General features: G+C 38.6%; 1 protein-coding gene across 1 annotated transcript; it reads left to right on the top strand.

The window, feature by feature from the left end:
• The first annotated feature begins 29,161 nt into the window (after positions 1 to 29,161).
• LOC134528632 (outer dynein arm-docking complex subunit 4-like) lies at positions 29,162 to 71,593 on the top strand. The gene is made up of 6 exons (XM_063362383.1): positions 29,162 to 29,314; positions 44,496 to 44,975; positions 51,752 to 51,884; positions 54,895 to 55,053; positions 66,349 to 66,546; positions 70,008 to 71,593. Exons 1-6 carry the CDS (start codon positions 29,162 to 29,164, stop codon positions 70,181 to 70,183), a joined length of 1,299 nt encoding a protein of 432 aa, XP_063218453.1. The 3' UTR covers positions 70,184 to 71,593.
• Positions 71,594 to 72,089: the final 496 nt, after the last annotated feature.

The following is a 72,089-nucleotide window of genomic DNA, read 5'->3' as shown; positions in this document are numbered from 1 at the left end:
ACGTCGCCGGCGAGTACTGAAACACTACTTCACATTTGCTTTAATTTTATCGACGTGATAACGTCTTATAAATCGATTAACGCCGGCTGCACGCACGGAAAAGCATGACTCATTGTTAGGGGCAGGCATTTTTCGCGAAACAACTCGAACTCGTATTGGACTGCAACAAGGTATACCCGCACCACCGGATAATTCCTTGTGATTGGCTGCCGTCTGCGAGAGAGGTCGTCGCCTTATTTGACCGAGCCACTCGGGACTCGTTTCCTTCCGCGCTGAATCACTGTGATTGGTGTTGGAACAGTCGACGTGTACCTGAAAGAAACTCACCCAATCACGAAACACAGACGATGTTACAGTAATTCAACTTTCAGTCAGTCTGGGAATCTTTTCGCGAAATATGCATGACCCTACTCATTGTCACGTTCCGCCTGAGCCGAGCGTGCAAGAACCTGCCAACCACCGAGCGAGAAAATCTTCTATAATAGCGAACAGGTTAAGGCGGGCTTCTTTAACTAATTGTTCGTGATTATATTTAAACAAATTATTCAAATTAAATTTTTAAAAAACTGTAAATAAATAATATTAGAAAATTAAAAAAGTTTGCAATTTTTCATCAATGTTTTCTTATGACGTTATCACGTTATTTTGTCGTCCGTAAACCGACTTTACAGACAACCCCCCCCCCCCCTTTTATTTTTATTTTCGAAGCCCCTCTTTAAATAAATTCCTTGCATCCGCCACTGGTTTCGTGACTCCGCCCCGAGCCTCCCACTCTGCCTACTCCTTCCTTCCCCTCTCCCAACCCCCCCCCGCAACAACCCACAACCGGCAACGTTCCTTCGGGGACCACGTCTTCACGCAGGCCACAGCCGTCTAACTTTCCACCGCGGGGAGACCTGCTGTGCACGTCTACTATATCACCGGCCTCTAATTTGGGCTCACGTCAGCGACATAAATCCCGCGGGGGCAAAGGCCAGTCACGGAACATCAAACGGACATTTATTACCTGTATTTAAATGCGCGCAGAAAAAAAAAAGTTACGGGAAAAAAAAATTTCACGTCGATTCCGTGAGCCTGAGTGGAAGCCGAGTCGACGTTTATTTATCATGTAGTACACCGGCTGAAGTTTCTGGCGGTTAAACTCGAGCAGAGGTCAGGAAATTGTTTTATTACAGAAGGTATTACGAGCGTCACTAAACCAATTCGTGCTCTACTTTCGTAGGACTTTTTCAACTTCTTACTCTATAAAGTTGCTGTACAATGATAATAGGTTAATATATTCTAAAAAAAAGTGACTTTATTTAAGTAGCATGGTTAGGTGCATGAATAATTATTATTCATGTGTTCATTACACTTCTATCCAATTACACTAAGATACTAGTTTGTAGGCCTACGGTCGAGGTATCTAGCATAACTTGAAAAACTAACTAACTGATTGTATGAATTTGCTAAAAGTACAACAAACAGTTTTTTTTAATAAAAAAAATTATATATATACATCGAAAAAAAGTTTTGGAAAAAAGCTTAAAACGTTTTATTACAGGCTTTGCTTGGATATTTACTTGCTTAATATTTGAAATATTACAAATATATTTCGAGGAACGTTATATTATATTATTGCTATAAGATTTTAATTCAAATAACTCATAATTGAAAGGGGAAAAAAATTGGTTGTCTGTAAAGTCGGTTTACGGACGATAGTTTAACGTGACAACGTCATAACAAAACATTGATGAAATGATTGCATACTTTTATGTTTATGAATAAAATTGAATCATTTTTATTGAATTATCACTATTTTGTATGGATACAAAGAAGGAGTGAAATGAAATCTACAATTTAATTGATAAATTTACTTTTATTTGCACTCATTAATTCAAATATGTTTATTACTTTAACGAAGATATTATTTTAACTATAACTTTTATACGTGTTTTATATTTAACTTCTTCCAATCTGTGTTATTCTGTTAAGGATAGGACGATGATAGGAAAAGTAGGAAACGAATGGGAGTGTTTCAAGTTTAATGTGTCTCGAAAAAGTCAAATCGATGGTTGTTCCAATCGAGTGGAAGAGAGATAGATGCGGCGCAAGCGTACAATGAGCGTAACGGGACACAGCGTAACGGAACAATGTGCGAAACGGGACACTTATGTTTGGTAATGTTTACGAAAGTGACTATGTACGGGTTTATTATGCTACACGTGGGTCCGCCATCTTTGTGACACATTTCCGTTCATGGACTTTCGTTCCATTTTCACGAAATCACTCACACCAAATGCCGTATACCGAGAGCTAAGATGTTTACGTATCAATAAACTATGCTTATGACTAGAGACCGGAAAAATTCGCGGATTCGTTTCGCGTTGTGCTGGGATCCAAAGAGCTGTACCTTCAAATAACTTCTGTGATTGGCTCACATGTTTATGTTAAGGACTTCAAGCCAGTGAAAAAAACCTTCAACCAAAGAAAGTATCCAATCGGAAGCATTCTCGTTGACAGGTCTCGGAAGTAATTATTAGCCAATGAGTAGAGATACGGAAATTTCGCGCATTCGTTTAGTCGCAAGTTATCATGTAAACCTTCACACTCTCGCACTTTGTTCACGATTGGACCTTAGTTATTTGGACACGCCCCTCTAACAACGTGAGCCAACGATGGCCAGCCAGGAGAGAAGTAAGCGAATCAGACAGTGCCAATTGACAAGGACAAAATTGTTCTCGCTAAGAAATCAACCAATTGGAAAGCAAACATGTGTTAAGCACAACTATGACTTGGAATCCTACCCTGAGTCCAGACGAATCCACGAAATTTCCTGGTCTCTACCAATGAGCATGTGGCATTTGCCCGAGTATGTAGGGAATCGTGGAGTCTATCCTAAAGGTCATTGAAATCGCGAATTTTTCCAGTCCCTACTTATGACTAGAGACCGGAAAAATTCACGGGTTCAATGACCTCCAGGATGGACTCCACTATCCACTACACACTCGGGCAAATGCCAACTGTTCATTGGCTGTTGACTTGTGTGTTGTCTCGTCTCGACTGGGTAGCCTGTGATTCAACACTTCTATGAGTGAGGGTCTCTAATTGGCCCTCATTACTCCAGATTAACAGTGAACCAACGGCAGAAGCAGCACTAAGGTATAATTATTTGAAATTGTAGCATTTCACGAAATTAATCCGCGAATTTTTCAGGTCTCTACTTATGACGCCTTTACGTGCCCTCGCGGAAGTAAACACGGAGGGTCGCCGCTGGGGAGAAAGAGGTTGAATGAAGGAACTCGGGAGAAGGCTAGGGGGATGGGAGAGGCAGAAGGCCCGCGCATGCGCGCGCCGACCCCCGGTCCCCCCGCGACAAGGAGTTCATGGCAGTTGGTGCTCAGCGGGTGACGGCGCAGCTGCCCTCCACGTGTCTCCCCAGGTGAGTGGCGTTTTCTGCCCCGCGCGAATACCACACTCCGCTGTTTCCTTTCAACACTTATACTTTACAACCGCACCACGCTCGCATATTTCAAACAAAACAAAACAAAAAAATATTGCACATCTTCTTCTCACGAATAAACTTACATTCCCCCCCCCCCCCCACTCCTTTAAAAGATACGCCACGTCAACAATAAAATACCCGGTATTTTTCAATCGCAAGAATGATCTGCTGTTTTTCTGCTCACTTCTATTTTCAAAACAAATGCATGCTTTCCCAACAAGGTAAAATTGCCCATTATTTCGAAGTCAAGTTATCTCTAATGCTTTTAATAAATTGCTGCTTTCCCATGACGTTTTATTTTTTTTAATTCAATAATAGTTTGTTGCCTTATCTGTAAAAAGTTTTGTGTGATTTCCATTAATTATATTAATGAGTATTCCCCATTTCCTTTTTCACTTTTTTGAGTGTAAAGACACGTTTATTAATTAACATCGTGATAGAAAAATAAAGTTCTTCTACATGGTGCTGAAATTTCCAAATAATATGTTTGCACAGTTACAACATGTTTGAATTGTTCATTTAAAACATGCGTAAGAAAAAAGGCGAATAGCGCACTATGGGGCCATATTAATACAACTTATTTTTGACAACTGCATTAAAATAATATAAATGCCTCTTAAATCTTTGTTTCAGACTATCTAACTTTTTGAACCACCATTAACTTTTAGTGGTTGTGAGCAATAACTTATTCATGAACTTCTTTTATTATTTACGGTATCGAGGAAGATAAAATACGTACCGTTGTACGAGTGTTTAAACGAGGATTGACCTGCTCTATCGTAGCACATGCATATTTGTGCATGTTGAGTTGTGTTTGCTTAATAATAGTGCTGTGCAAGCAAAGCAACAGTTCAGAAGTCTTAACTTTCGTTACAACAGTGACTACATGTAAGTAAGTAAACAAAAATTCCAGTATCAGTCAGCACAATAGAGTAAACAGTAAGGAAAGTGCCTAGTTGCTGAGGCGGATAAGAGGCCAATAAAGATACTTTCGTATGTACCTACAGGCAGTATCGTAAATTATGAATTAGCTTGCGCTTATGGATGCCAGGGTCACGAAAAATGAAAGGATGAACGAGTACAGGAATTTAAACTTTATTCCGAATACCAGCGAATGCCTGCCTTTGGAGAAATGGGGGTTGGAAAACTTTTAATTCACGATAGATAAAACACTATTCTCGATGGAAAACCGATTCCTATTTCAGATTTTCTGCATCAACGCACACGTGCCATGAACCACACTTTCACTACCAACGAACCCTGACATCTAATAAATAAGTGTTACCACTCTGTTCGTGGGGTAAATGTGTAGTCCCGGGCGAAATTAGATGAGTTGATCTTCGTTTCAAAGATGACAAAGAAGTGTCACTTGTTTAAACACTCCTGGGTCCATTTCATTAGTTTGTACTGCATTATCATGACGTACCCACCATATTAACCTTTTTTGCAGTTAATAGGTGACGCGCAATAATGACCCCGGGGGTGATGATTGCATCCAGTGACAACACGAAATCGAGATATCGACCTAATAGCGGGCTCGAATAGTGGGATTCTGACTCGGTGCTCGAATAGAGTCACGTCGGGGGATTTAGTTTGAACCGTGTCCCGTCGTTTCCCCTCCACACGGCCGACCTCACAGCAGCTCGGGAAGCCCTGAAACCTGGTGAACGAGGTACGTCTGCCGAGACGTGCGAGAAAAATCGCTTATCGAAAATACCAGCGTTGAAACAACAGTAGCCCTACGGGATATAAATACAACAGGAACAAAAGAAAATCGTTTGACAATTTTGGCGATGCTCCAAGAAATGGATCGAGAATCACAACGCCCCTGGAGTTTTGCATTTCTTTTGTAACTTTTGCCGTTTACTCGAAGCCCATCCTGTCGAGTCGGAAAAAACGTCGGGTCCAACTACGGACACCGTAATAAATTTAATTATTTTTGTCTAACCTGTTCACGGGTTTGTTAGCTCTAAGTCATCAAAAGTTTAGAGAAAGAAGAGAGTTTTGTACCCACAGAAGTGTTAGAAAGAGACTCATTGAAGTTCAACCATTAAGAGTTAGGGAAAAAAGAGGGGAGGGGGAATGGAAATTTCTCCTTCTAAGCAAGAAAGATTTTCAAATTTAAACTTATTAGCAACTTCGTATAATACGTGTAAATATTTTACTACCCTTTCAGCCATACTTCATGAAATAGTTTATAAAACAATTTCGTAAATTTCAACTTGTTTGAACTAACACGTAGTTAGGAAATAAAATATTATCATATAATACGTTTTATGGTTTGTATTAAAACTATGCACGCGTACACAATTTATATAATGTAAATATTGTTAATTTTATCAATTTAAGAATTGAACCACACAATCACAAAACAAAAAAAATTGGTTTTTTGGTGGCATTTGAATACGAATGATTTCAGAAGATCAACGCAAACTTTCTCTGGACTTTTTTTTTTCCAGCATACACTGTCAAGTCTATTTATATGCAGCAAGTATAATTCTTTCAGTATTTGTGTACTTGAAAGTTAGAAAATATCTGCTGCACTCGATGATCTGCTGGCTCGGCAGTCTGCGAAGTAGCAGCCTCCAAAACTCAAAACTCGGATTCTCTAGGAGGACTACCGCCACGGTGATTAAACGTACGGATTGAAAATGATTTAGTAGTTTGAATTGCTAATTACTAGTGTGTATGATTGATCCATTATTCAGAATCCAAAATTTAAATAGTTCTTAAGAAGATAAATTATAAACTGATTAAATTAATTCGTACAGTTTTAGACTGTTAATGAACGTAGAAAGGCTATATATACTGTTGCGGAATATACAAAGTTTATCCTCTATTTTTTTTTCTCTCACGGCTGTAGAGACGCCAAGGCTTTCTTGTGCAGATAAAGCCATCCTTTTCCTTTTTTTCCATTTCCATTTTTTTTTACTTGTAGAAGGCTGCGTCCCACCTGTTGTTCCAGAGGTTGAAGGTCCTTGCTGGTCAGTTAGAGGTCCTGGGATCTGTCGGCGGGTCCAGGATGGTGTGTTGTGCTATCCATTAGTCTCCATACAGCGGGAGGCGATCACGGCCTACTGCAGAATCAAACCATGCTGCTCATGTTGTGACCTGATACAAGGAAACATAAACTAGCAGTGTTTATTTCAAGAGTTTGGCTTGTGTGTTGTCTTGTTTCGCGCGACTCTTGAAGTTGTCCAGTTGTCAGCACCGTCGCTTGTCTGTTACTCAAGGGCCTCGCCTGCTCGGGCCTCGTAACAGGAACGACGCACACTATGATTAGGACTTCCTCATTGCATATTAATTATGTTGTTTCAGTATCCCACAATTTCACAGCAGAGATACATCATTTACGATAGAAATTTGATTAAATTTTTTACGACTTATTATTTACGTCGCACAGTTCTGCAAAAGACTCCGGGTCCAAAATTTTATATATTTTATAGCGAGTTTTGAATTTTGCAAGCATACTTGCGTACACGTTCAACACTATGCACTCAGCATAAAACATTAAAAACATTAATTTTTATTTTCAGTTGTTTAATTTGTCTTGTTGATCCTATTTCGAGGATATGAGATATGCCAATTAGCAGATGTACAAAACACCTTTTAAAACATATTTACATGATTTTCACTAAAGATAGATTAATCTGCACGATTTAAAAAATTATCAATATAAATATATAATGATATTAACTAATTTCAAATTTTACATGAGTGTCAAATTTTGAATTTACAAGTCAAGGGGTAGTGGGTGTTCTGAGGAAAGAATAGTAAAAAGTCCTTATTTATATTTTTATGTACCTTTTTTAATTCATTGGAAGAATAAAAATGTATGTACATATACGCATTTAATTACCAACAGCCATTCTATCATATTGCGCAAGACTCGGTCTTATACGCAATGTTGAATATTTCATGTCTAATGGATATTATTGTAAATTTATGAAGATAAGGCCCTTGTAATTTTTGGTTTAGTTCTAAAGCTTGGTCATCAGGTGTTTACTAAGTGTTATTTAATGGTGGCAAATGTCTCGGAGACAAAATAATATCCAGACAAAATTATTCAAATTTAAAGATTTGATCGCCGGGAGAAATTGAAAAAAAAAATGACTGCTCCCAGAACAAAGTATTTAAATTTTGATAATTTTTTCTTACGCAGTAACTTTTCTTTCTTCCTTCTTCGTGATTATGATCACTTGCGTGACATTTTGAAGCTTGCAAATAACGTTTAATCAATATCTAGTAAAAACAATTGCAACAAAAAACCAAATCAAACAGAGTTGTAGTGATAACTTAATAGTAATATTTCTAAAACGAAAGTAACTACAAGGAATTTATTCAACCGAAATGGCGCGAGAGATCGAGGTAAGAGTAGCAAAGAATATTCCGGCCCCTGGCGGTAGTGAGGTAGTGGAACCCGCCACAGCGGTGTGCATTACCGGTTGCGTGCTCCCAGGGGCGCCCTGTTGAATAAGGAATAAATTAATTTTCTATCAACTTTCTCAAATTATTTTCCGCAGAGAGCGTTTAGTTCATATCGACTAATTATTTTGGCCGCATGGCTCGTTACCAGAAGTTCGAGACTAAGGTGAACGTCACGCTGTGATCTAACACTGATAAATGTTGCACTAAGGGCGAAATTACAATATCCCGGCGCCTTCGTCCGTTAACACCACGCATCCAGCCAAGCAATTTACAACTTTACTTTATCGGTCCATCAGAACATTTTCCAAAAATAAGCGCTGTCAAGTATCCATGGTTTTTTTCTCTCGGAGATTTATATAGATGTCGTTATGTCGTTTTTATGTACGTATGATACATTTCTCCGGAAAAAAAATCAGAGTCGTGATTAAATTGTTTGAAAATGAATGTTAAGAACCGCAATGTTAAAACGCAAAAACATCTGAACGACCTGTACAAACACCACAGGCCCTTGTTCTGTCAACAAGTGACTGCTGCGGCCAAAACCATAGATATTGTTACGATTTACCGCGGGTTCGTAAAGGATAGCCCAATTAAAGATTTTTATCACTCACAGTTTTATTTATTGCCACTATTTACATTACTAGCTAACAATCTAAAAATGCCAATTAATCAATTGTACTTAAAAAAATGTCAATTCCCCAGTCACTCGTTCCGCACACCTCGCTGGGCCGCACCTCTGGCGCAACTCTCGCCGCAGCACCCCTCGTGGGTCTCCGCCGCGGGACTCTGTCGCCGCACTCCGCCGCCGCTGTCGCACTTCCCCTTCGCCGAGATCCCCCTCGACGCCTCGCTCGGAACTTCACTCGGAACTCCGCCGCGGGAAAACTCCCGACTTCACTGAACTCACTCACTTCCTGCCCTGGAACCATCGTCCAAGGACTTCGCCACTCTGCCGCACCCGCGGCACTATCGCCCCGGAAGTTCCGCCGCGGGAAGGTTCCCGCCTGAACTCTCTCACTCACAACTCCACTGACTCCCTGCCCTGACGTCCTCGGGCATATATATAGGCCCCGGCGCAATTCCAGAACTCACGAGAACGGCCAGGGCCAGTCGCGTCATTCCGAGCCGTCCCGACGGCAGAAATCTCTCGGAAACACGTGTCGGCGGCTCGCGGAACTCCGCAGCTGTCAGGTTTCGGATGTCAAACTAACAGTGCCGTGCGGGGAGCTGAGGGCTGGAGGGAGGGGAAGCGGCGACCCAGGTGCCCACAGCACATCTCATGTTACGGCGGCATGTGATGCAGCCCGGCTAGCTCTGCACCTGCGCGTGACGTGGCCTTGTTCACGTTCGTAACAATATAATACATCCGTCCGTGAAGAAGTTTTGACGGTCGGGCGGACAGAATTTCTCGGGCGGTCCGATTGGCGGCAGGTCACGTGACAGACGGGCCGTTGAAGTTCCGCCCTTCAGGGACAACCACCACACGGGAGATGTGTTCCGACCTTACGGCCGGCATTCTCTCGTTTCCCTCCCACATATGCGCCCTAATAGAGTAGGGTGGGAGCAACATTCCAGTTCGCTTTTCATAAACATTCCCGAGCTTTAGACGTGATAACATCTTGTAAATCGATGAACGCCGGCTGCACGCACGGAAAATTGTCACGTTCCGCCCGAGCCGAGCGTGCAAAAACCGGCCAACCACCGTGCGAGGAAAATCTTCTGTAATATCAAACAAGTTAAGGCAGGATTTTTAACAAATGGTTCGTGATTATATTTAAACAAAATATTGAAATTAAATTTGCAAAAAACTGTAAATAATATTTGAAAATTAATAAAGTATGCAATTTTTCATCAATGTTTTCTTATGACTTTATCACGTAAAATTATCGTTCGTAAACCGACATTACAGACAACCCCCCCCCCCTCCCCTTTTGACGTGACAACGTCTAATAAATCGATGAACGCCGGCTGCACGCACGAAAAAGTGTCCCGTTTCGCACATTTTCCCGTTACGCTGTGTCTCGTTACGCTCATTGTACGCTTGCGCCGTATCTATTTCTCTTCCACTCGATTGGTACAACCATCGATTTGACTTTTTCGAGGCACATTAAACTTGAAACACTCCCATTCGTTTCCTACTTTTCCTATCATCGTCCTATCCTTAACAGAATAGCACAGATTGGAAGAAGTTAAATAGCAAACATGTATAAAAGTCATAGTTAAAATAATATCTTCGTTAAAGTAATAAACATATTTGAATTAATGAGTGCAAATAAAAGAAAATTTATCAATTAAATTGTATATTTCATTTCACTCCTTCTTTGTATCCATACAAAATAGTGATGATTCAATAAAAATGATGCAACTTTATTCATAAAGGTATGCAATCATTTCATCAGTGTTTTGTAATGACGCTGTCACGTGAAACTATCGTTCGTAAACCGAGTTTACAGGCAACCCTGCAGAACTGCTAGGGATCGCCCCCTCTTGTTTGATCGGGAGGTATCAGTGCTACGGCTATTACCAGCGCGAGCAGAGCGGCCAGGAAGGATTCTCGCGGAAAGAAGCGCGGACGACCACGTGGATGAGCAGGAGCGAGTAGCGGCTGTAATCACTTCCCGCGCGGGAATCGCGTAGCTCCATCTTGATTGGTTACCGAGAGCTTCCCGCTCCTGGGGTTGAGACGGGAAGGGAAAAATGAGGGGGGGGGGGGGAAGCGCCCCGCCTTCCGAGCCGGGCAGGGTTATTTAAGCTAATTCGGTCGTGTGTCTTGCGATGGGGCTCGTGCCTAGTACCAATCTTCCCCCCGTTCTCCCCCCCCCCCGGGGGGCCGGAACGCAACGAACACAAACAATTTGGACGGGGGTAACGACGGGGCAGCGGGGCAGGGGTTCGCGAGGGCCCCGCCCCCCGGACGAGTGTTCGGGACGACGAGCGGGAGCCATCAGGGGCAGTCGTCGACGGCCTCAGCGCAGTCGCGCACGCCGGCTATCGGCAAGAGGGGGGTTCTGTTTTCTTGACATCCGTCACCTGACTCCCCCGTGAGAACAGGTCACGTCCAATTAAAAAAAAAATGGTTGTCTGTAAAGTCGGTTTACGGACGATAGTTTAACGTGACAACGTCATAACAAAACATTGAAAAAAAATGATTGCATAATTTTATGAATAAAATTGAATCATTTTTATTGAATTATCACTATTTTGTATGGATACAAAGAAGGAGTGAAATGAAATCTACAATTTAATTGATAAATTTACTTTTATTTGCACTCATTAATTCAAATATGTTTATTACTTTAACGAATAGATTATTTTCACTTTAACTTTTATACATGTTTGCTATTTAACTTCTTCCAATCTGTGTTATTCTGTTAAGAATAGGACGATGATAGAAAAAGTAGGAAGCGAATGGGAGTGTTTCATGTTTAATGTGCCTCGAAAAAGTCAAATCGATGGTTGTTCCAATCGAGTGGAAGAGAGAAAGATACGGCTCAAGCGTACAATGAGCGTAACGGGACAATGAGGGTAACGGGACGATGAGTCATCCTTTTTCGTGCGTGCAGCCGGCGTTTATCGATTTATTAGACGTTGTCACGTCAAAAGTCAAATTAGAAATAATGAATGTCAAGATAAAGTTATAAAAGGATGGTAGTCTCGTTAGTGATGGGTAGAAGCAGTCGGGGCGATTACCGCTACATTTATTGTTTTCTTTCGTGAATTCGATTCAAATTAAAATTTAGGATGCTTGAGGATGCTTTGTAAGGAATGATAAAATAAATCTGATTCTCCTGGGTTGTCCACGTCCATCGATTTCGATGCGTTATCGCTGTGCTGGAGCGATGCAGACGGCTGCAGCTCGAGGCGTCGTACGTATTCCGTCGTGCGCGCTCAGTACTCCGGGCCGCATGGGCCGAGCCCATTGCGTTCTCCTGGACTCATTTATCTCTTGGTCGAGAGAGCAGACATCCCTCTGCATCGGAAAGTCTAGGTGGCCGGTTACAAACGGTTGTCACTGTTGCTTCTTCGGTTTTTTTTCTTTTTTTCTTTTTTTTGAGAATTATTCCATGCTGCGTGCGTAAAAAAACTGTATCCGATATATATATATATTTTTTTTCAAAACGTAGTTTACACTCTAAATTAAAGAATAAAAGTTGTTTGAAGCAAATCTACCAGGTAGTTTCGCTGCTGGCTCGCTTGCCACTGTACGCTAACCGCGCCTACTACGAATTTTAGCGTTCGCTGCCGCTCTGCCGTACGGGAAGCCTTATTTTCACAGACGAGAGAGCCAAACGCCCGATCGTGCATCTTCGATTTTTTTTTGTTCATTGTAAATAAATATGGTGGTGTTGATAAAAGGATAGATACTAATGGTCAATTAGGTTAGGTTATCTACATTAAATATACTTTAAAACTTTGTGGACGGTTGATTTGGTTATGATAGCTACATTAAAGATACTGTGAAATCATGTAAACATCGGGGAACTTCGGGTGTGGCTCTCTCGTCTGTGAAATGAAGACTTCTCATCCCGTACCCTCCCACGAGCTTCCGTGCACTGAGCTGCTGCACTATCCTCCGAGTGTCAGCACACTCCTCCGAGCGATCCTGCAACGTCCTCGCGCGCAGAGGCGACAAGCAGTCCGACGCGCTTTACGGATCCGCCCTTACAGCTCCCTCGCCCCTCACGCAGGGCTCCCGACCTCGCGGGCCGTGGTCGCCGACTCGTCGCGTTCAGCGAGGGTCGTGGGTTCGAGCCCAACACTCCGTGGTGGTTCGGGGTCCACGGTCGCCTTCGTTCCAATATAGAAGATAATCCTCGACATTTAGGCGTAGAACAGAGATCAGGGAAAACTATATAATTCATGACGAATGAAGATAAAGCAAAAGAAACGTAATACCCACGGGGATTTAAAAATAGGGTGTGGACAAATACAAAAGAAAAAGGGCAAGACAAATATTATGAAGATCCTGCTAGCGACTCGAGTATTATTGGAGTATTTTAATATGTATTTACGATTTATAATGTGGGGAGAACTGGGTTCGTAAAGGGATAGCCCGATTGAGTTATGTTACAGTTTTATTAATTATTAACATTTACATTAATAAATAATTGTACTAATAAATGTCCGATCGCAAGTCACTAGCGCTTAGAAATGTTTATTCTCAGGTCACTCAGTGTCTTGTCAAGTTCCACAGGTCGCACCCCTCACTGGAGCTTGGCTCGACAGTGGTCCACCCCTTACCTCGCGCCTGTCCACACACACACACACACACACACACAGTCTCGCGCCACTCAGTCGCCGCACTCTCGCGTGATCCAGTCGAACTCCGCGTCGCGCCACTCTCAGGGTGGAAGAAGGGGGGGGGGGTGTCTCTCCCCCTCTTCGCCGATGTCACGCTTACATTCTCTTGGAATCCGCTCGAAATCCGTTCAGAACTTGGCACTCGCCGTCGCGGGACTCTGTCGCCAAAACTGCCGCGGAGGTAACTACCTGGGCGCCCTTCTCGAACCGACGAGAGCGACTGTGGCGAGTCGCGTTATCCCGGGCCGACCCGACGCCCGAACAGTCCAGAAGGGTGGCTTCAATTCACGCCGCTCCGTGCGGCGGCCCGCGGAATCCCCAAGGCCGCTCATGCCGAGACAGTTATATGCGCGGCGAGCGGAGGGGGGAGGAGGGAGGGAAGATCCTTGTAATCCGTCCAGGCGCGCGTGGCACATGGCCTTACAGGGTTGCCAGCTAGCTCCGAACCTTGCATCGCGGTCTGGTCTCTCGCGTTAGTAATAGTAGGGATATATTATTTTATTTTATGGATTATAATTTTTAAGGCAACATTAAATTTTATATTAATAGTTAAAAACAAAATCGAAATTATGAAGCAAGAAGACAGAATGTTCCTATAAATACTAAAATTAAGAAGACAAAAGTGGATATCTAAGGAAGAAACGTTAATATAAAAGCTAATGGGAAACCTAATGCCTTAAAGTACAAAGGAATTTTGACGCCACAGAAATGTGGTTGAGCAGAAAATGCGAAACTCTCTGCAATTTACATTTTAAATTATTTACACAGTTCATTGGCATGACAAGTCACAAAAAAAAAAAAAACATAAGTTCTAAATCTTTCACGTTGTTATTATGATGAGCCACGACTTATAGGACAATGTGGAGTGGTCCCAGGTACGCAGGCCTGAGGCTATAACCCCCAGTCCTTCGATGTTACAATAACCCTCAGTTCGTCCTTCAGGGTTGCCATAACCCCGAGTTATTCAGTGCTGCTGTAACCCCCAGTTCTTCAATGTTACCATCACACCCGGTTAGTCCTTCAGGGCTGCCACTACCCCGAGTCACTGAGTGCTGCCATAACCCCCCAGTTAGTTCTTCATGGTCGTTAAGGGAGCGATAGTATGGGACAATCGTCTCCGCCATAAACACATGTCTTCCCCGTCTTCCTCCTGCCGGAACCTTCAGCCGGAACAGCAAACGTGTTGTTATTCTATTATCTGCCCAAACGGCCATAACTCTTGTGCTTCGTGCACTCGGTCGCGGGAGGCAGTTTGCGAGGAACGTGTCATTACGCTTCGAGCGCGATCGGCGCCGCGGATGAAATGACGCATCGCAGCCGGAAATAGCGCGGGGCCCCGCGGCGGCAGGGGCAGAGGCCTCTGTGACTGGGTCACGTGTCGCGGTGGCGTGACCGCGAACTTTTCCTACTGGTGGGGGGGGGGGGATTTCCCGCCCGCCTTCTCACCGTCCTTCGACCGCCGGAGCCAAGTGCGTAAAAAAAAATTGGTTGTCTGTAAAGTCGGTTTACGGACGATAGTTTAACGTGACAACGTCATAACAAAACATTGATGAAATGATTGCATACTTTTATGAATAAAATTGAATCATTTTAATTTTAATAATAGAAGAATAAATACTTGAAATTATACTAGTAATCAGATTTTTAAAATGCAAGAATAATTAACCTTTATTGCCGAAATTGTTGTTGTAATAAGCAATGAAAACCACATTAACTTTTCACTTCACTTTATAAACATTCGAGTGGAAGAGAGATATATGCGTCACAAGCGTACAATGAGCGTAACGGGACACAGCGCAACGGAATATGTGCGTAACGGGACACAGCGTAACGGTACAATGTGTGTAACGGGACACTTTTTCGTGCGTGCAGCCGGCGTTCATCGATTTATTAGACGTTGTCACGTCAAAAAAAGGGCAAGGGGGGGGGGGCTTGTAAGCAAAGCTGGAACAAGGATCAACTACACCGAGAGCGAATCGCATGTTAGAAGTGAAAATTCACAATATGAGAATGCATACTATGCTCTGACGATCTGGTCGCCTAGACTCGCTCTACCAGCTGCAAAGAAATTTTATACTTTAGAGAAAACACACTTAAGTCTTATTTGGGCCTGAAGATTTGGTACAATTTTATATAGTTGGTAATTTTCTGTAGAAACAAAAATAATCCGAATTTTGTTTATAGTATTATATATCCCAAATAAAACGTCATGAAGGATTTTTTTTTTATGTGTATACATCTTAGCTCTCGGAATACCTCGTTTGGTAGGAAGAGGTTCGTGATTGGAACGTAAGTCTGTTGGAACGGAAATGTGTCCCTAAACACGGTGATGCCATCTGTGGAAGAGTCAGAAATCTCGAAAAGATGGTGGACCCACGTGATTCATCCGTTCATATTAACTTTCGCGAACGTCGGGTTATGTACTAAGCGTATTGGTGTGCCAAAACTAAACTTTATAACAGTACAGCTATCTTTAATACTTTTAATACTTAATGTTATAATTTATAGTCACAAAAAGAACTAATGGCAACTCAAAAATACAAAATACAATTAAGACAACCTATAGTTAACATTGAAATGTAGATATAGAGCAGTGTTTGACATAAGACACACAAGAAATTGTTAGCCTACATATACCTATTCGACTCCATTTAGAATAAAATAATTTCATCATGAAATTTTTACTATTAAATCTCAAATGTTGAATCAACTCAATGAGGTTAAGGTTTTTTTTTTGTGGGAAGTATTTACAGACTGATTTCTGTCGTTTGAGAAAGCACAAACATACATACATACATTTAGTGCTTTAATATGTGTTTTAAAATGTTTCAGGGTAGGGTATTTTGTTTTTATATAATTATTGAGCTGCAAATTTTAGTTGAAAATTAATTAAAAGATAGTGCCGCGTTCGTAATGCTTTAGAGAACCGACAAAATGTGAAATATATTTGATACTTTGTTTGTTCATAAACAATTTTCCTGGCAAATAAATTATATTTATATTTTTAAATTTGCAATTATATCTTCTTTACAATATGTTTTCCATCATACTCTGGCACACCAATACTCTTAGCACATCACTCAATGTTCTCGAAAGTGGGTCCACCGTCTTGGCGATGTTTGGTTCTTGGCTATAGCAGTTTTTGCATGCATGCCCACTGGACTTTCAACCTGTTAAATTTACGTTGTGTAATGGGCGCTAATTTCATTGCGTTTCTGGTTCATACTACAATTTCACCCTCAACGTGTCTAAAGAAGTATAACCTCAAAAAAGCAGGCGATGATAGATCCGGTCCAGGAGGGAAATGTCACAGGTTCAGCGTTGAGGCATTTGCAAGAGACTCGTTCGGTTCTCCTGTTGTTCGACTAGCCCCGAGGAATCAATAGTACTATCTTGTTAACCGGAATTATAGTTAGGTTATAAACAAACAATGTACCGTTTTTTCCCTCCAAAGAATATTGTTCGTATATTTATCACACTCCGCATTTTTAAAAAAATTGGTTGTCTGTAAAGTCGGTTTACGGACGATAGTTTAACGTGACAACGTCATAACAAAACATTGATGAAATGATTGCATACTTTTATGAATAAAATTGAATCATTTTTATTGAATTATCACTATTTTATATGGATACTAAGAAGGAGTGAAAAGATATCTACAATTTAATTGATAAATTTACTTTTATTTGCACTCATTAATTCAAATATGTTTATTACTTTAACGAAGAGATTATTTTAACTATAACTTTTATAAATGTTTGCTGTTTAACTTCTTCCAATCTGTGTTATTCTGTTAAGGATAGGACGATGATAGGAAAAGTAGGAAACGAATGGGAGTGTTTCAAGTTTAATGTGCCTCGAAAAAGTCAAATCGATGGTTGTTCCAATCGAGTGGAAGAGAGATAGATGCGGCGCAAGCGTACAATGAGCGTAACGGGACACAGCGTAACGGGACAATGTGCGTAACGGGACACTTTTTCTTGTGTGCAGCCAGTGTTCATCGATTTATTAGACGTTGTCACGTCAAAAAGAATTCTATGTTAAATTTCGTGTCAAAGTTTCGTATTATAAGTGTATTTTCAACATGAGAACACATGAATTTGCTGGTTACCGAGGTCAAATGTTACACATCACTGGCGAGTACTGAAAGACTCGCTCACCTTTTATTAATTATATTTAACCTAAAGTTAACTCAAACTAACCAATCGTTCACTACATGTTAAAACATTTTTATTAAAGCTAACCTATCCTACCAACCGTTCACAAAATTTAACTAGGCCCATAACCTGATAAGATTTGCTGGGCTTGCGAGAGTCATGTATGTATTTACAATATTAAACATTCACATAACCATGCTTTATAATTCTTATTGTGGATGTTCAGTGCTAACAGCAACCTCCATACAGTACATACTACTGCATGAAATACATTAAATTCAACACTACTGCCATCTTTATCACCAGCTGTAATAAAGTATTATTTACAAATATTTAATAATTGAACTGAACCATAAAACTAAACAATTAAGTACAAAATGGAGGTTCACAGCGGTAATAAACGTGGCGACGATAACAAACATCCGTGTTACCGGCAGTGAAGAAGTTTAATTTGAAAAGAGTCAATAATTCACTTTAACAATGAAAGAACACAATGAATGTTTACAATTGTAACAACCATGGCGGCGAAACGCCTGCAAGAGTTTTATATATGTTTTACTCTCTACCTAACTAGTTGTTATCAGGCCCCCTTCGCCTTCCCCCTAAAGATATTTTGACGTGATAACGTCTTATAAATAAATGAACGTCGGCTGCACGCACGAAAAATTGTCACGTTCCGCCTGAGCCGAGCGTGCTAGAACCGGCCAACCACCGTGCGAGAAAATCTTCTAAATATCAAACAGGTTAGGGCGGGCTTTTTAACTAATTCGTGATTATATTTTAAACTAATTATTTAAATTAAATTTGCAAAAACTGTAAATAATATTTGAAAATTAAAAAGTATGACATTTTTCATCAATGTTTTCTTATGACGTTATCACGTTATCACCCGCGCATAAACCTTTCCTCGCGGATGAACGGCGGTAAGTGAAGGAATTAGTGGGTGCGGAAGATGGTAGAATCCCGATGGAACGGACCAGCCAATGGCAACGTTCGCCACTCCCACCACAACGTGTAACAGCCGAATGTTAGGGGCGTATGTCCCATTACAGGTCATTATTTTATATTTACGTTACATACAGTTGAAATTGCTGAATTTTTGAGAAGCTAAATTTTCATCAAACTAAAAAATATATATCGTATACTTTTTGCATAATTATCTGTTAAATTTGCATTATTAACGGGGTTTTTTCAGTATGGATAAGGAGATTGAAATAGAATATAAAACTAAAACTTTCTGGGTTTAAAGTCAGTTTTACTGGCTACTGTGTAATACTGTTTAATTTATTTCAGAAAAAATATTATTTAATTTTAGTTAGCCTTTTAAAATCCTCAGAAATTTTATTTTAAAGTGTTAAATAAAAGTTTTTTTTTTCCCCTGAAAGAAATCTGAAACAGGCTACGCAATAGCCACCAGTATTACCATTAAACCCAAAAATTTCCATTTTCTTTTTAAATTCCATTTGGTTATCTTTATCCTTACTGCACAAAATGTAAAAAAAAAAAAAAAAAAAATTAGCTTTGCCAGATAATTATGCAAAAAGTATGCACTCCATATTTTTTTTCTTCAATTGGTTGAAGTTCGGCCACTCAACAAGTCTACAAGTTTAACCGTGTTAAATGTATAAATAAACCAATGGACTGGAACGGGTCATACCCCCTTAAGGCCCCCGCCTACCTGGGCACATATAGGCCTACCGTGCGCAGAGCTTCAGAAGGGGGAAAAAAACAGCTTTTTTAAAATTGTTCAACTGCAGTGGGGTCTGTTTACGAAAATAATTTTTTAAACGATACGCCGAGGTTTGATGAAATTTTGAAATTTGTATTTTTTGGAAGAATTAAAAATATTTAAATTTTTACGCATTAAACACCCGGTGGAGATTCTTTAAAGCACTCAAGGACTTGTTTACCGTCATCTCTCCGCCACGTACTGTTGTGGTTGCCACAATCATCTCTAGAGGCCTGCAAAATTCGCGGATTCATTCGGTGATAGGCTAGAATTCAAACACATATACCTCTTAGATAATTTTGCTATTGGCTTACTGTTCATCTGGACGAATCTCAACAAGTTATAAACCCTCAACCAAAGAAGGATCGAATCACAGACAAACAAGCTGAGACGACATACAAGTCGGCAGCCAATGAACTTGCGTTATTTGCCCGAGTGTACAGGGGTATGTGCAGTCTATCCTGAAGGTCATCGAAACCGCGAATTTTGCAGGTTTCTACTCATCTCAGTCTCATAGTCGCCCCAGAGCACGACGAGGCGACACCGCGCCAGAAGCACGCCCCAGACGAGGCGGGTACCGAACCCGGCACACCTCGGAGGGAGAGCTGCACGACGTGGCCGCTGCGCCGCCTCGGCGCCACCGTCGCCGGGGGGGTCGTCACCACAACGTCGAAATACCATAACGCCGAATGTCAAAATTGACCACAACATCGAAATACCATAACGCCGAATATCAAAATTGACCACAACGCCGACAGCTAGAAAACTGCTGTGTACCACAACGCCGAAATAACAACTGAATGAATTTGTGTGTGTTTCTTAAATGTACCTTAACGCCGAAATACCACAATCAAACCTAACCTTACCTAACCTAACCTAACCTAGCGAAATATTACCTAACCTAACTTAACCTAGCCTATCCTATCCTAGCCTAGCCTAACCTAACCTAGCCTAACCTAACCTAGTCTAACCTAACCTAATCCAACCTAACCTAGTCTAACCTAACCTGGTCTAACCTAACCTAGTCTAACCTAACCTAACCTTTGTTGCAGTCATGCAATGACATTTTTCGGCGTTAGTGTATTTCGGCGTTGTGGTACACAGCAGTTTTCTAGCTGTCGGCGTTGTGGTCAATTTGCCATTTCGGCGTTGTGGTATTTCGGCGTTGTGGTGCGTCCCCTCGCCGGGTTGGCCCGGTGGTCGCAGCTTGCAGGTTACAGTTACAGTTTGGAAATAACGTCTGGTTTACAATTCGGAAGTAGGTACTCGGTAATCAGTCGCGAGCAAACATCTCCTCGGTACCGAGCTCTGGAAAGTGTTCCGTGCTCGTCGGAATCCCCGTTCAACACGATGCTCTTCTTTTTTTTCCCGATATCCCACCCCCTCCCTAGTTCCACAGCAGCAATGAAATCTCCTACCGGCATGTGATAGCTCAAAATGACCAAAAAACACGACAGCCTGTAATTTTATTTCTTTTTTTTTTTTACCCCTGCACACTCTAAAATGTTTCCATGGATTGCTGACATCTCTGGAAGGCGCATTATGGTCAACTGCCCCGTGTACCTAAATAAGACGGATTCGAGGTCTGTAATTGGAGCAATCATTTGGTAGGAAACTTTTAATGTTCGTCATGTATTGAATAAGGTTTAAATTTACCATATGTGTTTGACTCTACCCAATATTATTTGTAGTTTCTACGATAGCTATTTTTTAAAGTTATATACATATATATATATTATATATACATACTGTTTCGTACAAATGAGAGGCAATAATATTAGCACAGTGATCTTAGATGTGAAAAAAGGGGGGACTGGCGTCACATTTAATATTTTGTGAAATTTTAAATTTTAACTAAACAAAATACTATGATGTTGCCGAGAATACAGCCAGAAACTGAAAATTCGTTTGATTTTGAAAGTGTCAAGTGTTCCAAACACTTTGCACAGTTATTTAATCTGCCTGCATGTAACTTTTAAACTTTATTTCTCACCCGACGATTTAAAATGAGCGTCACAATTTTTTTTTAAACTTGGTGAAATGTTTCGACCCTGTAAAATGTGTAGGTAGTGAGCTCAGTATCACTTTAGTACCTATAGATTCGGTGTTCGTGTAAACTGTCTTGCCGAGGATTTACATAAAACCAGCTTGCAGCGTTAGGAAGCCACCTGCCCCTTCACATGAGCGAATAAAACTACTGATCGTTCTGCACACCTTTATGTGTTCGTTTGAATTTTCAGGGGTTAATTATATACATAGATAACATTGCAATCACGCAGAATCTAATTCACTCTGACGTATGGCCTTCCAGTTCGATTGCTTATACGTTTTCAGAACGTCAAATAGCATTGTGCTTCCTATCTCTGACAGTACTCCAGATAAATCTTTGAATCATCTGCTGTCGTATGATGTCAGACTGATAGATGAGTGGTCATCTACGACATTACCTAACAGTGGGTTCTTAAATATATGTAAATTATAATGAAATATCAATGAAAACTACGATAAACGAGGCGTATTTTTTTAAGTAAGTAACGTTTTGAAATAAAAAAAGTAGATTTTCTTAACAATTTTATTTTTACTAGAAAGCCTGTACCTTAATCAACTTTTTATTTTACATAATTTCCACAAATATTAAGGAACTTATCATATCGTTCAACCATCTTTTGAATCCCAGCCTTATTATAAGTTTGCAGCACTTCAGATGACCATATCGCAATGTTATGGAATATTATGTGGTGTTTATATCCTATTGACAACAGCAATTTTTTGCTTAATTTGTGTTTTTGTTTTTGTCTTTTGGGTTTTTTGTAGTTTTCTTCTACAGACATACATGTGCTTAGCAATGGCGTATGTCCAAAAGCTTACATCAATATATCGCATAACTTCTGTTCTCATTCACTTTTTCGTCAACTTTCTACACCAAATCTCCAGTAATGATAGGTCACCCTTTTCGTTCTTCACCAAGAACATTCTTGCGACCATCTTTAAAAGCTCCAACCCATTTCCGTATCATTCCATCGGTCATAATGTTTTCTCCACACACTTCGCTGTTCTGACGATGAATTTCAGCCGCTGTCCGTCTTTAGCACCAAGAAAACAAATCACAGCGCGTTATTTCACAGTCTGTGGGGTTCTCGATTGGTGGAGGCATTTTAAACACTCACAGACAAACGTAAACAAGGTAAAATGTTTCCGTAATGGCGTTTGTGGCTTGCCAACATATGTAGGCACACATGCCGACCGCAGCGCTGCAGCGGCCGAATGTCAAAACGGCACTTATTTAAAATAAAACCTTGTATAGTTGGTCATTGGTTTGCCTAGTGACCCGTGATAGAAAGAGCGACGTACCTAAAGGTTGTAGTTCACGTATTTTTCTTACATGGATTAGACTATTTACCTACCAGAACATTATTCCTGCTTGGCATACAGGGACATGTTGAAGCGAGGGGTAAATAGCTGGTGAGCGTACTGTACGCAAGGAATATTCAGCATATTGGAGAGAGAGAAATCTACAACCCGGAATATTTTCGATCTGATATTGAATCAAACCCAGGAGCTTTGACTCACCAGCACAGCGGGATGACCAATATGCCAAGCTGTGGCTGTAAAGAACTGACATATTGCTTGAGCATATGCCACAACTATCGCCGTTGCCTAATTTGAATTTTTAAAATGGCGCAGTTTTACCATAGGAAAACAGTCACCTAAGAAAGTAGGTGTTAAATTTCCTTAAACCACCATAGCAGCTTAGAATCACCACTTTTTTTTTTTTTAAATTTAACAAATCGACAAATTTATTTATTTGCAGATATGAAATTCAACAGAGAAATTAAAATACCCAGAAGACTATCCGGTACAACTGTGAAAGTAATTCGGTTACACCATTGAAAAAGCAAATTAAAAAAAACGCACTCGTGAACACGCCAGCTGCCCCTAAACTGCGGGATGCCACGTGGTCAAAATTGTTTCCCCCCCCCCCCCCCCTTCCTCGGCGAGAGGTCGGAGATGAGTCGGCCGATATATCGATCATCGCGTCGCACGGGCGACATTGTTTTAGTCGAGTTCCGGCTGCGCGTCCCTCGACCACGCGACACCGCCCGGCCCCCCGCGAAATGGAGACATTACGAGCCAGCACGGGTTGGGGGGGGGGGGGAGGGGCAGGGGATGATGAATAAGTGGGAAGGGGGGGGGGGGGCGCATATACGCCACATGCTGGCTACCAATACCGAATTAACCTCCCCCCCTTTCCCCCCTCACCACGTGATCGCGACGTGATTTACCAGCGGCTCTCCCTACCAGGGGATAGTCACTAGATAGGGCCTACGATGGCTTATTGAAGACTGTGGAGAAGACTTGTGCCAACGTGAGAAAGCTATTTTAAACTAAATAATTTTATAATTTTATGTTGAATAATTTGACGTTGATGAAGTAATCTGATTTAATTTTTGAAATTTACTTAAGTTTACTTGTTTAAAATCATTCATGCTAAATACATTATTTCTTTGATATTATGAATGTAGGTGTTGGTTTCACTGGTCGTTTAAAAATTTAAAACTATTATAGTTTGAATTTGAAACGAATGCAATTTGGTATTACTTTGAGTTATTTAAAAATTTTTAGATGGAAAAAGTTAAGAAGAAAATTTTTGGAAGAAGATGTTGGGTGCTGCACTGTGAAAATACTAAGCCTAGAAACGATGTGAAAAATTTTAGTTTCCCTAATGATCCTGAAATGGTTGTTAGGTTATGTGTATTTGTTGAACTTCAGAATAAGTTATTAATTTGATGGATAGATAATAACCTAAGTTATACTACGAACGATTCTAATTTTAAAAAAGTGTGGGGGGGGGGGGGGGGGGCGGAATTAAAAATATTTCCATTAATCTGGAATAAAAATAACACCCTAGATCCTATACAATAAGAAGCCCTAGATCCTGCGGTATTGGGACAAACAAAATTACCTTCTTAAACAATAACATTGAATTCATATTTTGTACATACATTTAATAAATAAAAAACCGTTCGAAAACTATTTTAAAACCATAATTTAACATTATGCATTAATAAAATACGTATTTAAAATACATTTTTGCATCGTTTATTTCACGCTGGTTGTTGGTATTATTACATTACATAGTGGCGGTTATCCGAGAAAAAAATAAGCAAAGAGGTTCAACTTGGGAGTGAAATCTCTCTCTACTTCTATAGGCCTACTCCTTGCTCCCTACCGTAGGCTGGTGGCACATCTGTGGCCAACTGTCGTGAAGTTTCGCTGCTCAGTGGTCCGTCTGTACCGTCCTGATTGCAACTAGTCGGAGCCAGTAAACAAAACTAACTGGATCAAATAAACTTAAATAGTATTGTGCATCATATTCTACGTGAAAAGTTCTTGTCACAATAAGACTTTTGTATGACATTATGCATGTCCTAATTTACTGCGATTTCTCCAAGCTCACTATGCCGAAAGGCTTATGTATCTATTTATTCTGACGAAATTTTGGGTTGTATTGTAAATAATAATTCAACTATTTTATATGTGTTTGTATGTGCCTAACAGAAAGATAAATATCAAGGGTTTATTATTATTTGTCCTCTGCTGCAGTATTGTTAAAGAGCAGTAATAACATACCTACCTAAATATAGTATTGTGCAATATAAGTTGCTTATAGAGTATGTTCATAACACATTTCAAGCATTTGTCTTGCTGATATTGGTAAAATCCACACATTAATAGTGTTTGTATTCACGCAACTACGTAAGTACACATATTCGAGTGCACAGTAGCACAGTGTAGAGTGTGGCAACAACACTTCTGGAGAGGACATTTCCAGCGCCTTCTCTTGATAAGTTCTCGTCACGCTCGCTGTACTGTTTTTACTCGATAACTCATTCTCTTCACGCGCGTGCCACTGGGCCTCTATTAAAATAAAGATTCGTTATGTACATGCTTGGTTACATATAGTCTGCCAAAATGGAGTATTCTCCACTTATTCCTGTCCATAATCTCCAACAAGAGGCTCTACGCGAGTATAGTTGTAGTAAAAGTTTCACGACGACATTCTTTTAATTAAAATGGAGTCGAATATATGTAGGCTAACAATTTCTTACGTGTCTACAATATGACAAATGCTGCTCTAGATCTACATTTCAATGTTAACTAAGGATTGTCTTAATTTATTGTAATGTGAATTTTTTTGAACACGTGCGCGCGGAATTGATTTATTTCATCTGACGAGACTTGAGGTCGCGGAGGCTCGCATCGGGGGACGCACCACAACGCCGAACGTACAATAACGCCGAAAACCATAAAGCCGAATGACAAATTGACTACAACGCCGACAGCTAGAAAACTGCTGTGTACCACAACGCCGAATTACCACAACGCCAAAATACATTAACGCCGAAAAATGTCATGCCAGGACTGCCACAAAGGTTAGGTTAGGTAAGGTTTGGGTTAGGTTAGGCTAGGTTAGGCTAGCCTAGGTTAGGTTAGGTACACAAATTCATTCAGTTGTTTTTCATTTTGCTCCTGTGGCCTCCCCCCTCCCCGCAGCAACATTTTCCGGCGTTACTGTGTTTCGGCGTTGTGGTACACAGCAGTTTTCTAGCTGTCGGCGTTGTAGTCAATTTGGCATTCGGCGTTATGGTATTCGGCGTTATTGTACGTTCGGCGTTGTGGTGACGACCCCTCGCATCGAGGTCACAACGACTCGGTGTTCTCGAAGTTGAGTCGCGCCAGAGGGCCGGGCCCGAGGTCACGACCTCCGTCAGTGGATCTGCGCGCGATGCACACCAGAGTCCCAGCTCGGACAAGGAAGAACAATCCGCAGCCCTGGTGAACATCGATCACGTGTGCACAGCGACCGGAAAATTTCGCGGATTTATTTCGCGATAGGCTTGTCGTGTTTTTGTCTCGTTTCAACTGTTGTGCTGAATTTTTTTGGGGTTCAATATTTTTGTGCTGTCATCATTTGTGTTTTTTTTTTTTTCGTTCTCTTAGTCCATTTTTCTTTGTTTTTCTTTGTTTGTTGACCATATTCCTGTTATGGAATATTATGTGGTGTTTATATCCTGTTGACAACAGCAATGTTTTGTTGCTTGATTTGTGTTTTTGTCTTTTGGGTATTTTTTTTAGTTTTCTTCTACAGACATACATGTGCTTAGCAATGGCGTATGTCCAAAAGCTTACATCAAGTCATGCACTCCCATTGCACAAATCTTTCAAAGATAATATAGGCTAAATAAGTTACAAAAAAGTACACCTTTGTTTAACGTACATTTCCCTACAAAAACTAAACAAAGTATCTCCAGAGTGACGTCAACAAATGTTAGACAAGATATATAGACAGAGATAGATGCGCGAAAGCTTTCCGTGATAGTTTCACGATGCACTTACCTGATACGACACGTTCATTGCTTGGCACAATAACACAACAAAAATGTATTGCTATTGGGTGCGAGTGCCACGTGTTGTTGATAATCTAATTTAAAACTACAACTTGAACTGAGTTGCTAATTTAAAAGGGTTTACAAATACCTAATATATTGATGTGCAAAACATAACTTTATAATAGTACAATTATCCTTTAATACCTTGTATTATAGTTTCTAGTCAAAAAAAGAAATTATAACTATTTATAAACAACGTTAAAATATTGGCTTTACAAGTTGACAATCATTAGTTAACATTGAAATATAGTGATAGCGCAGCGAAGCTCAATCAGTAGATGGTCAAGAGAGTTTGTTTTTTCAGGGAAGATACGTGTATAGATAAACTTGAAAAGCGAAACATAATAAAACTAAAAATATTCATCCAAATCATTAGAGCAGTTTCCGAGATGCTAAGGTATGTATGCATGAATATGTATGTATGTATATATATATATATATACACACACGCACACACACACACACATACAAGAATTGCCCGTTTAATAGTAGTATTAAATATTAAGTTTTCTAAAATTAAACAAATTATGTGCATGCAACAAAAGAAAAAAGTGTGTAACTCGATAGAAGAGAAACTTCTTTGGCAATTCAAACCTCGACTCGAATGTATATCGTAAGAGATAAAACGGCAAAGCGAGAGAAAGAGAGAAAGAGGACAATTTCCTTAAAATAACACAATGCTGTTTTTTTGCTTGTATTTCTTTTTTAAGCATTTAAGAATTCTAATCTTTTTTATTTATTATAAATTTGATTAAAAAATTAATTAATAAGCATGAATCATCAAGGTTATTACTCACTGCAAAATAACTGCCCAGGATATCAATAATTACTGATCAATCAATAATGATTAATTAATAGAGACCTGAAAAATTCGCGGGTTCAATGACCTCCAGGATAGATTCCACTATCCTCTACACACTCGGGCAAATGCCAACTGTTCATTGGCTATTGACTTGTGAGTCGTCTCGATTGGGTACCCTGTGATTCGACACTTCTATGAGTGAGGGTCTCTAATTGGCCCTCATTACTCCAGATTAACAGTGAACCAATGGCAGAAGCAGCACTAATGTATAATTATTTGAATTGTAACATGTCCATGTCACGAATTGAATCCGCGAATTTTTCCGGTCTTTATTAATTATCAATAAATATTACTCACTGTTAAAATACTCACACCGTAAAGAAAAAAACTGTGCATTCTCGTATTTCTTCAAACAATTCTGTCATTTGGAACATGACAAAACTCTAAAAGAAATATAAAACTCATAAGAGATAGCGCTATCTATGCGGAAAATGTGAGGACTGTCTCAACAGCGCTCTCTGCGCTGCTGGTTGAACAAGAAGGAACGCGAACGCGCTGGTAGCAAATATAAAATTCAAGGCATTCACAGGTGACTGTATAGGAAACATATATATTTTCTAAAACAATCGAATGCGCACAAACTGTCTTTCGTTCATTTTATCTCTCTCGTTTTTTTTTTTTGCGGTAGATGAATCATCGAACAAAGAAGAGAACGAAAACGAGCCCACCAATGTTTACAGCATAATGCTCTATTTATATCTCTTTGGCCAAGTACCACAATTCTCTGTCCTTTTTCAGAAATGTTTCACAACAATGTTTCACTAAAACTTTGCATTAAAATTCGGCCTTGAAAATGTAATCTCTTCGCGCCCAAAGAGGTTTCACTTCAGAAAGGTTGTTAAAGCTTAGCTGGCGTGAACATATGCCTTGTGGCGGTGGCTGTATTCATGTTTAAAGAATTGAAGAAATAACTGCTCCGACATATCACACACAAGGTGCATTCTTTTTGAAGTTATACTTCTAATGCGACTTCCAACAAGGTTGCGTTAAACGTTTAACGCTCCTGGGGAGGGGGAATACAAAGAGAGAGAGCGAGAGTGAATGCTATTGTAAGGAACTAAGTAGAGAGTAAGAAAAAAATAAAGATCCTGACAGTTTGTAGTGTCACCATATTTGTTTCAATTTTCAATACCCTTTTTGTATATTACAATTTAAATTGCAGAAAAAAATAATGTTTCATAGACACATAAATAGTGAGTGTGTGTCATTTCTCTATGTCCACGAGGTCTCGCCGCGTCAATTTTCTCATTGGGGCGAACCCGTCCGCTTAATTAAATAAACAGCTTTTATCGTTGAATGATTTCATGATTAATTTTATTAAAATCTGCTCTCATAAAAAAGTTAGTTTTATAGACATTCAATAGGTCTCTCTCTCTCTGAAAATCAATCTATGAATCGTTACAAATTTATTTCCTTCATTTTTTAGTTTGATTTGATACAATATGATTTCACTAAAAATCAAATTCTACCCCTTCCTATTTTCATTTCCACATTACGATGTTTCACTTCTTCCGCACGGAGGGACCCCACGCACTATTTTTGCATGCAATTAAAAACTATTTTTTTATCATGCCAAATAAGTATAACTCCTCACGCGCGTACCTAATTACAAGCACCCATTTTTTTTATTCCTTTAATTTTTTGGCTTGGGGCCACGTGGATTGTTCTCAAGAGGGAGATGTGTTGGCTGCAGTAGACTACGTGAGTGAAGGTTGCTGTGATTGTGCTAGTTGCACCAGTCGCACGAGCATGGCGCCCAAGGCGCGCGCGGGCCAGAGGACCGCCAAGGACAGCAAGGCGAGCCAGGGCAACAACGACTCCGAGGCGAAGATCCTGTGCGACGAGGCAGCCGGCCACCTCAAGACAGGCAACTACAAGAAGGCGCTCAGCGCCTACAACTCGGTGAGCGCCCCTCACTGACACCACCTTTGGAAACCCTTCGCATCGAATGCACACACGCGAAACGTTCAGAAATCACAAATTTGACGGTACACGTTTTGCAAACTACACAAGACGCGACAGCGCCACTCAAGTATATTGTTCAACTCATAGGCGTGCGCACGGTAGGTGCCACAGGTGCCTTGGCACCACCATTAGGGTTAACGTTATTTTGTTTTTTACAAGCAGAAATAATACATACTTACAAAAATCCGTATTATTTCCAAAAAAAATATGTTTTCCAATCGTGTCGAGTTACAGATATGTGCTCATAACACTATCAGTATATCAATTATCAATCGAACCAACTATACACACGGAAACAAGCCAGTTGCAATTACTTGTGTTGTACACGAGGGCCGCGGCTACGAAACTTCTGAAATGTAAATACTTCTCATTGTTCTCCTCGAATTACATAGAATGCGCGCTCGGAGTCCACTGTTCACTCCACTCGGCAGGCGCACGGAATAATAGCCGCCGTCCGCCAGGGTTTATTTAAAAAAAGAGAGAGAGTTTAGTTAGTTAAAAGGATAGGCTTACTCGATGACTTATATGCAGTCGCCGACAAAACATTTTTGTTGTATTCCAAAAGTTAAAACTTTTTCCACAATCTTATTTGTGTATTTTTATTATTTTAATATTTTACATATTTAAGGTATGTTGCAAAAACTCCCTTGATTTGTTGATTTTAAAACTTAACATTTGAGAATGTATTTTCTAGCATTTATTTGGCGTCTTCAGAAAACATGTAAGTACGGTTTTTCAAAGCCACCAGCATGAATTCCGTGCAAACAATTTGTGCAATTTACTTTATGGCTCAACAAAGCTTAAAACTGTAAATAGTTTAGTAGTTTTCCTGGTGATTATAACGTTCAAAGCCATAATTTGTCATAAAAAATGTTAAAATTTTTACATCTGTGTATTTAATGGTTTTGTTCGGAAACACCTTAAATAGCACCATTTTGCACTTTCAAATCCAAATTTTTCCGGGGGAGGACCCCCGGACCCCCCCCCCCCCCCCCCCCCCCGCTTTAGGCTCGGGGTCCGTGAATGACAGGGCTGTTGTGTAATCTGGCACCACCACTACTGAAGTCCTGCGCACGCCTATGGTTCAACTTCCAACTTTCTTGCGTTTTGGCTTACTTTTTCGACGGCCATATTTTAAAAGAAGTGTTCCGAAAACTGTTATATACGCAGACGTTATGTACATAGAAGCCGGTGTTCTTTTTTTAGTACATACACGCAAAGGCGTCGCCAGCCGATGGCCTAGGGGGGGGGGGGGGGGCAAGTTGTGGGAAAAGTATGTATATCTTTGCATTTGTCAACATTTTTTTAAATCTCTAGGGCTCTAGGGGGGGCAACTGCCCTCCTCACCCCCTAACCCCCACCCCCTGACGACGCCCTTGCATACACGTACATCATGTTTAAAGTTGTTAAAATGTCACAAAGTGATAGAAAATAACTTTTTAAAAATCAAATTATTGACAAAATCTTTTGTTTGCGTGAAAATATGAATAATCAAAAGAATCTCAGGGTAAAAATATGTTTCCCACAGTTTTACATTTTTAAGTTATAGGGTAGGTGACGTATTGACCCTTGTGTGCTTTATAAACGACTGTGACTTTCTTGCATTCGTTGCGTATTGCGTCGTTGCTTTTCTTGGGTAGTTTATGAACTCGGCCTTAGATGGCACATCGTGGGCATGCGTTTCATCTGTGGAGTCGAGTTTGTATCAATATAAAATAGCTCGTAAGTAAAACCACTTGAAACATGCACAGCATTGGTCCACATTTTAGTCACCAAATTACGGAGCGTTAACTTGAATGTGATTTTTTTTTTTAGTAACTGAATACGACTAGGTGTAAACCATTATTTTTATTTCAACATCAGTGTCAAACAAACCACGTGAATTTGAAGGAGTTTCGGTAGTAACTAATTATGATATACGTAAATGCTTACACAACTAAAAGCGGGTGACGATTTCTATCTGTAACGTAATTTATGTAACATACTTTAGGAGGGTATTCTTCATGACAAGGTAGGTAAAAATGATAAGTGAAATGTCCTACCTCCAGACCGAGATTACAGGTAGCTAGTGCTTTGGGCATATAATATTTAGCCATACATCCACCCATTTTTACTGTTCCATTTCCCACTATACGTTGTAAAATTTTACTAATCAAAGCTTATTTATAATCAGTTTTAAAATAGAATATTATGCAACTAAGTTCTAAGGGTTGTCGAATTTATGGGCTGTTTGTCTTGTTTCATATTAAAATTTAATAAGTATAAAACATAGGTTATAGTATACTGTATATTGTTAAACGTGTTTTAAATCTAATTCTAAAGTATTTGGTTTAAGGCCTAATATTCTAAAGCGCACTGAAATAGTTAGTATAAACTAACATTTCCCCTTGACATGTATTTTTGAAAATCTAATCATTACCGTACGATAAATAAACATATTTTTTCTCATCCCTCAATTTTTTTTGACTTCTTATGTTTTTCGCACCTCAAATTCTCCCGTCCCTCATAAACTGGCACTCTGGGTAAATTCCCTGTTGGTCCATATGTAAATCGGGGCCTGCCTACATCAATCTATATATGATGTGGACCCCCAGGAGAAATGCTGACATGAGACGGTAGAACGCCTTGTTGGTAGGCAACTTGTGTTACATGGTTGCTAATAGGGCTGCGCACAGAGAAATGTCAGGGCATATGTGCGTGGCAACAGGGGGGCACGGAATATCGCCATATCGGAAGACTACATTAATTACAGTATTCCGCCTGGCCTCTTCGAAAAAGGCTGAAAAGTATCATAACGTAAATCTGCCATAAGTTCAGAGGACGAGGCGGAATTCTACCATATTTCCTTATAAACTCCATGGAATGAGTACAGCTGCTTTGCTCTCGAAGTAGTATATAAAATACGTCGCTAGGTAGCACTGTTAACTCTCTAGCTGTTTCTTAGGTTAACTTAAAAGTCTACAGATAGCGCTTCTGACGTTTACTTTCTGTAGTTCCAGTCATAAATCAACTCAACAGATCGCGCACTAATAGAAACAAATGTTTCCAAAAATGGGTTACATAAAGCAAAACTGTATACTTATAACCACATATCTGAAAAAATAAAAATATGGTAGTTTTGAATTATGGCCCTTTTTCTCCTATTTTGACGGGGTGCGACGGAAGACTACCATAAGTTAAAACGTGACCGTACAGTCCTAATACTCGAACGACATGAGTAAATTATGTCTATCATCTTTGAAATAAATTGTATAAATAAACAGCATACAAAGTCTTGTGTTTCTAATCCATGTGTTAACTCCAGGTCACTATGTAGTTGAAATGAAATACAATATAGTGACCGAAAATCACAATTCCCTGAAAACCGTCGGTTAAGTAAGTAAAATGTTGCATTATTTATATCATATGTTTAACATGCCACGATAGATTATCACCATCAGGTGTATAGTCATCTATACTACTGAGGTGGCAGTTCAATTGAGTTTATTTTAAGTAATGTCTATCAAAATACCAATAAAATAAACTTAATCACTAATGATTTCACAAAAAAATATATATATATATATTATGTTACTACATCATTATGTTTCTGATGGGCTATTGAGGGTTCACTTTTCGTGGGCTGACTTCACTACTACCTTACTTCTTAATGGCTGTGGTGTTGTTTTTGTAATATTGAGGATGTTACAGGGTATTGTGATTAGAGCATTATGATTTTAGCCTGTGCTGTGAAAATAATTAGAAGAGTATTTTAACATATAGATGTACAGAAAAAATCAATTGCTGTTAAGAATAGATAAAAACAATCACGGCATTTTCAACCTGAGAACTGTGAATACGGAATATTTGTTATACTTTACTTGAGAACAATTTACGTTGGCTGTTTAAGTTTTACTGGTTATGTATTTGTGAAATTAGACCTATATTTTAACTGCCTCATTGACTAATAAATAATTTTGAAATACTGTAATGAGCTGGTTTCGTGAAAACATTTCAAAATATAAATTTATGAAAGCCTTGAAATAATTTTTATGTATGTTTACCAGGGGAATAGCCTATTTCCGATACTATATTTCTTCTTATTCTGAAATGCTTTGCTTTCTGTGAACAGATTAATAAGCGAGGTCAATGCAGACGGCAAAACACAACACCACAGTAGAGCGACAATGTGAAAGGAATTAGCCGTGACCTATAGTACGGAACCATCCTACCAATTTTCAAGAAAAAATCGGTGGGGCTGTATCGAGACTCACGGCCGTTAGTTTCACGTGAAACTTCTATGTCATCGAGTCGCTTTTAGTGTAATAGTTTAAAATAAAAACAATAAAAACGATAAATTGACTACGTGTTTAAAAAATTTAATTCAAAGCAGACACTAAATGGTAGCTTACTATTCATTTCAATTAAAATGCGACGAAAATTCTGTTTAACATTAACTTGTGATATGATAAATGAGATACCGAAGGCATGATATAAAAATTAACGTTTTTTGGTGAACGTTCAATCTCTTTTGCCCAGTGTTGTCAATTCCCTAAACACAATCACACGAGTTACCGCGCTGTCACATCTGAGTCGTGAGCTACACAGAACAGAAATATTTTCCGAACCTAAATTAAATCTAAATGTATTTGGAAGGTCTAGGTAAGGAAGGCTTAAGTGAGTCTCAGGTCGAAGCCTATATAGTAAGGAAAATGTTAAAGCAAGATGATACAGAACTTTTCGTCAGACTTTTTCTGGTACCCATATGTTTCACTGTGATTTTTAAGACGTTTCACGTCAAAATGATATAACAATTACCAGTCGGGATTTCGACCTATGTTCTCTGGAATACGAATATAGAGTCTTACGACTCGGTCCTTAAACTTCCATAGTGAATCTTTTATCATCTTTAAATTGCCTTGTAGTGATTCCTTATGCTATACAGGCGTGAGTGTACGATTATTGCATAACAGTACAAATACATAGTTTCATACTATAGTACTACATGTAGGCTATCATCACATGTCTTGAAAAATTATTGACATCTAATATTATAAGTACTTACAACTATCAAAAATTACTGTCTCCAAAATTTTAATTCACGTCTTTTGAGTATATCGTGTACTAGTGCGTGTAACTACATGTGATTTTGTTTACACATGTACCATGTGTGTAGGCAGTTTTTGTGGAAGGGAAGGGTAGAAACCATCAGTCCCTCCTTTGGAAACTCTTACAAAGATAATGCTTGAGAAGAACATTTTTAGGTTAGTTGACGATCTCTTAAGTATTTTTTAAATTCCTGCCATTGTAGTTTTTGTAAAATACTTATTGTTACAGAAACATGTTCCTCTTTCGAATAAGCTTCTCTGCACTAATACCTGTGCCTTGTTAACAGAAGTCTAAACAAATATACACATAAAACAAATAAAACACAAATCTGTTTAAAGAAAGTCAGTATCTATGTGAATATCAAAAAATTCAGTGTAGTTCATTAAATAAAATTTCCACTGACAAGCAATATTTTAAATAGTAGGTAAATTAATTCAAGATGTCGTTTCGGACATACGCCATTACTCATTAAACTCTATGTCATGACAAACCTCAACTGTTTGTGCCTTAAGAAGGGAATAGATCTCTTTCCCGAAACAATCATATACAGTGTTAGTCTGCGCTATCATCATTGTGGTTTTCAAAATATCTGGGTTTTTTTCGCTTAACTGTTGCTTACGGTGTTTGTCTATGCTCTCATAACTGTTTATTCACATCGCTGGGTTCACCTGTGCATCTCTGTATAGTCGTTTTTTTGACGTGACAACGTCTAATAAATCGATGAACGCCGGCTGCACGCACGAAAAAGTGTCCCGTAACGCACATTGTCCCACTACGGATATCCCACTACGGATGTGTCCTGTTATGCTCATTGTACGCATGCGTGGCATCCAGTGGCGTAGCCAGGATTAGCGTATGGGGGGTGTTAAGAAGCATGCCCCCCCCCCCTTCCCCCGTATTAAAGCGGGGGGTCCGGGGGTCCTCCCCCGGGAAAATTTGGATTTTAAGGTGTATAATAGTGCTATTTTAGCAGTTTTCGGTACTTAAATTTAAATATTGTAATGGTAAAAATTTTATTAATTTTAATATGAAATTTTGTTTGAGTGATGAATAAGAAATTAATTAAAGATTTGGTGCTAAGGGGGGGGGTTCGAACCCCTAAAACCCCCCCCTGGCTACGCCCCTGGTGGCATCTCTCTTCCATTCGATTGGAACAACCATCGATTTGACTTTTCAATCATATTTTCGTCGTTTGAATTATTAATATCATGTAACTAGCTGCATTACCCAGCGTTGCCCGGGCTGAACACAGGGTGAAGGGGAACTGTTTAGAGATCAGATGTAGTTAGTAATTGTCTTCTTAATTTGAATGTCAAGTGTGCAAAATAATTTATATCATTTTCAGATCCCGACAGACGTTGTTCTGCCAGTTTATAGTTATTTACCTGGTCTGTATGTAATCTAGACTCTATAAAGCAATATAGAAAAAAAACTTAAAAATAAGGGATTACTATTATTGAAAAGATTCCATTATCTAGCTAAAGCTCGGCATGCATTGCAATGCCTCATTCAGTTTTGTTTTGTAATATGTTTGAAGTAGTTATACATATACAAATAATCTATCCATGTCTCTAAATATATATTTATCTCTATCCACATATATAGTCCTATATATCTATGTATCTCTCTATCTGTATTTAACTCTTTATATCTACATATATACCTCACACTATCTCTATGTATTCTATATGAGGGTACTGATTGCTTCGTTGTTAATATCACACGGGTGTTTTTACATGTATGGGAAAATTAAGAATGATAAGGCATCTAGTGCGTGGCAACAATGTTAATAGGCAATAGGAAATAAACTTCTAGCGCCTGCGGCATTGTCAACACACACTTCGTATGTGTACTGCATGTTGTATCTAACCCCCTCCAATGCATTTGATTCTAAATTGGACTTTTAGTAAGGATCCCAAATGTTATTGATAATATAATATAGGCTATAGCCTTCCTCGATAAATGTAGGCCTACTATCCAACACTGAAAGAATTTTTCAAATCGGACCAGTGATTCCTGAGATTAGCGCGTTCAAACAAACAAACAATCTCTTCAGCTTTATAATATTAGTATAAATTTAACGATCGTCCACCGACTTTCAGCACAATCGGTACGGTTATTAATTTCCCGCCTACCACTATAAGAAATAAACATGGCCAACTACATACGTTTTTAAAACTTCCACAACACAAAAAATATATATAACATCTGAAACAATTGTTTCCAGTATGGCCTCGTGGCCGTTCAATTAGCATCGCTAACTACCAATCCAAAGGTTGACAGATCGAATTACGGCCGCTGCAATACTTTCATTTTTGTACTTGTAAAAATAAATACGGCGCGCGCGACACTACAAAAGTAATAAATATATTTGAATTAATGAATGCAAATAAAAGTAAATTTATCAATTAAATTGTAGATTTCATTTCACTCCTTCTTTGTATCCATACAAAATAGTGATAATTCAATAAAAAATATTCAATTTTATTCATAAAAGTATGCAGAGGTAGATTTTATCATACAAAAGATAGAAAAATTTAAAAAAATTTTCTTCTTCAAAGAATATAATATTTTTAATGCCTAAATGGTTTGGTTGCAAAAACCTATTACGGCTCAGTCTCAGGCCGAATATGATATTTCATTTTCTTCTGGATCAATCATTTCATCAATGTTTTGTTATGACGGTGTCACGTTAAACTATCGTCCGTAAATCGACTTTACAGACAACTAATTATTATTATTATTATTATTTTTTTTTTTTCAATTTTTATCTGTTAAGTTTCATCGTTTAGTTATTCTGTTTGCCGTTATGCACCAAATGGAACATAAATATTCATGTAGACTTACATAATTTGTACATTTACATTAAAATACCTGTATCACTACAAAATAGTGTTACCATTTATGCTTCGTGTTGTCCCAGTAGCTTCAATATTTAGTTATTTGCAAACAATTGTTTGGATAGCTTTCCAGTATTAGCTGCGCACGTTAAGCTCGGTAAAACAAAAGAAAGCCAAAAGTAATATAAAAAAGTTAACTTTTCTTTGGCTTTAAAACCAAACAATTAAAATGTTTATACAATAACTTCATGCTTGTAAGCACACACATATTTTAACTAAACACACTCTTTTAATATCTAACATTTATTTCAAAATAACTTTACAATCGACAGTGCAAACTCTTACAATTTTTTTTTTACTAGTTTATATTTCTATATTATAATTATTGTACAGCGGGATTGTAAGTTTGTTTGCAGGAAATTAGCTAAAAAATTGCCAGACTAGTTTTACAAATTATATTTCACTGTTATGAAACTACACCATTAATTAAGAATTAACGAACAACATAAGAACACATAAATTTGTTCGTTACCGAGGCTAGATGTTACTGCACGTAATGCACGTGTTAATGACACATGAAACTACAGTACACCCGTGGAATAAAATCATGTCAGTGTTAAGAAGATTGCATTCATCCGCTCTACCACTCTGGTTCTGGGGTAGAGCGCCTGCCTTGTGACTTGTAGGACCCGGGTTCGCGCCCCGGCTCCTCCAAGGCGGATTGCCCAGACAAAATGGTGGCATTTTCTCTGGTAGGAATACAATCCCTTGTAACAAGTCAGGCTACCAAAGAAACGGTGGGTGGAACAGAAAAAAACCTTCCAGGTGGCCTCCAAATGGGGAGCCCGTTTCTTTTCTTGGGCTCCCCATGCGGTGGCCATTCCGGGGGTTTCTCCGGGGGAACGGAGTTTTGCAAAAAAAAAAATATATATATATATATATATATATATATTAGTTTTGTAGCGTTATAGTTTTTAGTAACTGTAGCATTATCATTCCACCATGTTATAAAAATAGTTCAAATTAACATTTTTTTTTGCTTTTGTACATAAAATATTTGAATTAAGCGTGTATCAGTCAGTGAGTGGTTGTATACCGATTTTGTGTGTTCAACCATTTATCGGTATATATTTTCTTGAAGTAAAATTTTTAATTTTAGTCAAAAACCTTTGTTATGTAGTATTTTAGAAGTTTTAATATTTATAGGTACATTAATTTTATTCCTAAAAATATTTCTGTAAAACCACATAGTTTTCAATAAGGAAGATCGTCTTTAACATACGGTTTTTTTATGTGTGTGTGTTTACCAGTATAAATCCAAATGTAAATAAAATATTCTATTTATTTCAACAAGAGCATAGCCTTTGATACTTTCCAACATAATCTTATAATTAAAAAAATATAAATTTTAGGCCTCGTCAAGCAATGCGTGGTATATATGTTTTAATTATCTTACAAATAGACGCTTTTCAGTCAATGTGCAAAGGCATTTTCAAGGTATTAGGTGTTCCGCAAAGTACTAGTTTATCTCAACTACTCTTTAATATTTAATAAATGACATTCCAACTGTAATCAGAATTGATGAAAAAATAATAATTGGTACATATATTTGTGAAACTATTCAGCCAGCTGTCCGGATCTGATTTTCAAGTTAACAAAGTCTCTGAAATACGATAGCATTTATTGTATAAACTTTAGTCAAAAAACTAATTTTATTTACCAGAATTATCACATAGTAAGTTATGACATTAAACGTGGTGTCCTCTTTTAAGACCTTCGAGTTATATTGATGCCAAACTTTTTTTTTTCACCAACATGTACGTAGATAATACTATTAGCAACACATGACGATCTTTAGGTCTTATTAAATTTAAAAACTTTCTCTGCATCAAGTGATTTTAATTAGAAAAGAATTGAAAGTATGCAGAAAAATTTATTTAATTAATATTTAAAAATTTCAGTCATTTAAATTATTTTGAATATGCTACATACCTATACAACCTATTTGCATTTTCTATTTATTAGACGTTCGATCAGTGATGCCCTTTTTATTATATATTTTATTACCATTTTTGTTGGGTCAGACGTAATGAATCGGTTGGGATTAGAATTCCAACTTACAATTACAGAATTAGTGACACTTTTAAAACCATTAGTAACTATAAAATGTGTAAAAAACTATAACTCCTTTTGAATAATCTACAAATATTCATTGGGAACACTTTTGTAATCTACATATTTATTTTGTATACACCATTTTATTTTCGGTTTAAGATTTTTGTGAAAACCAAAGTAACCAATTGGTTAACATGAACTTTATCTCTCTGTGTGTTGTGTTGTTTCGTGTTGATGTGTAGATATCAGTGTGTGTTTTTGTTGTTATTTTATGCCATTCTTTTATAGGTGCTGTAAGGCACAAAATCTGAATTTCAATTAGATCTGACAGGATAATATGCTACGCATAGTAATAGTAGGTAATACTTAAATTTCAGCAGAGTTTATTTTTGAAAGACTGCAAGCCTCGATGTACGAGCCTATGTCTCCCCTAGAGCGCTTGTGCTGCTTGCCCTGTGCCAACAAACTACACTACACAAAAAAATATATATGTATAGAGAGAGAGAGAGAACTATCGCTATAGTTGAAAATTTGAAATGTATAATATTTTTACTGTTAAAAATGAGTATTATATTATATTATTATTAATATTATTAGATTATAACTGCTGTAACATAGTTTTTTTTTTAAGTACTTTGTACGTTTACAATGCAGTTGTTTACATTCTTCAACCTTACAATGGCTCTTTCATGAATTCATCACGGACTTAACATTTAACAAGCTTGAATTATTGAGTATTATAATGCACACATTTAACAAGGAAAATTAAAAAAAAAAACCTGTTTACGTCAGCAAAATTAAACATAATTATGGCATGAGAGCAGGGGCGCAACAACAGGGGGGGGGGGGGCAAAATACCCTTGCCCCCCCCCCCCCTCTGAAACCTTGAAGTGGGGGCAAACGGGGGCAAAGAAAGTGCTGTGTAAACAATTTTTAGATAATAAAACTGCTTAAATAACACCATTTTCCACCTTGAAATACAAATTTTCCCGGGGGAGGACCCCCGGACCCCCTGCTTCAATAGGGGGGATCGATGATTCTTTATAAAATGGTATATTGCCCCCCCCCCCCCCCCCCCTTTTGGAAATTTAGTTGTTACGCCCTTGCATGAGAGTAATGACATCTAGCGGCGTGGAGTGAAAATAGCTTGAATGCAATGCTATACATTGTGTCGCACTTCGCCAATTATAATTAGCCAGTTTTTCCCATATTACTACTACTACTAATAATAATAATTCTTATAATACTGTCACACTCTTTCATGCACGAATTATCCATCGTTTTTGACACGCTTTGAGTGCGCTCTCGTAAAAGTTCTAGGAACTACTAGGAGGGTCATGTGAGCGGCGCCATGGAATAAACTCCACGAACTGCGCGGAGTTTAACTCAGCCTGCACTCTGGCCGGTGAACCTGGAACTACTTAAAGTCGATTGGCGCATGTCGATACCTCGGTTATGGTCGATACATTGCCGGTTAGTGCGTCGTGTTATTGATGTCCCAATGTACCATCCTAGTTCGTAACTGTCTTAATACCATAATCAATTTATTATAAATAATATTATCACTATTAAGTAATTTACCTGAGAATTTATGTGGTTCCCCTCAGTCTTCTAACTCATATTTTACGGTAGGTAATGTAAAGGTTTTATCTGGGTTTTCCTGTGAGAGTTTTGTGTCCAAAAAACATTTTCGTTTCAGTCGTGAAGAGCGATAGTTTCTTTTAAGTGACTGACACATGTTAAATATGTGATGAAAATGAGGGAATATCGAATTGGAAAAAAAAAAAAAAAAAGAACACTAACGATTAATTGGAAGACCACGGGCATATTGATTGTAAAGGCTAAAGTAGATCATAGACATTACGTAACTAGTCTCGCACCGCGACTGACGTCATTCAGCTGTCGCCACTTTCAAACGGTGGAGTTGGTTTCATAACATTTGGCGTTTTTATTTTTCAAGAGAACCATGCACACTCCATAATTAGAGCCATGATTGTTTAGCGGGTTTGTGCCCCGAGCGCCGCATTTGGGAGGGGGGACGCTAAATTGGCAGAGTAATTTTGACTATAGATATTTACTATAATATCGTAGTGTTAGGACACAAAAAAAAAGTTGAAGGCAGATTAACTGAATTATCTACATTGAAAGATACACGTATTTCGTCCAATATTTAAAAAAAAATTGTATTTTTCTCATACTATCCAACATAGGTATGATGTCTTAAATATTAAAGGGCTGACTTGAGACTGTGAGCAAGTCATGGAGGAAGAAGCTTACAGCTATCGACCGGAGTGGTCTGTTGATCATAGGAACGTGATCTTCAGTGAAACAGTGACAGAAACGTCAAATAGTGATAAGGATGATCTTCTTGATAAATAAATAAATCTTGATAAAAAAACATATGTTTTCAATTATAAATAATTGTAATATATATATAAAAATTATTTATAGATTGTTTTAAGTTAGTGCCCTAAAATACCATGCAACTGCATCTTTAAATGTAGCGGAAGAAAATATATTTATTAATATATAACAATCGCCAGTATTTTATCCTATGCCAGGGACATTATTTCACCTCTATACAACTGATACATCTTGCGTCTGTTATTATCTATTTCCACAGAATTTACACTCTGTAGATGACCAAAAATATTCAAGCACAAATAATTATAACTGGATTTCTTGGAGTGTCAATTTTAAGAATTCGAAAATGTTCTTAATCTTGGATATAAACTGCATCATAATGTTGTGAAGAGTAGCCTTTATACCCATGTGAATGTATTTTGTTAAAGTATTATTTCGTATTCCCATTTACTTTAGTATGAATCAAAATTCAATATCTATGCTAGTCTATTATTCTCAAATTAATATCATGGTTTTTTTTTAATTGTAACATTTTCTTAAAGTTTACAATGTCAATTACCAATGAAAAGTCTCGTTTTAATACGCCTAAAATTATATTTTGCAGTACCTATGTTTTTATTTAATGGCTTACGAAGGTTTAATACTACTCATAGGAGTGTAATTTTTTGTTCTCAATTGTAATGTAAACATTACTCAACTGTTATATTAATAGTTTTATGAGTATTTGTACTTACTTTTAAAGTAGACCTTAGTTTTAAAATAACCATCCTGATTGGTTAGAAGATCTATCGGCTGATAGTGTATGCCGACGACCAACTGTTAGGAATAACAGTTTTGTCCTGAGCCATTTTGAGGAGCAATAGTATATTTTATGCGTCATGTTCTGAAAAAAAAAAAAAAAAATATATATATATATATATATATAGTTAACCGTGCATAGTATGTTTGGTTATAATCAAAGATATTTCTACAAATAGTGTTATTAACGAATACCTTCTACTGTGTCAACAACTGAAAGTAAATAATGTTCGCAGGCTTTCACGGCCATTGTCTGAAGTAGCTTGGCTTCTGGGTTGTAGCCGTTTCCTTGGCGAATAATTCACTGACGTTTCGGTTGACATTGCAGTTGACTTCAGCAGGGAGCAGTTACCTACCTACTGATAATGGCGACTGCAATGTCGACCGAAACGTCGGTGAATTATCCGCCAAGGACACGGCTGCAACCCAGAAAAAAGACTTGAAACACATGAAACACTCCCATTCGTTTCCTACTTTTCCTATCATCGTCCTATCCTTAACAGAATATCACAGATTGGAAGTAGTTAAATAGCAAACATGTATAAAAGTTATAGTTAAAATAATCTCTTCGTTAAAGTAATAAACATATTTGAATTAATGAGTGCAAATAAAAGTAAATTTATCAATTAAATTGTAGATTTCATTTCACTCCTTCTTTGTATCCATACAACATAGTGATAATTCTATAAAAAATATTCAATTTTATTCATAAAAGTATGCAATAATTTCATCAATGTTTTGTTATGACGTTGTCACGTTAAACTATCGTCCGTAAACCTACTTTACAGACAACCAATTTTTTTTTAATGGCGTGTAAATGTCAATTGAACATGTTAAATTTAGAGTCCAATTTGTTCAAAATTCATTAAGTTGATAATGTTATTGTTAATAAAAGTTATTATCAGTGGTTATAAGCGATAAATGATTTGTTTGTTATTAATAAAAATGTTGAAAATTTGCTAAATGTAAATTTTTTTGGATTAAGTATCCCAAGAGTTCCTGAATTGAAAGTATTTTCATAGTTGCTATAGGCTAATCGACAAATTTAATTGGATTTATAATATTTTGAATTTTATTTGATTAATGGACTAGGATTTAATTATTGAAAAACATACAAACTTACGTCAACTTACGAGTTACACATTGGACTCTAAGAAGTGTATCGTTAGTTCATTTGTCAGGGATTGTGTAACATTGGTAAAGTTTTTTTTTTCATCTATACAATTAAGGTTATTTTAATGCACTTAGATATTAATTTTGGCGAGTACGTGTTTATAAATGTGGATGCCACATAAAATTTGATTGAACCTAGACATTCACATTTTTATTGTTTCTGAATTATATAATATCACATTTATCTTTCAAGGGTGTCTGGCGTCCTTGAATGAATAATTTACGTATAAAATCGATGATGAATGTTTCAGATCACACTTAGACCAAAGGTTGCGAAACCAAGTTCTACCACAATGTAATACTATTTTGTATTCCATGTACCAACGAAACATGCTACCAATAAACCCTGTGCAAGATGCTTGTAAAACAGGCGTGCAAGATTATAGGTCAGAAGGAAGTTAAAACACGGAGGAGAGCGATCGTTCAAGACAACGAACGGAAAATTGCAGGTTCCGCGAACGATCAAGAGGCACTCACTCAGACAGCAATTGATTCGCTGTTGACGCGTCGCCATGGCGACCGGCACCTCGGGCGTTTTCGACGTCGCGGCACAAGTGCCTTGTGGAGGAGGGGGGTTGTGGGAGCGGGGGGGTTGCCGCCGCCGTCTCCGCGCCGACCCGCGGGTGTGGCGAGAACACACGCGAGGCGGAGAGTGGGTCAGCGTCTGCACCGAGGCCTGCCAGTGACCGGCTCCGAGTAAGACAGCGACGAGCTTGAAGCGTCCGCCTCCTCCGGAGAAGCGAGGCATGGCGGGCCAGCCGAGGAGTCCCTCGGCCAGCGAGCAGGTGCAGGGCATCCTCAGCACGTCGCGCGACGCCGAGGTGCTGCAGAGCTTCCTGCGCGTGGACGCGGGGGGCGGAGTGGCGGAGGACAGCCCGAGGGCCCGCTCGCACGACGGCTCCAAGCCCCCCGGCGCCACCAGCTTCTCGCAGCTGACGCAGGGCCTGCACCTGCACGAGGGGCGCAGCCCCAGGAGGAGGAACAAGAAGGGCGGCGAGCGCCAGAGGCTGCAGGAGGAGGTGTACACGGACAAGGACCGCGCCGCCGCCGTGGTGATGGGCAGCCGCGACATCAAGCAGTCGCTGCGGCTCAAGAGGAAGCAGGACCGCAGCCGCGCGCTGCAGATCCCCGCCGAGGCCGAGCCGGGCGCGCTGCTGGCGCTGGGCAGCCGCGAGATGCGCTCGGGGAACGTGCGCAGCGCCATCGGCTTCGTGCACAAGGTACACCCTGCGTCGCCCGCCGCGTACTACTTCTGGACCGTGAGCCACCTTTAATCTTAGAATCGCACACTTCGCGCCCCGCCGTCGCTTCTGATGATTCGAACAAGGTGACGGGGTCGCAATCTTGTATTGACTACCCACATAGCGAGCTATGGGAATGTAATAGTTCCTGGTATCGCTGTCACACGCTCCCGGCCGAGCATGTGAAGAAACGGCGGCGGCCTGTCGCTTGTCTCGGCCCCAGCCGCTGGTCGTCGCCGAAGCAAACAACAGTGAGTGTTCGCTAACAGTTCTGTTTCAATTATGCTTTGGAATGTAAAAACAAAAGGTGGGTTGTCTGTAAAGTCGGTTTATGGACGATAATTTTATGTGATAACGTCATAAGAAAAACATTGATGAAAATTTGCATACTTTTTTTTAATTTTCAAATATTATTTACAGTATTTTTTTTTTGCAAATTTAATTTAAATAATATTTGTTTAAATATAATCACGCACAATTAGTTAAAAAAAAAGCCCGCCTTGACCTGTTTGATATTATAGAAGATTTTCTCGCAACGGTGGTTGGCCGGTTCCTTGCACGCTCGGCTCAGGCGGAACGTGACAATTTTTCCGTGCGTGCAGCCGGCGTTCGTCGATTTATAAGACGTTATCACGTCGATAAAAGGAACTGGAATGTTACTCCCACCCTGCCCTGATGGGGCGCATGCGTGGGAGGGGAACATGAGGTCGGAACAGTTACTGCAGGAACCACGGGCGCGTATCCCCTCGCTGAGGGAGTCCGCTCTTCATTGCGATACCGCGACTGTGAAACGGGTGTTCGATAAACATAAACTGTGTTTTATGGCAAACTTTCGGTACATGTAAAATGTGTCCTGCTTGCTGCATACGTAAAGGCCAGAATATTGGCAGTATACAACATACAAGCACCTACAGAGCGGTTAAAACCCACGTGCGAAACTCTCGGGTCACGACCCCCCCCCCCCTTTTCCCAACTGAAAATTTTTACATCCCCCCTCCCCTCAAAATGGAAATCCTTAAGATTTGCACCCCTGGGAAAACAATAAAACAGCTGACTGCTGACTAAACAAGTTCGTTGATTAATTTATAATTATTTCGAAAACTCACTAATGTAAATGTTACAATAGGCGGAAGCGGGACTGCCATTGTAAAAATCAGCCTCCCGTGGCATGGTGGTACAGGCCTTAGCCGGGTTGTGCCGGGGGGGGGGGGGGGGGGCTGGTAAGACGCGTCGGACCTCTTCAGTTTGTATAACATTAAAAAAAAAATGACAGGAAAGTGGAGTTTTAAGAATGGATGGATTAACTAATGTACCTACAATGAAAGGTCTCGTCGACTCTATGTCATTACAGACAGATGGTGAAACGGTGCAGTGCAGCAGAGACGGAATTAACTGGTTGGCAAGGAGTACCCCGATGAAACCCGACCTGTTCAACACCGTTTCCTCCACGCAAGACATCCGGGCTTAAATAACACCAGGAATCGAACCCTACCCTTCGAGCCTGACACTACTTCGTGTCAGAGGCGGATCTAACGCTAATTCATTTATATATTTAGTAGAGACATTGAATATATATAAGTTATATATATTCAATGGTAGAGATGGGCCAATCTAATTCTCAAACTCCATAAAAATCCTTAGTCTTCGAGGGAAATAATATTAGAGGAAATAAAATATATTAAAAAATTCAACACCGATAGCTTTTAAAGTTTACTAGGTCAATTTTTTCTTCATACCTATCCCGTTACCATTCCCCATGATATTGTAATTAATTATGTAATTTTATAAATAAAATTAAAATATTTATTGATTCTGGAAACTTGGTTTGTGAAACAAACATTTAAAGGTTGGAATGTTTCTGCGTCATAGTTAACATTTTTATTTTGTGTGCGTTATATTATTTTTCACCCTTGAGACCTATATTTGGATTCTAGTCGTATATTCGAGGTACTCTTTGGGATTCGTATTCGAGATTCAGATTCGAGAAGATTGGGGTTCGGCCCGTCAGTAGTATTTAGTTTATGCTTGTAGCCTAAAAAAACGTATACCTGTCAACGGTGATGCATAATATGCGTCTGCTATCGTGGTGACGTTTATTTATCACCTTTAAAATATATAAACGTTTTTTTCGTTCTCTTCTGTTTTGGAAAACTATTGTGTTTGTTTCGTTATTTCGTTTTGTCGTGTTTTTGTCTCGTTTCAACCGTTGTGCTAATTTTTTTTGTTCAATATTTTTGTGCTGTCATCATTGTTTGGGGTGTTTTTCGTTCTCTTAGTCCATTTTTATTTGTTTGTTGACCATATTCCTGTTGTGAAATTATATGTGGTGTTTATATCCTGTTGACAACAGCAATTTTTTTGCTTAATTTATGTTTTTGTCTTTTGTTTTTTTTTTGTAGTTTTCTTCTACAGACATACATGTGCTTAAGCAATGGCGTATGTCCAAAAGCTTACATAAAGTCATGCACTCCCATTGCACAAATCTTTCAAAGATAATATAAACGTAGAAAAATTAACTTACGAAACGTCAGTTTGCTCTCCACGGAAACACGAAGAGAGGGCGGGCGAGGGGAAAGTCTCCCCTCCCCTTGCCGGGCGACCAACCACCGCCTAGCACGTGCGAGGGACGGTGTTTATAGATCGGCAGCTGCCACGTCGACGGCCTCGGGCGCCTGGCGCCTGGCGCGAGGCGCGGACAAATGTGTGTCATCCGATATGAAAAACAAAATTGCTTGTCTGTAAAGTCGGTTTACGGACGATAGTTTAACGTGACAACATCATAACAAAACATTGATGAAATGATTGCATACTTTTGTGAATAAAATTGAATCATTTTAATTTTAATAATAAAAGAATAAATACTTGAAATTATACTAGTAATCAGACTTTTAAAATGCAAGAATAATTAACCTTTATTGCCTAAATTGTTGTAATAGCAATGAAAACCACATTAACTTTTCACTTCACTTTATAAACAGTCGACGAAACAGTTCACGTGTAGATGACTTGTAATTAATTTTAAAAACTGGCGTTTAGCTATAAAGTTTAAATATAATTATGAACAAGTTTTCATATAAATAAACTGTAATCAAATATCTATCATCAATTATATGAATCACCATAATTTTTTAGTCAATTGTAACATAACCTATTATTACTGCACTCGCCGACAGCGTAACGGAACAATGAGCGTAACAGAACAATGTGCGTAACGGGACACATTTTCGTGCGTGCTTCCGGCGTTCATCGATTTATTAGACGTTGTCACGTCAAAAACCTAATATTTGTCACGTACTATACAAACTTGCGATGTATTAAAAATCAAATGACTGCAAATAAATTTTATTTATTTATTATCTAAGTATTCTAAGTTGAATCAAAAATATTTGGAATAGTGGGAATAATATGTGGTTTTGATGTGAGGTGTTATCGGGAAGAATGTTGGTTTGGTTGGTTTGAAAAAAAAATGTGTGTGTGAAGTCCACGCGTGACGGAAATTAAAACTTCTTGCTTATTATATTGTAAGGTATTGGAATTTTAATTTCCCTTGGCTGAGGTCACAGATAAAAAAGAAATTTATATATATGCAAGTATGCGAGTTGTGTGCAAGTGTGCAAGTGTAAAAGTGTGCAAATAGGCTGCGTAATTTCTACCTCTCCCCTGCCGTCTCGTCGTCTACCGGTTCCCCCACCACGTACTTAACTATTCCCCAATGCGATCGGAATTTTCGCAACGCTCGAAAATTTGTAGCCCCATTCAGGAAAGAAGTTTCACTTAAAAAAAATTAAAGGGGGCACTAAGATGAGTTCTTGCCTTGGGTGGAAACAAGTACAGTTAGGTCCTTGCCAGTGGTATCTGGTTGTCGAACATCACTCGCAAGACGATGTTTGCTTGTGGCCATTGACAGCCGCGTGCAGTGGCAGATTTTCCTTCTCTTTTTTCTTAACCTAACTAAAATCTAAGTGTATTTGAGATGGGTCCGGGCTAGGGTGGGGCCTAGATGCGTCTCAGGCTGAAGCCTGTACGCCTGGTCGGGTCGTTACCACAACGCCGAAATACCATAACGCCGAATGTCAAAATTGACCACAACGCCGACAGCTAGAAAACTGCAGTGTACCACAACGCCGAAATAACAACTGAATGAATTTGTGTGTGTTTCTTAAATGTACATTAACGCCGAAATACCACAATCAAACCTAACCTTACCTAACCTAACTTAACCTAGCCTATCCTAGCCTAGTCTAACCTAACCTAGTCTAACCTAACATAGTCTAACCTAACCTAGTCTAACCTAACCTAGTCTAACCTAACCTAACCTTTGTGGCAGTCCTGCAATGACTTTTTCGGCGTTAGTGGTACACAGCAGTTTTCTAGCTGTCGGCGTTGTAGTCAATTTGGCATTTCGGCGTTGTGGTATTTCGGCGTTGTGGTGCGTCCCCCGCCTTGGCCTTGCTGGGATCAGCCATGCATGGAGAGGGTCGGATGCATCGTGTGCTAGAAGGGGATTGGCTGCGATTGATGCCACGACTTACTCCCCTCACTATTAATCACGAGACTGTAATTAGAGATCAGTTGGGCCCAGGTGAAACCTGCGTAGTTTTTTTTACAAATTCTTATATTGAGCGGAAAGAGATTACATATGGCACAAGCCAAGAAATACAACATTTTTAGTAAATAATCAAAACCCTACACATACACACAGCTGCAATGCCAGGTGCTTTTTTTTCTTCTCATTATCTCCTCTTGCAGAACAGGACATGAATAAGTATACAAGGAATACCGTAGGACCCAGGGTTACAATACACGATAAAAAAAAATATACACAACAGCATGGGAAAAATTAGATCGAAAAGGGGGTTGTCTGTAAAGTCTGTTTACGGACGATAATTTTACGTGATAACGTCATAATAAAACATTGATGGAAAATTGCATACTTTTTAATTTTCAAATATTATTTACACTTTTTTGCCAATTTAATTTACATAATTTGTTTAAATATAATCACGTACAATTAGGTATTGAAATAAACTGAAATCAAATCAAACTCAATAAATTTTTAATTTGAAATGACGAAATTGGACAAATAAATTTTTTTTTTTAAATTGCTGCTTTTAAAAAGCCCGCCTTAACTTGTTTGATATTATAGAAGATTTTCTCGCACGGTGGTTGGCCGGTTCTTGCACGCTCGGCTCAGGTGGAACGTGACATTGAGTCATGCTTTTTCCGTGCGTAAGACTTGGGGCTACTGAATTGTTGCCCATTGGAAGGGCAGCCCTAAAGGATTTTTCTGACAGTGGTTTATTTGTATAGAGACTGGAAGGGCAGCCCATCCAATTTCTGAAAACACGCTCCTTTAAGAGTTTAAATAATCCTGAAAACTTGCCCCTTGGATGGGCAGCCCATCAGGATTTTTCTGACAGTGGTGTTTTTGAAAGCTTGTCTGAATTGTTGCCCATTTGATGGGCAGCCCTTCAGGATTATTTTGACAATGGTTAGTTTGTAAAGTGACCTAACCTAACCTTACCTAATTTAACCTAACCTAACCTAAACTAACCACTGTCAGAAAAATCCTGATGGGCTGTCCATCCAAGGGGCAACAATTCAGCTCCCCCTAAGACTTTATCGCGTTAAAAAAAAAAACCCTGCACAGACGCTTGGCACAGTCGTGCGGGGCGCAGGTGAAGTGCAGGGGAACACGGGTGGACTGAGGCCGCCGAGGGTGACGTATACGGGAAGCATTCTTTTCACAGACGAGAGAGCCACGCCCGAAGTTCCCCGAAGTTCATTCTCGCTTCCCCCACCCCCCTCACCACGGGTCTATCTCATTGTATAAACCGGTGTGGCATTAAATTTTGCTGTCGATTAGGATAGGTTAGCTACATTATAAATACCTTTAAAACATTGTAGATGGTTGGTTATATTAGGTAAGTATAGCTACATTAAAAATACTGTCAAATCATTTTATGGTTGCTTAGCAAATATCTTTTTAATATTTAGCTATCCAGGGCTAGGAAACCGTTTACATGATTTCACAGTATCTTCAACGTAGCTATCCTAACCGAATCAACCGTCCACAATGTTTTAAAGTATTTATAATGTAGCTAACCTAACCTAATTGACCATTAGTTATCATGAGTTACAATGAACAAAAAAAATTGGTTGTCTGTAAAGTCGGTTTACGGACGATAGTTTAACGGGAAAACGTCATAATAAAACATTGATGAAATGATTGCATACTTATATGAATAAAATTTAATCATTTTTATTCTATTATCACTATTTTGTATGGATACAAAGAAGGAGTGAAATGAAATCTACACTTTTATTGATAAATTTACTTTTATTTGCACTCATTAATTCAAATATGTTCATAACTTATAACGAAGAGATTATTTTAACTATAACTTTTACACATGTTTGCTACTTAACTTCTTCCAATCTGTGTTATTCTGTTAAGGATAAGGACGACGATAGGAAAAGTAGGAAACGAATGGGAGTGTTTCAAGTATAATGTGCCTCGAAAAAATCAAATCGAGTGGAAGAGAGATAGATGCGGCGCAAGCGTACAATGAGCGTAACGGGACACAGCGTAACGGGACAATGAGTAAACCTTTTTCGTGCGTGCAGCCGGCGTTCATCGATTTATCAGACGTTGTCACGTCAAAAACCCCCCCGAAGATGCACGATCGGGAGTTTGTCTCTCTCGTGTGGGAAATGGAGGCTTCCCCACGGCAGACGGCCGCCGTTGTGCGCAGGCGCTGGAGCTGAACCCGGGCGACAAGAACGCGCTGGTGGCGCGCAGCAAGTGCTACCTGCTGCTGGGCGAGCCGCAGTTGGCGCTGCAGGACGCCGAGACGGCGCTGCAAGGCGACAAGAGCTTCATCCGAGGTGGCGCGCCCGGCCAAGCAAGCCATGTATTGTGTGCATTTAATACAGGGGCGCAACTACAAGGGGGGGGGGGCAAGGATATTTTTGCCCCCCCCCCCCCCCCTTCTGAAACCTTGAAGTGGGGGCAAACGAGGGCAAATAAAGTGCTGTGTAATAAATTTTTAGATAATAAAACTGTTAAATAGCACCATTTTCCACCTTGAAATACAAATTTTCCCGGGGGAGGATGATTCTTTATAAAAAGGTATATTGGCCCCCCTTTGGAAATTTAGTTGTTGCGCCCCTGATTTAATATATACTATTTTAAAAATTTGAGATCGAGGAAAATGATTGAATTTAACAGTGTCAACTCTCAAGTTTCCAAGATCTATTTGTGTCTTTTTTTTTTTACCTACCTATCCTTTAAAAATTTAAAATAGTAGATATATATTGAATGCGTCCGGCGTGCCCACTGCCAACATCAAAGAACAAGACTTGTCGCAAGCTTTTGGACATACGCCATTGCCAAGCACATGTAAGTCTGTAGAAGAAAACTACAAAAAATACCCAAAAGACAAAAACACAAATTAAGCAACAAAAAATTGCTGTTGTCAACAGGATATAAACACCACATAATATTCCATAACAGGAATATGGTTCAACAAACAAAGAAAAACAAATAAAAAAATGGACTAACAGAACGAAAAAAAAAAAAACACAAATTTTATATCCTATTGACAACAGCAATTTTTTGCTTAATTTGTGTTTTTTGTCTTTTGGGTATTTTTTTTAGTTTTCTTCTACAGACATACATGTGCTTAGCAATGGCGTATGTCCAAAAGCTTACATCAAGTCATGCACTCCCATTGCACAAATCTTTCAAATATAATATCAAAGAACAAATTTTAAGTATGAACAAAACATAGATATTTCTTTAACATGTCTTAAATAAAGAAAAATAATAATTTTCAAAACATTATGAGTTCAGAATTTATGGATTGGTGTATTAACGGAGTGGCGTATTGTGGATACTTTGGATTAATTTTACAATGTTGAATTATCTTCGTAGCAATAAAATAAGCATGGCTGCCATGTGCATATGTGAATATGTGTACATGTGTGTATTTTTTTTTTTTTGCAATTGAAGCAAGTTATGAATTTCAACACTCATATGTACTTTGCGACTTTGCAGTTTTTAAGTTTTGAAACATAAAATAAAGCACTAAAGTGTTTTGGTTGTTCCGTGTTGGAAAACAGATAATTTTAAAATTTTTGGTGAATATTCACAGCAACAAACGACCTAAAAAAAAATCAAGGTAGCCAACTTTTTCTTTCGAAAAGTTGACTTTTAGGTTGTTAGGTTGTCGAAATAACACTAAAAATGCTTCATTTATAATGTCACATCTGAATTATTTGAGATAATTTTTCGTGTTTATTTAATATACGACGCCCATTCGGATTGCATTGAAAATTACTGTGATAGTCCTCAGAGCTAATTTTTGAAATTGATTTTATCATTTAATTAGGAACACACACTTAAGTTTGGTACATTATTATGTTTGAAATACACAAATCAAACATCGTAGTTAATAATGTTCGCAGGCTTTCACGGCCATTGTCTCAAGTAGCTGTGAATTATTCGCCAAGGACACGACTACAACCCAGAAGCCCAGCTACTCCATCGTAGTTAATAACAAGACAGACTTATCGAACAACATGTAGGAATATAGATTTGTGTCACTATAGCTGTTCCTTGATTGATCTGTTTTATAGAGTTTTACATGACAATTTTATGCACAGGGGCGTAAGGTAACGGGACCTCAAAGATTTGAGTGCGCTACATAAATATATCGGTTCGTGCCCGGGGCCGTGATCAAACACACGACCTATCGATTTCTGCCATTGAGGACGTAACTACGAAATCACCCATGACGTATACACTGTATTTGGTGGGAGGCGACAGATCTGTCCCAGTATGTATATATGTGTAATGTTTTTTTTTTCTTGTCTATTTTTGTTTGTCACTTTTATCGTGCATAGAGTCGTTTTTATATAGCACGAAGGTACGTTCACGACTTGTCCGGAACTCTACCTCACTTCAGAGGTCGACTTGCTCTAGTACCGCAGCGTTCTCTAGTGACTTGGATAAACGAGAAGGCCTCTCCTCCACAGGGCTTCGCCGTGACTTCCCAACATCACTCCGTGTCACGACCACTTCCTTCCCTAGTGACCACTTGCTTCCATGCTGAGAGAACTTCAGTCACTTGACGTCCATTTTAAGGGCACATGTTTAAACAAAACTTGGTGAAGAACAACAATGCCGATATCTAGCTATGTTAATTAAATACAGTCAGCCCGTGGTTCGCGTAGCGCAAAAACGGCGAGGCCTAGAGCAGTGGAATTTGGCACGTTTGCACTTCCGAAAAATATTTTTTTTTCGAAATGATTTTTTTTTGAGCCTATAGAGCGATTTTCAACCACGTCTTTCCGATGATATACTACATGGCAAAGACTACTGCAATGTTGATGCCTCATCCACTTTCGGATCTCAATTAAGTATTTCTCTAAGTATTATCTTTGCCGTCAGACCGATATGGTATTGTTGGTTAAATAAATGCAAATTCGAAGGCCTTTAAAAAAAACTGTTGAATCCAATATGTCATATTTGGTTTATTTTTATTTCTTCATGTTCATATTTGGTTGTGACGATTTTTGTTGTTGATTTTTAAAAATTATATTTATTTATTTATTTATTTTTCCTTGTCGTTCGAGGTGCAGCAGTGGCGTACCCACGAGGAGGGGCTTGTATAATGAAGAGTGGACTGACATAGCCAAGCACGGGTGCATTAGCTAGTAGTTAATATTTGTATGAATTTATGAGCATTAAAAGTATCAGTTTAAAAAAAAACCTTCGGTGTTATATATATTTTTAGTTCTGCCGAAATAACAGACTGAAGCCATGGCATGTGTTTGTGTTTGTTGCGACGTGAGCCACGAGTGTGCTGCTCGCTGACGCGGCGACGTCGCCCAGGCTTGTTCCAGAAGGCCGAGTCGCTGTACCACCTGGGCGACTTCGAGCACAGCCTAATGTACTACCACCGCGGCCTGAGGCTGCGGCCAGAGCTGGAGAGCTTCCGGCTGGGCGTGCAGAAGGCGCAGGAGGCCATCGAAAACACCATCGGCAGCCAGAGTCAGTGGCATTACTTCCTCTCTCGCTGATTAGTGTCTGGTTCCCGAGCCGGGCCTTACAACCTTGAAGCGTGCTGGGATTGGTCGCGGCTCGGGTGGGGGAGGAGGAGCGCTTACGTGTTTCCTTACCCTAGATTGACTCGCCGACTGGCCCTTGAAGCGTGCTGGGATTGGTCGCGGCTCGGGTGGGGGAGGAGGAGCACGCAACGTGTTTCCTTACCCTAGATTGACTCGCCGACTGGCCCTTGAAGCGTGCTGGGATTGGTCGCGGCTCGGGTGGGGGAGGAGGAGCGCTTACGTGTTTCCTTACCCTAGATTGACTCGCCGACTGGCCCTTGAAGCGTGCTGGGATTGGTCGCGGCTCGGGTGGGGGAGGAGGAGCGCTTACGTGTTTCCTTACCCTAGATTGACTCGCCGACTGGCCCTTGAAGCGTGCTGGGATTGGTCGCGGCTCGGGTGGGGGAGGAGGAGCGCTTACGTGTTTCCTTACCCTAGATTGACTCGCCGACTGGCCCTTGAAGCGTGCTGGGATTGGTCGCGGCTCGGGTGGGGGAGGAGGAGCACGCAACGTGTTTCCTTACCCTAGATTGACTCGCCGACTGGCCCTTGAAGCGTGCTGGGATTGGTCGCGGCTCGGGTGGGGGAGGAGGAGCGCTTACGTGTTTCCTTACCCTAGATTGACTCGCCGACTGGCCCTTGAAGCGTGCTGGGATTGGTCGCGGCTCGGGTGGGGGAGGAGGAGCGCTTACGTGTTTCCTTACCCTAGATTGACTCGCCGATTGGCCCTTGAAGCGTGCTGGGATTGGTCGCATCTCGGTTGGAGGAGGAGCGTGCAATCCTTACCCTAGATTGACTTGCTGACTGGCCAGCATCGTCGCTAGAGTCTTCGTAACAGTATTCTCGCTGTCATGTCGGATCACTTCTACTCCGTCTCCTTCTTGCGACCTTCGAAAAAGACACTTCTCTCCCTCCGCACGATACGTCTTGCCATGCGACCATCTTCCTCTCCTCTCCCCCCAGAGAATCGGCAAATGAGAACACAGTTCAGGCGCGCATCGGCGAGTCAATCTAGGTTAAGGAAATATGCAGCATGCCCCGCTGTATAGCATGTCTCACTTTGATGGGCACTGTATAGCATGTATCATGTTAATGGGCATTTTTACTCTCTCACTTTCCAATGCATAATTTATTATACCACTAGCATTGTCATTATTTCGGTATGCTATGTTGCCAGATATATGCCTTAGAGCGCAAAATGTTTGTACACTATTATGTAATGATTTTTTTTAGTCTCTGTGCATTCGTATTTTGTAAATTAATATTTGAAATGAGAATTTTAGATATACATCTTCTTGTTGTATTTCATCAAGGTCATCATCTGATAATATACAATTTTTATTTCAAAGTAGACGTAACTAAAATATGCCATCTCGGTTTCAACTGTTTTATTTTCAACCAATTTTTATATAATTTAATATTTGTTTGCTCTGTTTTAGTATAGCACGTAATTTAATGGAATGCCTTGTTATTTATACAGACTTTCTGATAAAAATAGTTTCTTCTGTGAAAAAAATAATTGGTGTTTGATACAGAATTACATTTGATTTTCCAGAATGATCAATAGTAGTAATATTGTCAGTATACACAAATTTTATGGTCTTAAAGAAATCAACAAAAAGTCAAATTTAAAAATAATATATATTATAACCTATTAATAACAAACAATTATAAAATATTATTTTGTTAAAGTTAACAAGCCGGGTGGGATAAATTTGGCAACAGTAGGTGCATTTTACTCTGTACTGGAATCCCAGCAAGAGACAGAATCTAGCCGGTACCTCCGTAGGGCAGACAGATGGACGTAGGCTCTTGGTGCTTGTGAAGACGGGGGTCTGTATAATCATTGTTATTTTTTTAATTAAATGTTTTCTTTATAGTTGAATTTCAAAAGAAAATCGACTGTCAAAACTGTCAAAATTAAATCTCAGAACGCCAATGTTAAAACACAGATAATTAAGTAAGGATTTTGTTTAAGAAATTTAAAACTTAACATTTTATACTTTGGTTTTTATTTAATTGTTTCTAATACTCTGTTCTTAAGTCAATTATTTTATGATTTCGTTAAAAACAATCTATATATAAATATAAAAAATATTATTAAATACATGAAACACACAGGTTAAGTTTGTTTGAAAGAAATACAGTAACATGTGCAAACTGGCATTAAATATAGATTACTTGGAAGTACAATTCTTGCCGCACGTCGCACAGTGGGATATTTGCCCGAAAACGTGGTCAAAATGCAAATCGCGAACTTAAAATCTCGACCAAACTGGCGATATGGTAGTAATGTTAGATCATCCCTGCATGAGAAACCGGATATGGCAATGAGAAATTCCCATATCCTGAGGTTTCACGGCAGTTGACAAGTAAGGGTCGAGTGCGTTGGGGGGACCTAACTATGTTGAAGATAATTCCATGCTGTACTAAAGTGAATGTCGCGGCCGTAAAAATTGATATTTTTGAGTTCTGAAAAATGGATGCAATTCCTGGAGTTATGGCGTCTATATCGCTGCCTTATGTTGTTATATATAAAGCTGTAATGTTTTTTTGTTTTATTTTCTAAAGCTACTTTGTGAACATAATGAAAATTTAGTTTTATCATATTACATCGAGGCTTTTAGTTGGGTATGCCACATTATGCACCTTTCTTTCGAAATAGAGCATTTAGTTTATTGTTTTAGTAATACGAATTTACAATAACTAGCTGCTAATATCTGCTACCCTTTGTGTACGATATTTTTCCCTTCATTGCTGCATTGGTGGCGACTCCCTGAGGCTATGGCGGGTCTAAGCCGACCCATCATTGTCGACAATGTGCATAGCCCGTCTAATACCAGATGCCTTTTTTCTTATTCATTCATAAGCTTCACTAATTGTCAGTTTATTCTCGACATCGTCATCGATGTCTGTTAAAGTCTGGATAAGTTTACTAGTGGTGGTCTAGCCTTTCATAAATCTTTGATGAAAACCACATGTAGTGTTGGTATAGTGCGATTTTTTATTGATACGGAATTTTTTACTTCTGGTAAGAAACAAATCTAAAGTCCTTCAAAGTTGTTCACTAAGAAGGACAATGGTTTTGGATTTTCCAGCTGTAAAATAACCATATAATGATGGGTGGGTACACACAAACCCATAAGGAATTTATTAAGTTTATGTCTTGTGTTGTTTTACAATTCAATGATTGTTATCTAATTAGATGAAGAAACTTCCTAAATTAGTTCATGAGACTGTATGGAATGATGGGATGGAATAAATGGCAACAATTGAGAAATTTAAGAGGAAATTAAACAGCCTAGGTCTTCAGTGCCAGTGACTGTGATTTGGGGTAGAATCGAAGCATGAATGGAATACAACAGTGAAATGGGAAGCACTCCGAGAAAACTAGCTCTTCTAGGGCCAAGTCAGTTACATTTCCCCCCTTAAGAAATTCCGGATCGACCATAACCAAGAATGAATCCCGCGAATAAGACATTATTCCTAAGGGTCTACTTTTGCGAACGCAAATGAGCACTGAACAAAGAACTTGTAAACGAATTCACCAAAAACAACACAATGTAATGAACAATTTTTGACATCTTAATTATGGTAGAATTTTTTTTGACTATTTCTTTGGAATTTTCTTTTTTCACAATAACAGAATGGCATAAAAATATCAGTGCATTTTATTACACTATTGTAATTATATTCAACAAAATGGTATTAATAATTTGTGAATATTATGTTTTTAATATTCCAAATTGTTTTTAATCTATGTTACTCTCTTCATACAGAAAATAATCCAAGAAAGGACTCCATTACTGCAAACCAATTTCCCTCTTTCCCCGATCTGAACCTTTTTTACCCGCCCAATGATTTTAATAAGTGCCATTGCATTGCAGTCATGCAAAATTTTCATTTTAGGATCAGGAGTAGAATAACTGGCATATACTAGGAGGGATGCTTGATGCTTGATGCTTGATGCTGAAGGGCTTCTTAACTTCAGATATAATAACTTGTCTGGAACACCTACAGAAAGTGTTGCATTATAAAACAATACCTGCGAGTGCAAAGGCCTGCTTTGTCCACTTTTTTTTTAAGCTAAACACTAAATGGAAAGAATCTTCAAGAAACATTGACTATTTTCTGAATAAAAATCAAGCATAGCTCAGCAAGAACATTTGTATTCCGGTAAGTAATCCCAGTTCTGGAGAGTCGGCAAAGAAACGTGGATGCCCTTCCGTGGAATTTTGTTCAAGTAGTGAACGAACGAAACGAAGGAGAACAGAGCAACTACGTAAAAATGTAGACATGTCGATGTTGTCTTATGCCACTCAGATGAGCCTTCGTTCGTCTGGTAATATAGATGCTGCCAACATAGTAAAAGACATAACCACAACTACACCAACAAGAGCTTCGAAATATCAGAAGCGGTATATAGTATGCAAGTCGAGAAGACAATATCTGCAGATGAGGCTTTGTCTACAATGGTTGAAGCTAAATTGAATAGGCATCAATACAGTGTAATTAGATCAACAGCGTGAAAACACAACTGCAAATTGTATCATAGTTATGAAGCAGTAAGGAAAGCGAAATCGAGGTGTTGTGCACCGCGTACGAGTATCATAGTTACTGAGAAAAGTGCAGAAGTGAAGTTTCAAAGTCTGTTAGATCACACCTGTCAACGTATTTTACTAGTCCAAGAAGAAGTGATACAAAGTTTACATCCCGACGATGTGCGTGCATTAAGTTTAATTTGTAAATGGGAATGTGATGGGAGCTCGGGACACAGTGAGTACAAGCAAAGATTCAACAACGACTCTGATTCGGATGCAAATGTGTTTTTAACATCTTTTGTACCATTGCAACTTGTTTCTTCTGAACTGAAATCTCGGGACGAAATTGTTACATGGAAGAATCCGAGGCTTTCATCTCCCAGGTTTTGTAGGCCAATCAGACTGCAGTTTCTCCATGAAAACACTGAATGCACTGTAAGAGAAAAAAACTATATCGAGCAGCAAATTGAATCACTTGTTCCACTGACTGTAACAATAAATGGGAATGAAATATCTGTTACATACAAAATGTTATTTACCATGATGAGCAATTTTCAATAAATTTACAAACATTTAATATGCATATTATAGACTACAAATTATATGTATTTTTTGTTATTTTAGCCTCTATAAGATGAACGGCCATTAACTAATTGATTTTAACATTAAATTCGTAATCAGCGACCTCAAAAACCCCTATAATGAAGTTTGTATGACATAACATTGGTTTTTGTATTTTTGACCATGTTTTCGGGCAAATCTCCCACTGTGCGTTGGTCTATAATAAGGAGGAAATACGTTATTGTAGTCCACGAATGATTACATCGATCCTTCCAAAATAATCTATCTGCGACATTATGTAGCTAATTTACAGTCATTTTGTTATTCTGTCTCTGCTGTTTTTAATTTTTTCCTTTTAAATCCTGGAAGGGAGTGTCCGGACTTGTTGGACAAACACCCCCCCCCCCCCCCCTTCCACAGGCATAGACTCGGGCGTGATGCATGGATGTGCATTCGTATCGTCCAAAATAACTGTGTGCGCCAATGCTTGTACCATCATTCTTTGGATTTTATGAAAAACCATTTAATTGCAGAGAAAATAAGGAGGTAGAGTGCATAAGAGGCAGCTCAGTAGACATTTTTTGTGTCGAACAAACTGAAGCCGGTCCAATGTGGCCCCAAACACACACTGCAAGCACCAACTCTTTTACAGAATCACAAGGTAAACACTTGCTTGCCCAATTGGAGCCTAACCTGCATATCAAATGAAAATAAGTGGAAATATCCAAAATGCTGAAATCTTTAGAAGATGTCAGAACATTAAAAAGACAAAACAAGTAAATTTTTTGGGGCGACGGAAGACTGCCATAATGGAAAACTACCATAATGACAAAAATTCGACTGGCCTCTTCGAAAAAGGCGGAAAAGTACCAAAACGGAAAACTGCCATAACGAACTGGAATTTTGCCATATTTATTTTTACACTTCATGGAATGAGTACATTTTATTGCTCTCGAAGTAGCGTATAGAATGCGTCGCTAGGTAGCGCTGTTAACACCCTAGTTGTTTCTTAGGCCAACTTAAAAGGCTACAGATAGCACTTCTGGAGGTGATTTTCTGTAGTTCGTCATAAATCAACTCAACAGATCGCGCACTAGTAGAAACAAATGTTTCCAAAATTGTGTTATAAGAAGCAGCACTGTATTCTTATAAACACGATCTTAAAATTAAATATGTTAGTTTTCCATTATGGCACCATTCCTCCTGTTTTGATGGGGGGCGACGAAAGACTGCCGTAGTGGAAGACTGCCATAATGAATTAATTCCGCTTATGGGCGACGGAAAAGTGCCATAATGGAAAACTACCATTAGTTAAAATGCAACCACACAGTCCTAACACATAAACGACATGAGTAAATAATGTTTGTTATCTTAGAAAGACTTTTTAAGAAATAAGCAGCATACAAAGTCTTGTTCTAATTCATATGTTAATTCCAAGTCACTAGTTGAAATGAACTGCAATCTAGTGACCGAAAATCACAATTCCCTGACAACCGATGATAAAGTAAGTAAAAAATGGAAATGATTTATATCATATGTTTAAAATGCCACGACAGATTGTCACCATCAGGTGTACAGTCATCTATACTACTGAGGTGGCAATTCAATTGAATTTATTTTATGTCATGTCTATCAAAAGAACGATAAAATAAACTTAAGCATGACTGATTTCTCAGAAAAATATGTTTTTCGTTACTACATCATTAATAATACCCACATTATTTTTCTGATGGGCTGTTGGGGTTCAATTTTCCCGGGCTGACTTCACTACGACCTTACTTCTTAATAGCTGTGGTGTTGTTTTTGTCGTGTCGGGACTGTCACAGGATATCGTGATTCCAGCATCATGTTTTTAGCATGTGCTAATAAAACTACTAGAAGAGTATTTTAACATATAGATCTAAAGAAAAAACAATTGCCATTAAGAATAGATAAAAAAAAATCACATTTCCAACCCGAGAACTGTGAATACAGAATATTTATTATACTTTACTTGAGAACGATTCACGTTTGCTGTTTAAGTTTTATTGATTAAGTAGTTGTGAAATTAGGCCTATATTTTAACTGCGTCAATGACTACGAAATCATTTAGAAATACTCAAATGAGCTGGTTAAGTGAAAACATTTCAGAATATTAATTTATGAAAGCCTTGAAATCATTTTTATGTATGTTTACTAGAGGAATAGCCTTTTTCCGATACTATATTTCTCCTTTTCTGAAATACTTGCTTGTCCATGAACAGATTAATAGCGAGGTCAATGCAAACGGCCAAACACAATGCCACAACAGAGCGACAATGTGAAAGGAATTAGCAATGGCCTACACTAAGGACGCATCCTACCAATTTTATAGAATTATTTCAGGAATCAGCAGAAAAAATCGGTGGGGCTGTATCGGGACTCGCGGCCGTTGGTTTCGCGTGAAATGTCTATGTCAGCGAGTCGCTTTTAGTGAATGGCTTAAAATAAAAACAATAAAAACGAGACAAAAATGGTAGCTTACTATTCATTTCAATTAATATTCGACGAAAATTGTATTTAACATTGGCCTGTAATATGAGATATCGAAGGACTAATATCAACATTAATGTTGTTTTTTTTTTGGTGAACGTACAATCTACACTGTCCAGAATTGTCGGTTCTCTATACACAAAAACACAAATCACCGCGCTTTCACGTCTGAGTCGTGAGCTACACTTAAAATATTATTTTCCAAACCTACATTGAAACTAAGTGTACCTATTTGGGAGATATAGGCAGGAAAGACTCTTAAGTGCGTCTCAAGCCGAAGCCTACATAGTTAGGAAAATATTACAGCGAGATTATACAGACCTTTTCGTCTGTTCTGGTATCTATATGTTTCGCTTTTAATTTAAGACTTTAAGACGCTATGACAATGGCCAGCCGGGATTTGAACCTGTGTTTTCTGGAATATGAATCTAGGGTTTACGACTCGGTCCATAAACTTCGATAGTGTATCTTAGCTCATCTTCAAATTGCCTTGTATTGATGCCCCATGCTACAGGCGTGAGTGTACGATCATTGCATAACAGTACAAATACATAGTTTCAGACTCGAGTACTCTATGTAGGCTATCATCACATGTCATGAAAAGTTATTGACAACTAATATTACAAAGACATCTACTTTTTTTTTTTAATTAGTCACCAAAATTTTAATTCACGTGTTTTGAGTATATCGTGTACTAGTGCATGTAACTACATGTGTATTTTGTTTACACATTTACCATGGGTGTAGCCAGTATTCGTTGAAGGGGAGGGCAGTCCCTCATCCGGAAACTCTTTTACAAAGAAAATGATTAAAAATACATTTTTAGGCTAGTTGACGATCCCTTAAGTGCTTTTTGAAATTCCTGCCATTGTAATTTTTGTAAAATAAAATTCTTTGTCTAAATAAATCTGGCAACCCTACTTCTCCCCCTCCCCTTTTTTATTACGTTCTTGACACTTATTGTTGCAGAAACAGGTTCCTCTTTTGAATAAGCTTCTCTGCACTAATACCTGTGCCTTGTTAACAGAAGTGTAAACAAATATACATAAAACAAAGAAAACACATATATGTTTAAAGAAAGTCAGTATCTATATGAATTTCAACAAATTCAGTGTACATAGTTCATTAAATAAAATTTCAACTGACAGTCATAATTTTAAATAATAGATAAATTCATTCAAGATGTCGTTTCAGACATATACTATTACTCATTAAACTGTATTGCATGATTGTGCCTTACGAAGGGAATAGATCTCTTTCCCAAAACGTCGCAACTGTTCTCTTAGGAATCATATACTGTGTATCGTCGTTGTGGTTTTCAAAATATCTGTTTTTCGCTGAACTATTGATTACGTTGTTCGTCTGTGCTGTCATTACTGTTTATTCACATCGCTGTATTCACCTGTGCGTCTCTTTATTGCTTTTTTTTTTTTTCAATTTTTATCTGTTAAGTTTCATCGTTGAGTTATTCTGTTTGCAGTTGTGCACCGTGAATTTTCTTTGTAAATGGAACAGAAATATTCATATAAACTTACATATTTGTTAATTTGTACATTTACATGAAAATAACTGTATCACTACAAATTATTGTTACCAGTTTTATGCTTTGTGTTGCCCCAATACAGTTGTTTGAATATCTTTACGGTATCAACTGCACGTACTAAGCACAGTAAAACAAAAGAAAGCCTTAAGTGTTAAAATCTTTATACAATAACTTAATGCTTGTAAGCACACACATATTTTAACTAAACACACTCTTTTAATATCTAACATTTATTTCAAAATAACTTTACCATCGGCAGTGCAAACTCTTACAATTTTTTTTTTATATTCCTATATAATTATTGTACAGCGGGGCTGTAAGTTTGTTTGCAGGAAATCAACTAAAAAATTGCCAGACTAGTTTTACAAATTATATTTCATTATATACATATTCATTATATACGGAACGAACAACATAACACATAGGTAAATTTGTTCGTTGCCGAGGTTAGATGTTACTGCACGTAATGCACGTGTTAATGACACACGACCGTGGAATAAAATCATGTCAGTGTTAAAACGACTGCAAGTATTCGCTCTACCACTCTGGTTCTGGGGTAGAGCGCCTGCCTTGTGACTTGTAGGACCCGGGTTCGCGCCCCGGCTCCTCCAAGGCGGATTGCCCAGACAAAATAGTGGTATTTTCTCTGGTAGGAATACAATCCCTTGTAACAAGTCAGGCTACCAAAGAAACGGTGGGTGGAACAGAAAAAAACCTTCCAGGTGGCTTCCAAATGGGGAGCCCGTTTCTTTTCTTGGGCTCCCCATGCGGTGGCCATTCCGGGGGTTTCTCCGGGGGAACGGAGTTTTGCAAAAATATAAAATTATCAATTTTAGGTCTCGTCAAGCAATGCGTGGTATATATATATATATGTTTTAATTATCTTACAAATATATGCTTTTCAGTCAAATTTGCAAATGCAATTTCATGGTATTAGGTATTCCGCAAAGTAGTAGTTTATCTCAGCTACTCTTTAATATTTAATAAATGATATTTCAGCTGTCCAGATCTGATTTTCAAATTAAAAAACTTCTCTGAGTTACGATAGCATTTATTGTATAAACTTTAGTAAAAAAAACTAATTCCATTAATCAGAATTATCACATAGTAAGTAATGACATTAAACGTATTGTCCTCTTGAAAGACAGTCATATTGAATGCCAAGGTCCCCCCCCCCCCCCACAACATTTAGATTAATAGCAACACATGAAGTTCCTTAGAACTTATTAAATTTATAATTTTAATAAGAATAGAATTAAATAGTCCTTAAATCAATAATTAAAATTTTAGGCATTTAAATTATTTTGAATATGCTACATTCCTATATAAACATTCTGTATCCGCCCTTGCTGCCCAGGCACACATCTGCACAGAACTTCAGGAAAAACAACGCGATTTCAAAAACTACTCAAGATATCCGAGTGGGGTGTCTACTGAGAAAAAAAAATTTAAGAATTCGCCGAGGGCCGAAAAGTACTTTTGATTTTGGATAAAGTTTTTGAACTTTTTATTTTATTTTTAGAAGGGTCAAAATTTGCTAATACGCTTGTTTTTCAGGGTAATTTTTCCAGCACATATTCTTTGAAAAGCGATTAAGGGGCCTTGCATTACACCTTCATCTTCATTTCTCCGCCATGTAAATGTTACGATCACCGCTCAAATGTCACAGTTGTCTTGTGACTGCGCGCCAGTTCAGAGCCTCGCGCTAGAAAACAGACACGGGACGGGTCGTTACCACAACGCCGAAATACCATAACGCTGAATGCCAAAATTGACCACAACGCCGACAGCTAGAAAACTTCTGTGTACCACAACGCCGAAATAACAACTGAATGAATTTGTGTGTGTGTTTCTTAAATGTAGGCCTACCTTAACGCCGAAATATCACAATCAAACCTAACCTTACCTAACCTAACCTAACCTAGCCTAACCTAACCTAGTCTAACCTAACCTAACCTTACTGGCAGAGTCCTGCAATGACATTTTTCGGCGTTGTGGTACACAGCAATTTTCTAGCTGTCGGCGTTGTGGTGCGTCCCCACACGGGGACCCCCCGGGCAGGAGCCGTGCGTGCTTGCTGCAGGCAAGGCGGCGGCGACGGCGGCGGCCAGGCCTCGGCCGCGGTCGACCTCGGGCTCGGGCTCGGGTTCGGGCTCGGACAGGGCCGAGCGGGCGCGCGGCAGCCGGCCGGCCTCCACGGCCAGCCAGCGACAGGCGCGCCACCTGCTCGGCGAGCTCAGCCTGGACAAGCAGTACCTGGAGCAGCTGCTCAGGCACCCCGGTGCGTGCGCCCTGAAACTTGCACTTGCACCGCAGCCTTTCACGACGTGTCGTCTGGAGCAGCTCGGCTTCTGGGCTGTACACCTCCATTCTTGTGTCATCTACTTGTTTTATATTTATTTGACGTGATAACGTCTTATAAATCGATGAACGCCAGCTGCACGCACGGAAAAAAATTGCCACGTTCCGCCTTGAGCCGAGCGTGCAATAACCGGCCCACCACCGTGCGAGAAAAAAATATTCTATAATATCAAACAGGTTAAGGCGGGCTTTTTTTAACTTAAATTGTTCGTGATTATATATTTAAAAAATATATATTTACATTAAATTGGTAAAAAAAATCTGTGAATAGTATTTGAAAATTAAAAAAAGTATGGAATTTTTCATCAGTGTTTTCTTATGGCGTTATCACGTAAAATTATCGTCCGTACACCGACTTCACTGACTGTAAACATTAAAACAAAATAAATCGTATAATTACTTGCATATTTAAATAATTTACGATAAACTGAAATCTTTTTTTATATATTACTAAATCCTGTTTAACATGAACATTTTTTTTTGAAAAAAAAAAATTGTGTTTGTTTACATTTTAAATAACTAAATCTTGTTTGAAATTTGCCATCCATTGCAATTGTCTATACTTAATATGATTGGATATAGATAATACTGTTACGAGCGCACTGGGAAGCGAGGCAGCGACGTATGCCAAGTACCGCAGCGGGCCTTTCAGTGGTAAGTCTGGATGGCGGCCCAGCGCGCATACCTTTGGGGATTAGGACGGTCCGACTTATCCAACCCCTGCCTCCCGCGCCGTCCTTCCACGGCGCTGACATCTACTACCCCTTAGTGGCCTGGGAATCCCGCAGGCTTTCAGCGTGGATTGTCGTGTTTTTCAATGCCACTGTTCTGGATGCTTCGGAGTCGGGTCGGCCCGGGATGACGCGACACGTCACGACCACTCCAATCCATTCCAGAAAGACGGCCAACTGGTATAAAAGCGGCGACGCCGGCCTCGGCGGCAGTTCCGAAAGGCAGAGTTGGGCGAAGAGGGCGAGAGACAACCCCCCTCCCCTCCTTTAGCGAGCGGCGCAATGCGGTGCGGCCGAGTGGCGCGAGACTGTGTGCGCGTACAGGCGCGAGGTAAGGGGCGAACCACTGTTGAGCCTAGATCTCCAGTGAGTGAGTGTGAACTGTGGACTTGACAGATATTTATTGAGTTGTGAAGAGACATTTTTAAGTGCGACGATTTAATCAGTAACGTAAATATTAGTAGCAAATAAATATAAATAAAATTAATTGGGCTATCCTTACGAGCCCGTTTGTTTTCCACTCGTAACAATACTTACAGAAGTAAGTAACAAAATTTCATTGCACTTTTAATGCTAGCAGGGCAGTCTGACGCGAGATGGCATTGTAATCGCCCTGTCATCCATTCATAATTACGTAGTTTTTTTTTTCGGGTTAGAAATAACTTTTACTGGTTTCATGAATGGCCCTGGAACAAACTAAGATGTTCGTTTCCCCCTTTGAATGCCCGAGGTCCTGTTCACTGGCTTGAGATATGAGGGTTTTTACATTTTGCTATTTATTTTTATTATTAAAACAGGAACATATCAATAACTAAGATGTCGAGGAAGGATTAGATGGTGAATAGCGATAAAACCAAAATGACAGTGAAATTAAAGTCAAAACACCGAAATTTAAATCAATGCACCGCCAAACATCAAAATGGAAACCAGTACACCGCATAGAACTGAAATGTAAAGCAAAAAACCAAATAAAACTAAATTCACCTCAATAACCTCATTTTGTCTATTAAAATATAGAATTCAAATCATAAATCTTACGTTTAGGCTTTTATTTAAAAACCTAAAATATAACGTTTTCAGAAACAGCTTGACGAAGCGATTACAATGCCATCTCGTGTCCGGCAGGCCTACTACCATTCAAAAGTGCGATAGTGCAATGCAATTTTTTTTTTGTGGCTTGGCGACTTTTAAAAGTATTGTTTATATTCAATGATAATGCTGTTATTTTTCCTTTAGCCTTTTTGTTAAAATTTCGTTTAGGCCCATTCTACAATGACGAGGAAACGTAAACAACAAGAAATTAATCCGGACCCGCAAGATAGTTACGTTTCACTATTCGCCTGCCGCTTCCACAATGCACGGAAACGTAACATATATCAACCAATGAGTTGAAGTTCTCGTCGACAAAAAAGAATTATTAAATATGAAATAAAAATTGTGTAACGAGAACATTACACGATTGGGATTTATATTTTTTTTGTTAAGAAACCACAAATTAATGGTATGATACAAGATATTCTTGTACCTACTTGAACAATGTTTAACGTATTTAAAGCGTACATTAACATGGCTAAAACCGCGGCCAAATTCTCGGCTTCTACTGGTCGCGCGGAGTAACGTAAATGGAAGGGCTGGGCTTTGCCGTGATAATCCGTACGGGTCCAGTGTTCGCACACGTGCCCTTGTAGATACTCCGTACAATTATATCCGTCTCCGCTTCCGTGTCCTTATAGAACTGGCATTAGATGTATTAAGCCTCTATAATGACTTCGGTGGTAACTAATTGTTCAATTTGAATTCTCTGTCTAGAATTCAAACAATATTAAAATGATATTTAACTTGCCAAGTTAAATAACTGTTTACAATTTTTAAAAAATACCACAGTTTGAAACTGTGAAAAATAACTTTTAAAATCCCAATATTCGATTGGAACCTTGTTTTAATAATAACGTGTAATTTACAGGAAAACCTTTAATGGATAAGGAGGATATTTTTAAATGGCATATATTATAAATTATAATATAAGTTATAAACATAAAATTCCTCAACTTTAAATAAATTAAACTTTTTAAACCATTTTAACTTTTGTCATAAATATATAAAACACATTAAGTACATATAATAATAAAGTTGTGAAGTAAATTTATTTGTTAGGAAACATTAGTACATATATTAAGGTAATAATTGTATTTTTTATTATATTTTTTTTACATTTAAAATTTTTTTTAGAATAAATGGAACTGTGTCAAAGCCTAATATTCTAATGACTGTTTTCCTAATTTATTTGAACTGATCATGTATGATATTTATTAAAGTTTTTACATTTAAATTTAAAGAGTTTATTTTACTAAGACATTAAGGGCGCAAAATAAATGCAAACGATGTTTTATAATTTAGTTTTTCGACTCACATTTAATCGCCAAATAAAAAAATTAGAATATTTTTTCATAGATACAATAAATTAAAAAATTGTTTAAATTATTATATTTGAAATCTCTTACAATCAGTTTTGAAATGGAACTAACAGTTATATATACAAAAACTGTTGAAAATGTTAAATAAAATATGAAATCTTACAAATAATTGAACTATCTGAATATTTCAGTGTAACCGATTATTAATGTAACTGCAACATTATTTTTCTCCACAGATATCAAGACCTGCAGCAGTCAAGGAAAAACCAATAACATAGCAACTTTTGCGGAGGAAGGAATTGCATTTCTGAACAATAGACAAGAGTTTTGGCGCCAGCAGAGACCAACCACAACTTCGAAGAAGACGAAAGAGCATCAACAGACGACAAAAACTACCCAACTCGTACACTAACCATTTGTTACCTGTTTTATCCACTGTATTGCTGATCCGATTAGCACTACATCTGCAAAGTGAACGAAATTATTTTTTAACCGATAACTTCGACACATCTATGGTGTCAGGGAGATAACTATCGTGTTTTCGACCGGATTTCGAATTAGCTTGTTCTAATAGAGGAATAGGGTAAATTGTGCAACAGAACTTAAGAAGTCTTTAAATAATTCCCTCCAAAAGAGTGTAATTCGAACACAAGTAATGATTAAATTAATCAATCATCATTAAAATGTTGCTGCCCATGTTAATTTTGTGTATTAATAAATGTAGATTTGGGTAAATTTATTTAGATTTATTAATGACTGCGGTATATGTAGCAAGCATGAAGAGACAAAAACGGGCTGTTTCAGATTAAATTTTATGTTGTTGTTTGTTACATTTAAATAATGTGTGTTCACAATAAACTGAAATTTTGAGAACGCATCACACACTGCTTGCACCACACATATTGCATTGTGACTCCAGCAACACACATTCGATACTAATTACTTACTCGTGAAAACTATTGTTAACATTACATGCTTACTCTGGTGAACAATCCTCCTACTTCGAGTATCAGTCGAAAATTGTTTCTTTATATTGTTTGCTTTCGGCATTCATGTGGCACTACATTTAAAAAAAAAAAAAAAACGTGGAAAGCTTTTATGTGCGTCCTTTCACGAGGGTAGCAGCTTAGAAATTAGAATATTAACATAGCAGCTAGGTGTAGGTCATTATGACTAGTATCATTAAAAAGCTTAGTGTTGGCGTGCTTAATTGAGTACGGATATTGAGCTTTGTTATGAAGTTTAGTTTAATGAGTTTTGTTAAGCATACGGAGTCATTTGAATACTTTTTAATCAATGTATTTGTAAACTTTGTCAGAAGAGACACCCCAATAACAATTTTTGCTTTATTAATCTATTTGTATTGTTAGAGAACAGAATAATTTCACTTGATAATTTAAAAATTAAATGTGAGATGTAAGAAGTAATAAAAGTTTATCAAGTAGGTACCAGGGGCTAATTCATGGCGGGGGAAGGAGGGAAACCCACTTTTATTTTTCTAAGAACCGAACCTTGCAAAAAAAAATGGAATGCTGTTTATTAATACCAACACAAAAACATTTATTAAAGGATGTATTGAAAAAATGTTACGTATCATTAATAAGAAATTTATCTGTGCATTTTTCAAGAAATTTATCAACATGAAGTTGACAACACTGCTTGGTAACGTTACTGTATATGGTGGAGTATATCTTTAATGAGAAGTTTATGCTTTTTTTCGAGGAGTTTCTCAATATGAAGTTGACAACACTGCTTGGTAACTATAGTGTCCGACCAAGGGTGTCCAACATAGTTTCGCGTGCTGTTAAAGTAAACAAGCAGCAGGACCGTGGTAGTGAGTGTTGTTTCGGTAAACCATGTTTTTTTTTTTTGTGAGCTGTTTGGTGCAAGGATTACTGCAGCATGGTTTTAAATATTAAAGAAACCGGACGTTACACTATTGATGATACATAATCTCCTTCCTAGATTAATATTCTCAGTAGCGCGGCGGCTGAGCGCACGGTTGTGAAATTTAAAGGGAAGTTATTGCCGCGGTTCAATTTTCAATGGGAAATTTTAATTTTTTTAAAATTACTGAATTATACAAATTTGGCTCTAAGCAAATATGTGTTTATGCATTTTCTTTGTGCTGGCCTATATAATTTCTATAATATTATTAAATCCATAGTTTAGCCTGTGACTTGATTATTTCATTATTCCGTTTTCATACATTTTACAGGAGTCACGAAAAATGTTTTAAAGCCAAATATATCAAGTTTAGATTTTTAATTAAATATTATTGGGAAGGAGGGAGGTATCCAAGCATTTAAGACAGACTT

This window comes from Bacillus rossius, chromosome 1 (genome assembly GCF_032445375.1).
Source record: "Bacillus rossius redtenbacheri isolate Brsri chromosome 1, Brsri_v3, whole genome shotgun sequence".
Classification (NCBI taxonomy): domain Eukaryota; kingdom Metazoa; phylum Arthropoda; class Insecta; order Phasmatodea; family Bacillidae; genus Bacillus; species Bacillus rossius.
Note: the sequence above shows the minus strand (reverse complement) of the source record. Positions and strands in the feature narration are given on the sequence as shown.

What these genes read in the sequence shown, in the direction of transcription:
- LOC134528632 (XM_063362383.1), top strand. Translation starts at nt 29,162, where the DNA reads ATGGCGCCCAAGGCGCGCGCGGGCCAGAGGACCGCCAAGGACAGCAAG. An exon ending in CCATCGGCTTCGTGCACAAG is followed by an intron (nt 44,976 to 51,751) that starts GTACACCCTGCG and finishes CGTTGTGCGCAG; the next exon opens with GCGCTGGAGCTGAACCCGGG. An exon ending in CGACAAGAGCTTCATCCGAG is followed by an intron (nt 51,885 to 54,894) that starts GTGGCGCGCCCG and finishes GACGTCGCCCAG; the next exon opens with GCTTGTTCCAGAAGGCCGAG.